Source organism: Sturnus vulgaris, unplaced genomic scaffold, assembly GCF_052056855.1.
Source record: "Sturnus vulgaris isolate bStuVul1 unplaced genomic scaffold, bStuVul1.hap1 Scaffold_87, whole genome shotgun sequence".
In the NCBI taxonomy this organism is placed as follows: domain Eukaryota; kingdom Metazoa; phylum Chordata; class Aves; order Passeriformes; family Sturnidae; genus Sturnus; species Sturnus vulgaris.
The window spans coordinates 1,864,416-1,935,518 of record NW_028276756.1 but is presented as its reverse complement, the minus strand read 5'-3'; the positions used below and the strand labels follow the sequence as shown (position 1 = coordinate 1,935,518).

At 50.8% G+C, this 71,103-nt stretch overlaps 1 protein-coding gene, 1 long non-coding RNA gene and 1 other non-coding gene across 3 annotated transcripts; 1 reads left to right on the top strand and 2 right to left on the bottom strand.

Annotated features, from left to right (window-relative positions):
* Positions 1–27,615: 27,615 nt before the first annotated feature.
* Positions 27,616–35,527, bottom strand: LOC148217294 (uncharacterized). The gene is made up of 2 exons (XR_015801091.1): positions 35,215–35,527; positions 27,616–27,835 (listed from the first exon to the last, which is right to left on the bottom strand). It is a non-coding gene; the product is annotated as an uncharacterized LOC148217294 (long non-coding RNA).
* Positions 35,446–35,529, bottom strand: LOC148217293 (small nucleolar RNA SNORD45). The gene has a single exon (XR_015801112.1). It is a non-coding gene; the product is annotated as a small nucleolar RNA SNORD45 (small nucleolar RNA).
* An 11,592-nt stretch (positions 35,530–47,121) lies between these two features.
* LOC148217292 (olfactory receptor 14J1-like) lies at positions 47,122–53,002 on the top strand. Its single transcript, XM_088158756.1, has 2 exons — positions 47,122–47,144; positions 52,165–53,002. Exons 1-2 carry the CDS (start codon positions 47,122–47,124, stop codon positions 53,000–53,002), a joined length of 861 nt encoding a protein of 286 aa, XP_088014882.1.
* The last annotated feature ends 18,101 nt before the right edge of the window (positions 53,003–71,103 follow it).

Genomic DNA, 71,103 nt, shown 5'->3' with positions numbered 1-71,103 from the left:
TTTTTGGCCATGGGTGCCAGGAGAAAAGGATGGCTCTTTTCCACAGGAAGGAAAGCACAGAGCCCAGTGCTTGAAGGCAGGTGAGAGCTGGCCCTTGGGAACAGAAGGTCAGCCAGGCTTGTTGGTAATGGCAGCTTTTGTCTGGGAGAAATCCCTGGATATTGGGAATTTTGTAGGCAGAATCCTGTTTTGGCCATGGATGCCTGGATGAGAAGGACACTTATTTTCCATTTGAAGGAAAGCCTAGAGCCCCAGTATTTCAGGGGCACAGGAGAAGAGAATTTCAACATGCCAAAGGCAGTTGGACCATCAGGCCAAGCCAACATGTAGGAGTGTGTGCTGGGCTTTGCACCTCTGATTAGTGGTTTGTCATCAGTCTTGTCTGTTTCTGTTCAGAGTCAAAATTATTAGAAAGGCAATTGAGATGGTTCCTTGTGTTCGGACTTGGATGTTTATTATATCTTATCAGAGAATTACAGAAAGCACCTCTAGCTCCTTGCTAGAAGTAGGAAAAATGGCTCTCTGCTGAGCCTGTTTCAAGGCCTTTTAAAGTTAAACAAACCAATACAAGTTTAACACCTATATTATTTATACTTTTGACCCAATAATAGATTCCCATGACCCTTAGAGTGATTTTTGACTGACTAATCCAAAGATTACTACCTAAGTTCCATGAAGAAGAAGGAAGAAGAAGAAAATGAACAAGAGAAAGACACCACCCAAAATTCTCCATCTTGTCCCATAACTACCACTGTACTATAAAAACCTCAAATTTAAAACCCATCAGCCAGTGAAAATACACACATCTAATCCACTTATACATTTATGATTTCTAACTCATTATTTATATTTACAAGTCTTCTCCAAGGTTTCAGGTCCAATGCAGTGTTTTTCAGGGTGTCTGTGCCTGGAAGCACAGAAAGCTCAAAAACTCCAGATTTCTGGGATCCAACACCAACAGACCTGTTACCTGTTCCCTTGAATCCATGGGGCCCTGCAGTGTCACAATGGTTCTGTTATATTGGATCCTTGGTTCCATGAGGCCCAGCTGTGTCACACTGACCTCTTGTTTCCATGGGGTTCCACAGTGTCACAATGGTCCCTTGTTTCCATGAGCCCTTGCAGGGTCACAGGGGTCTCCTTGGTGCCACAGTATCCCAATGGACCCTTGGTTCCCTGGGGACTCACAATGGAAGAAGGGTCTCCTTGGTTCCATGAGGTCCTGCAGAGCCCCTTGATTCAACAAGGCCTCAAAGTGTCACCATGGCCTCCAGGATTCCATGAGGCCCCACAGTGTCACAATGGACTCCTTGGTTCAATGGTGCCACACAGTGACACAATCACCCCTTGGCCTGATGAGACCCACAGTGCCAAAATGGTTCCATGGGGCCCTGTAGTGTCACAATGGCCCCCTGGTTCAATGTAGCCTTTAGTGTCACAATGGTCTCCATCATTCCATAAGGCATTGCAGTGTCACAATGGACCTTTGGTTCCATGATACCCCATAGTGTCACAATGGTATTCTTGGTTCCACAATGTCATCCCTTCATCCCATGGAGACCCACACTGTTCACTGTAGTGCCCTTGATTCCATGAGGCCCTGCCATGCTGTAATGGCCCCTTGGTTCCAGTGGTTCCCACAGTGTTAGAAGGGTCTCTTCTGTTCCATGACGCACCACAATGTCACTGTGGTCCCCTTGGTTCTATGCAGCCCCACAGTGTCACCATGGACCCTTAGTTCCATGAGATTCCATAATATAACACGGTCACCTTGGTTCCGTGAGGTTCTGCAGTGTCACAATGGGCCCATGGCTCCATGAGGCCAGGCTGTGTCAGAATGACCCCTTGGTTCCCAAAGCTTTCTTAGTTTCACAATGGTCTCCTTGGATCTGCAGTGTCACAATGGCCCCTTTGTTCCATCCGTTTGCACAGTGTCGCACCAGACTCCTTGGTTCAGTTAGGCCCTGCCATGACTTAATCTACAGAATATCAGAATAAGACTCCTGAACAGTAATTTGCTATTTAAGAGAGCATCATTTTTTCAGCCCTGAGGTCTAGTGAAGGATAACTCCTAATCATACATGGGCATGTAATTCCACCAGTGTGTTGCTTATGAACAGTCAATAAATGTGTACTACAATTTACCCATTTCCATAAAACCCACCCCACGTTCCCAGGTTCAGTCATTGTTTTCTCTGTCACTGCAATTTTGAGCCAGATTTCTTCTCTTCCAGCAATCCTTACTGGCAAAGCAGCACCTGCAAGGCTACTTTTTGTGCTAAAAGTTCACCAGCACAGTAAAAATTGAATTAAACCTATAGATGTCAAGGCCAAGGCTTTGTGTGTGCAGGCAGAGGCAGGCAGGAGGCAGAGCTGTCAGCAAAGGAAGGGGCCAGCGAGGTGGGGCAGCCGGGGGATGACGACAGCCTGCAGGGACAGAGGCGCAGGGCATGGACACCGTAGGACAGCCTGGGCTGCAGAGGGCACAGGGATGGGCAGCAGCTGAAAGGCCCTGACACAGCCAACTCCTGCAGCACTTGGGCCATGCAGGCTGGCCCTGGGCCTGAGGCCAGCAGGGGACAAGTGAGCCTTGCTGTGCTGGGGCCTCATTGCCTCCTTGTCCCTGCTCAGCAGCCTGGCAGGGGCCACCCCATGGTGCTGCCCTTGGCATTGCACATGGCCAGAGCCCAGTGGCCCAGGAAGAGCCGTGAGCAATGAGGGAGGGACAGGATGTGCCTTGCCAGGGGCTGGGGCTCAGCCCTTGGCCCTTGGCATTCCTGAAACACATCCAGGTTTGCTCAGCATCACAGACACCTTTCCCTTGTTTGTCCCCACCTGTCATCAGTGCCTCCAGTGTTCTGTCTAACTGGAACCTGTGTGTTGGAATTCAAAATGCAAAGAATTCTCAGAACATTGAGACTGTGAGCCAAAGATTAGAATTAAACGTAGTTAAATAGAGATAGGTTCAACTTTATATATTAAGATATAGAAAAGGTAAAGTTAGTTACAAAGGTAACAAGAAGTTTTAGAGTGTAGCAATATAAGTTTGTGTCATGATATAATTGGTTGAGAAAGTTCACACTGTAGTATGAGTCAATAAGAAGAAACATCTTACTATTGAATTAGAAACAAAAATAACACTGTTGACAGCGTTTTATAGGTTAATAAATCCTTAAAAGACCTTGTAACCATAAGTCTTTTGACTTCTAAGCCATGCTGTGAACATCTGTAGGACAAATTTACCCTTTCTGCCTGTATAGAAAAAAAATAAACTACCATTTCTAAAGCAGTTCAGAAGTCCTGTCTATCTGCTTCATTCAGAAAAATATAAAAGTCTTCTAAAAAAAAAAGTAGCATAAAAACAATAAGCCTACACTTTAAAGATAGAATAAATATAAACACACATGTTAAAAATATAATGTATAAAAAATAAATCCGCACCTGGAGACAGCTTCTCAGGAATGTCCCTCACTGGGATCCATTAGAACTTCATCAAACTTTGGACTTTGGACTGACTTTGAATTCTTCAGATATTTCTTTTCCTTATTTACCCTATTTTTTTCTGACACAATTGTCATCAATTTTCTGGTCTAATACAACCCTTGGGAAATCTTCTCCTTCATGTTTATCAATGAGACTCACTAAAAGTAGCAGAAACTTTGGAGTTTGAATCTGACTTTGAATTCTTGAGAGGTTTCTTCAACTCCCTCTCAGGGACTGATGTTCAGGGACTCAGCCCCAACCCCGAGAGGGTCATTAAAGTCCTTGTGCTGTGTCTGGGCCGGGCTCCTGGCAAAGGCAGCACTGCAGAGAGAGCCAATATTTCCAAAATAATATTTGGAGCTCCTTGGCATCACCAAATGCACACAGGGGCTTATTGGGATCAAGGAAGTCCTGACAAACCATGGCTCTGACTTGATTTCCCTCTGGTCTGGTGCAGTTCATCATGATGATTTTGAAATCCAGTTATGGAGAAATACTTCAAAGATCTTCTAAGAAATGCTCATTCCTGTTTTAAAGGGTGTACTTTATCACTGTTCTCTTTAGAGCAGAGGTGATTGCAGCAATCTGTGATTGAAATTGATGCAGGGTCTCTCCTCAGGAGGTCTGGCCTGCTCACAGAAGCTGTGCCTTGAGGTCTGACCCAGTGTGGACAACCTTGCTCCACATTGCCCAACCCCATCCTGTCTGTCCTCACTCACCTGGGACCTGCTTTGCTTGGAGAATTGACTGCACTCAGGCAAACAGTGGTTTTCCTTGTGTTTTTGGAAGCAATCTAAAACTCCTAAGTTTCCTCACTGAAAACTGACACACTCCTCAGGTGTGTGCCAAGCCCAATGTGCCATGAAGCAGGTTCCCCTTTCCCCAGCTCAGAACCCTGCAAGGAAGGTTTGAAGCCTTTGGTCTCCTTGGTTCCACAGGGCCCTGCTGGGTCACCATGCACTCTTGGTTCCATGAGGTTCTGTTCTGTCACAATGGAGATTTGGGTCCATGGGGCCCCACGGTGTCACAATGCTCTTTCTGGTTCCATGAGGCCTTGCTGTATCACAATGGACTTTTGTTTTGTTGAGGTTCCATACTCTCAGCAATGGTCTCTGTAGTTCCAGAGTGTCACAATGGACTCTTGGTCCCATGTGGCCCCACAGTGTCACCGTGGTCTCCTTGGCCATGCAGTGTCACAATGGCTCACAGGTTCCATGAGGCCCCACAATGTCACAGTGGCCCCTTGGTGCCATGAGTTTCCCCAGTGTCACAATGGTTCCTTGGCTCCACGTGGCCCAGGTGTCTCACAATGGACTCTTGGTTCCGTGGGGCCCCGCAGTGTCACAGGGGTTTCCTTGGTTCTGTAGAGTCACACTGGACACTGCAGCGCCCCCTGCTGGCCGGGAGGACCTGGCACTGTGTGAGCACCTCCTGGTGGATGACCCCTGCAACTGTGAATGGCTTGTACTGGTTTGTACTGGTTTGTGCTGGGATGGGGTTCAGGAAGTGCTGGGACGGGGCTGAGGTCATTGGGTTGTACTGGGTTATACTGAGAGAGGGTGTGTGAGGGTCTGGGTAGACCTAGCACTGTGTGTACTGGTTGTACTGATTTATACTGGTTTATACTGGGATTGGCTGCTGGGGGGCTACTGATTTGTACTGGGTTATTCTGGGATGTGGTACAAAGGGTGACTGGTTTATGCTGGGTTATACTTGGTTATACTGTGTCATACTGGGTTACACTGGTTTATATTGGATGGGGTGCTGGGGGTCACTGCGTTATACTGGGTTATACTGGTTTATATTGGGATGTGGTCCTGGGGGTGACTGGATTGTAGAGATTTATACTGGGTTATAGAGGGATATTCTGGATTTTACTGTACTAAACTGCAGTGTCCTGGGTTATACTGGGAGGGAGCTTGGGGATGCTTGGCACTCCACTGGGAGCAACTTCTGGGGATGCTGGCCTTACTGGTTTATACTGGGATGGGGTTTGAGACCTACTGGGAGTGACTTGAGTTTGGTCTGAGTTTACTGGTTTATACTGGTGCCTTCCCAGTATAAATCTGGGAGCTCCAGGACCATACGAGGAACCCCTAGACTACACTGGGACTGGGTTTGGGTGCATGAGGCCTTACTGGTTTATACTGGGATCTGCTGCCATGAGCCTCAGGAGCTCAGGAGTGGCTCCAAGTGCTTACTGATTTATACTGGTGCCTTCCCAGTTCACACCTGGGAACACTGGTAGGCACTTGCAGCCAGGCAGGACCTCAAAGCTGAGCTGGCCTTCACCAGGGCCTTGCTGAGCCACAACTTCTCCAACTTCTCAGCCTGGCAACACTGCCTGGGGCTGCTGATGCCCACCAGGAACTACGGCAAGGGCACTGCCCCCTGGAAGGCTGAAGGAAGGTGAGGGATTCCTCAAAAAATCTCCCACAATTTTACGAGATCCCCAAAATTGTCCAGCTTCGTCCTCACCTAAAGTGGGAGCTGGTGGGTTCTGTTGGGTTGAATGGGTAGACCTGGTGTTCCTGAAACTCCATTGACTTCATTGGGTAGACCTGAACTCCTGGATACCTGGGTGTCCCCACTGAGATATTGGGGTTTCCCCTGCTGCCACCCTGAGATTTTGGGGTGCCTCCTTTGCCCACCCCAGAGCTGGAGCTGCTGCAGAATAACATCATTATTAACCCCATGGACCGAAACACCTGGCTGTACCTGCACTGCATCCTCTCCTGAGGTAACTCAGGGTTCCCTCTCACCCCTGATGTCCTCACCTGGCGTTTTGGGGTACCCCTGAATGTGGGGGTGCACCCTGATAGCCCCGCAGCTGCCAAGGGTCATCTGTGTCCATGTTGACTGGGAGGACGGTGGCCATGATCTTCTCCATAATCTGTCAGGGTGAGTCAGGGCACTTGGGTGCCTCAAAAATAGCTGGGATATCCCCAAAATTTCTCTGGGTACACCTGGATACTGCCCAAAATCACCTGGATCCCTCCCAGCAATCACCTGAGTACACCTGGGTATCCCCAGAAATCACCTGGATACCCCACACAATCACCTGGATACACCTGGTTACCCTTTGGACACCTGGATCACCCAAAACTTATGGGGCCCCCCAGAACTGGCATCCTTAAATCCTCAATGCTCTGACTGGCTAGACCTGGTGGCCTTAAATCCCTATTGACTTTAAAGGATAGACTTGGTGTCTGTAAATTCCTATTGAGTTCAATGAGGTAGACCTGGTGTCGTGTTTATCCCCATTTATCTTTAGTAATTACCTCCAGTGGTCCCAGTTATACCCCAGGACTCCCAATAACACCAGTGCCCCCCCCCTTAGGCGTTCCCAGTGCTCCCAGTTTAACCAGTAACTCTTCCCAATCAAGTCCTCTTAATGGCTACACCTGGTCTTCCTAAATCCGTATTTACTTCAGTGGGTAGACCTGATGTCCCAAAATTTTTAATGCTAAAAATCCCAATTTTGCCCTTGAACTTCCCAGGTTTGGGGCTGAAAATTGAGAATTTTGGGCTTACCTGGAGGCACAGATCCAGCATGGACAGCAGGTGAGGGACCAGGGATTTGGGATTGGCCTCCAGGAATTCATCCAGCACATCCAGAGCATCGGCACTACTATCCTGGAGTGGACATTCCCAGACTTCAGCCCAAGATTTCCCCCAAATTGACCCAAATTTCCCCATTTTAGAACCAAATTACACCAAAATCCCATTGACTTCAATGGATAAACCAGGTGTCCCTAAATCCCTATTGACTTTATTGGGATACACCTGGTGTCCATAAACGCCTATTGATTTCATTAGTCATGTCTGATGTCAAAAATTGTGCATTGGGAGACTGATATTACAAGAGATGGGGCAACTGAGAGACGTTGTCAAAGATGGTTTATGGCCTCATGGTGTCAGTCTCATAGAAGGGTGAGACATTAAAGCTGTTACATCCAACACCATAAAATCAGAAGCTGCCTGATTCTTAGCTACAATGCCTTATGTTAGATTTTGAGCCAATCAAATACTTCTGTGAAGTTTGCCAGCATCCTTTTACATCAATCATTAATTGCTTTGCTTCTCATGGCTTTGCCGCAATGCATCATTTTTCAACCAATCCTATAACACTTCACAATCCTACACTGATAAACCTTAAACTTCTAACTAACTTTATAACAAGTTCTATTGCTAAGTTTTACAATCTTTTACTATCTTACTTAACATACTGCTTTCCTTACATAATGCATATTTCTGTTTGCTTAAAACATAGTTCTACTTAAACTAAAAACTTATATTTTTTATATATATTTTACTTTTCATGCTCTGATTGTCCAAGATTTCGCCAAGGTCTTAGGTCAAACCTTGGATCCATCTCAATCTCTGAGCCTGTATGCACAAGGCCCTGAGAGCTCTCCATGCCTGCATTTCCCACACCACCTGTCATCTCTGCCTCCAATTTCCTGCTCTCACTGGAACCTGGGGACACTTTCTCAGTCGTGGCCCTCAGTGGGACACATGAATGGTATCAGACACTTCGGAGTTTGATTCTGACCAAATTCTTCAGAGGTTTCCTAGAAAACAACGTTTCTGCCTTGATTTCCCTCTGGTCTAGTACACTTCATTTGCAAGTTTTTCAACTCCAGTTATGGAGAAATAAGAAAAAGACCTTCTTAGAAATATCCATTCCTATTTTCAGGGGTGTATTTTATTAATGTTGTCTTTAGAGCAGAGGTGATTGCAGCATTCTGTGATTGATATTTGTGAGAAATGGATTTGTAAAGGATTCTCAAAGCCTGACTGAAAGCTCACACAGTCTTGTACATGTGCATGCAAACTCTGAGATAAGGTGTGCTGACTCAGAATGGCCCTGGAATAGAGAAGACATTGTTGAGAGAGAGACTGAACTAGAATCAAGTTTCAAACAATGGCCTTGCAAAAAGACCAGATATTTTGGAGAATTAGAACTGTGAAAGATGCATTTTGGCAAGACTAAGGGGAGTAAAATTGTGGAGTAAAATACTAGGTGATTAGTGTTAGAATTATTAGCACCATTGTGTAGCAAAAGCTAATAGGCTGAAAAACATTTATAAAATATTGTAACCAGGAAACAAGTTGGCTTTGGATAGAATGGCATTGAGATTTACATCTCTTATGTTTCACCTTTCAAGGAATCTGATAATGGAATAAAATCTTTTTAAAACCCTTGTCAGTTTCCCCATCTCTGTAGAGCTGGGATTTTCCAGCAGTGCTGAGTCCCTGGAAATCAGTCCCTGAGAGGGAGCTGAAGGAAAACTTCTCAAGAACTCAATGACATACTCAAACTCCACAGTTTCTTGAAATTTTAATGGGTCCCACAGAGGGATATGACTCAGAAAATGCTTCCAAGTTCCAGTTAAAGCAGAACACTGTTGGCAGTGATGATAGAGGGGACAAACAAGGGAAAGGTGTCTCTGATGCTGAGCAAACCTGGATGTGTTTCAGGAATGCAAAGGGCCAAGGGCTGAGCCCCAGCCCCTGGCAAGGCACATCCTGTCCCTCCCTCATTGCTCAGGGCTCTTCCCGGCCCACTGGGCTCTGGCCATGTGCAATGCCAAGGGCAGCACCATGGGGCGGCCCCTGCCAGGCTGCTGAGCAGGGACAAGGAGGCAATGAGGCCCCAGCACAGCAAGGCTCACTTGTCCCCTGCTGGCCTCAGGCCCAGGGCCAGCCTGCATGGCCCAAGTGCTGCAGGAGTTGGCTGTGTCAGGGCCTTTCAGCTGCTGCCCATCCCTGTGCCCTCTGCAGCCCAGGCTGTCCTACGGTGTCCATGCCCTGCGCCTCTGTCCCTGCAGGCTGTCGTCATCCCCCGGCTGCCCCACCTCGCTGGCCCCTTCCTTTGCTGACAGCTCTGCCTCCTGCCTGCCTCTGCCTCCTGCCTGCCTCTGCCTCCTGCCTGCCTCTGCCTGGACACCCAAAGCCTTGGGCTGCTCCAGACTCCTTCTGGGGGATGTGTTGCACCCCAGCCCCGCCCTGGGAGAGAAATTCCTTTCTCCTTGTGTCCAATCTGGGCTCTCCTCTGCTGTCCTCAGTCTCCACCCCACTCAGCACAGAGCTCCTTTATGTAGTGGTCATGTTCTTGCAGCCTCCAAACCCCACCTTGGGAGATATCTGGACCCTCTCCCAGGTGTGGGCAAATTAAAACATTCTTCTCATAATCTAAGAAAATCATCAGAGGACAAGGCAGCCAGACTTTTCTGTCCTGGATACTTTTGCCTGGGCGCAATCCTTGGATCGATGGAATTTTAGATATTAAATCCCAGTTTTGGCTGTTGACATTTAGTGAGAAGGGCAGTTCTTTTCCACTGTAATGAAAGTACAGAGCCCCAGTGTTTGGTGGTAGATGAGAGACAGCCCTCAGGAGTCCAAGGCCAGCCAGTGCTGTCTATCCTGGCAGTTTTTGTCTGGGAGAACCCTTGTATATAGGGAACTTTTTAGGGGGAGTACCAATTTCAGTCTTGGGCACCTGGAAAGAGGGATGGTTCTTTTCCATGGGAAGGAAAGCACAGAGTCCCAGTTCTCTGGGGACTGATGAGCAGCAGCCCTCAACATGCCAGGAACAGCCAGACCTGAGAGGTGGCCCCCAGAAGGCCAAGCCAGCCAGATCTGTTCCTTGTCCCCTTGGTTCCATGGGACCTTGTAATCTCACAATGTTCTCCTTGCTTCTGCAGTGTCACAATGTGGCCCTGCAGGGTCACAATGGCCCTTTGGTTCCAAGGGGCCACACAGTGTCACAATGGTCTCCATGATTCCATGGGGCTTTGCAATGCCACAATGATCTCCATGGATCCACGGTGCCCTCCAGGGTCACAATGGCCCTTGGGCTGCACCAGGCCCCATAGTGTCACAATGGTCTCCATAGGAAGAAAACAACCGAGCCCCAGTGCTGCAGGGGCAGATGTGGGGCACTCACCAGAGGCCAAGGACAGACTGACTTGATGGTGTTTGCTGATTTTTTTGTGGGAGTAATCCCCACATATTCAGAATTTTAGAGGTGGAATACCAATTTCAGAAATGGACATCTGGAGGAAAAGGACAGCTCATTTCCAGGGAAGCACGGAATACCAGTGTTTCAGGGGCAGATGAAAGATGACCATCAGAGGCCAAGGCCAGGCAGACCTTTCTGTTCTGGCAGCTTTTGTCTGAAAGCAATCCTTCGATATAGGGAATTTCAGAGATGGAATCCAAATTTCGGCCATATCTGCACTGATAAAAGGGACACTTTTTTCCCTAGGAAGGAAAGCGCAGAGCCCCAGTGATTCAAAGGCAGGTGAGAGGCAGCCCCCCAGAGGCCAAGGGCAGCCCAACCTGTCTGTCCTGGCACCTTTCACTTGGGAGCAACCCTTGGATGTACGGAGTTTTTGAGGCGGAATCCCACTTTCGGCCATGGACGCCTGGTCAAGAAGGATGTTTTTTTCCTATAGGAAAGAAAAATGTGAAGTCCAAATGTTCTGGAAGAAGATGAAAGGTGGCCACCTTTAGGCCAAGCCAGCCTGACCTGTCTCTCCTGAAACCTTTCATCTGGTGGCCATCCTCAGACATAGGGATTTTTGGAGGTGGAATATCAGTTTTGGTTGGAGGTGCTTGGAATGGAAGAAGAGCTCTTTTCTTTAGGAAAGCACAGAGCTCCAGTGTTTCAAAGGCAAATGAGAGCCAGCCCTCAGGAAACCAAGGCCAGCCTGACTTGTCAGTCATGGCAGCTTTTGTCTGGGAGCTCTCCTTGGATATAGGGAATTCTGGAGGCAGATTCCCAATTTTGGCCACGGGCACCTGCAGAAGGATGGCTCTTTTCCACAGGAAGGAAAGCCCAGAGCCCCAGTGTTTCAGGGGCAGATGAGCAGTGGTCCTCGATATGCCAAGGCCAGCCAGACCTGTCAGGTGGCCCCCGAGAGGCCCAGCCAGCCAGCCGTGTTCCATGTTCCCTTGGTTCCATGGGGCCCCACAGTGTCACAATGTTGTCCTTGATTCCATGAGTCCCTGTGTTGTCACAATATTCTCCTTGCTTCTGTAGTGTCACAATGGCCCCTTGATCCATAAGGTCTTGCAGTGTCACCATGGCCCCTGGGCTCCATGTGGCCCTGCTGTGTCACAATGGCTCCTTGGTTCTATGGGCCCCACAGCTTCATCACTGACCCTTGGTTTCATTGGGGTCCTGAGTCTCACAAGGGATTTCACCCCCTGATTCCATGAGGCACCAGAATGTCACAATGGTCTCTTTGGTTCCATGAGGTTCCATGGTGTCACCATGGTGTCCTTGGACCTGTATTGTCACAATGGCCCCTTGCTTCTGTACTGTCAACAATGGTTCCTTTGTTCCACTGAGGCCTTGATGTGTCACAATGGCTCCTTGGTTCCGTCATTCCATAGTGTCACATACAGAAAATCATACTATGAAAAGCCAGCGTCCATTAAGGAGATAGGGGAGTCTGCAACTTTATTTCAGTCAAGGGAAAGAGTCCACCAGGGCACACGCTCATGCAGTTTTCTCTCTTGAGGTTCTGGAGGCAGCAGCCTCCATTATCCTAAACTCCCCCGTGCACATTGCCCTCTTCCTTTCCCCATTGGCTGAGGTAATAGGAAGGTACAGCCTTTCCAAATCACCTACCCCATATCCCCTCTTGAACCTGTCATTTTACCCCAAAGTTCATAAACTCAAGCTCATGCAGACCCTTGGCTGTTTCAGGAGCCAAGCTGATTGGGCTCTGTAATAAACCTGTTGCTTGTAGTTAGTAGAGAAACTAAGACCCATTTCAAAGATATTAACACCCATACTTTCAGTCATTGAATTATTTTTAAAGACAACTTACTGATCAATCACAATGGACTCCACAGTTCCATGAGGCCCCACAGTGTCACAACTGGCCCTTGGTTCCATGAGGTTCCACAGTGTCACCATGGTGGGTGTCAGAGGCTGGATGAGATAAATGTCCCAGACACCTCGGGATGCTCTGAACACTCTGTGTGGGGCCAGGGCCGGGTCTGGCCTTGGTTTGTGGTGGGACAGAGCCCTGCCCTTAGCCCTGGCCTGGCACAGCTGCCAATCACACAGCAGGGGTGGTGCTAACCCAGCTCTGATTGGCTGAGCTGTCAATCAATCAAATATCAGAGGTGATGTTAAGCCGGCTCTGATTGGCCAATCTGTCCATCACACAGTAGGGGCAGTGATAACCCAGCTCGGATTGGCTGAGCTGTCCGTCAGTCACACACTAGCAGCAGGTACAAACCCTGACTCTGATTGGCCAAACAACTGGAAATCCCACCCAAAGGGCGGGCCCACACAGGCTCAGGGGATTAAAAGCTGGAGCTCGAGGTCAGTTGTGGTCTGGGTTGTGCTGTCTGCTGGGGTTCTTCTGTGAGCTATGCTGGAACTTGAGCAGCTGGTACCTGTGTGCATTTCTCTCTATAGATCTTCTGTGCTTCTCTTGTTCTCTATTTCTTTGTCTAATCTTACTTACCTGGAACTTTTTTGGGTAATTTAACATCTTCGGGGTTAAAGGTTTGTAGGTTAAATGGTCTTGTGTTAATTAAGTTAATGGTATGAGAAGAGTTTTATGGTGAGTTGGAGCTTGTATAAATCCTTCTGCCCAAGTTCTTTGATTGTCTATATTTTGCCTGTAAAATTTTGTGTCATTTGGACCTCTTAGCTCAGTTGGTTGGAGCAGGGTGCTGGTATCACCGTGGTTGTAGGTTCAATCTGTGTGTGGGCCATTGACTCAAGAGTTAGGCTTGATGATCCTTGTGGGTCCCTTCCTACCAAGAATATTCTATGCATCTGGCCATGTTGAGAATACCTGGCTGGGGTTTCTCCTGTGCACCACACTTGACTAAAGGAACCTTTGGTTACCCCCAGCATTTCAGTGTTCTGGGGTGTTCCAGCCCTGCAGGCTCACCATGGCCTCTTGTTTCCATCAGGCCCTGCTGTGTCACACTGGCCCTTGGTTCCATGAGCATCTGGAGTGTCACACAGCTTGATGACATTTGTCCTTGCTGCCCCTGCCATCCCACTGCCCCAGCAACAGCCCCGAGCCACCTGTGAGGGACAGGCCCTGCTGGCCCAGGCCTGGGCTCAGGCCTTGGCCTTTCTGCTTCCTCCGGCCAGCCCAGGCCTTGCTCAGCATTGCAGTTCCCTGCTCACAGCCTCGGGCTCCTGCAATCCTGCCCTCAAGGATCTGCTCTCACCACTCCCTGGGGAGCCTTTGGCACTCCCTGCCCTCAGTGGGGCCACTGATGCTCCAAGGGACTTGGAGTTTTGCTTCTGACTCCTTGAGCAGCTTCTTCAACCTTCTCTCACTGCCTGAGGGTCCTCCACTCAGCCTCAAATCCACCGTGGGGCTGATTAAAATACAGAAAGATTTCAGAAGCTCCTTGTCTTTCTTCAATTGTGTTCAAGTCTCCAGGGCTTGTGCAGCTCATTGGAGTCACTTTGGAGTTTTGTTAAGGAAGCAGATTTCAAAGTCCGCCTCATGACTTTTGGTTTTAGCCAAGAGAATATTTTTTTATTTTTCAAGTCAGAGAAGAGTTGATAGAAGCATTCCCCAGGTGACCTTGATGCTGAATGTCTCCTTAGGAGGTCTGGGCACAAAAGTGAATGAACCTCTTTCAGGCTGACCCTGTTTGGACAACCTGCTCCTCACCCCCCGCATCACCATGTCTGACATCACCCACCTGGGACTGACATCCCTGTGTCCTGCAGCAGAACCTTGTCCCCTGAGCTCTGCAGCTGGGTGTCCCTGCCCATTGCACCATGTCCCACCTGCTCTCCTCAGGGCTCTGCCTGCACACAGGCCCAGGAGAAGTTTTCCTGTTTGTGAGGAAAGAATGGAAAATCCTGAGCAGGTTTTCTAAACAACAAACCCCACTGAGGAACCACATGTTCAGTCCAGGCTGTCTGGAATGATGTTACCTTTCTACAAGGGACAATGTGAGCAGAAATTATCTCTGGAAGCAGAATTTTTGTGGTCTTTCAGATGACTTCTCTGTCTATGTCCCTTCCCTGAGTCTCTGTTGCAGATGGAAGCTGCTGGTGCCATTCTTACCTTTAATCCCTCTTTGAATGCAGACAGATGTTCCCAGGTGTGTTAAGCAGGTGCTGCTCAGTGTTTATACAAAGCTTTTGTATCCTCGTGGAACCAAGGGGACCCTTGTGACACAGTGGGGGCTGATGGAACCAAGGAGACAATTGTGACAGTTCAGAGCCTCACAGAAACAAGGCTCCATTGTGACACTGAGGGCAATCATGGAACCCAGCAGACCATGGTGACACAGCAATGTCACATGGAACCAATGATCCATTGTGACAGTGCTGATTGAAGGAGACCATGGTGACACTATGGAACCTCCTGGAACCACAGGTCCAGTGTGAGACAGTGGTGCCTCATAGAACCAAGGAGACCATTTTGACACTAAGGAACCTGATGGAGAAATCAATCCATTCTGACACAGCAGGGCCTCATGGATCCAAGGGTCCTTTGTGGCACAGCAGGACCTCGATGGAAGCAAGGGGACCATTGTGTCAAAGCAGGGCCTAATGCACCCATGGAGACCATTGTGACACTAAGGAAACTCATGTAACCATGGCAACCATTGGGATGCTATGAAACCTCATAGAACTGAGGGTCCATGGTGACTCTGTAGGGCCACCTGCAACAGAGTGACACCAGTGTGACACAGCAGGGCCTCATGGAACCAAGGAGCCTTTGTGATACCCGAGATTCTAATGGAGCCAAGGGTGCATCAAGACACAGCAGGGTCTTTTTGGAACCAAGGAAACCACTGCTAAAAGCAGGGTAACTCATAGAACTAAAGAGTCCATTGTTGCACTACAAAACCTATGGAACCAAGGATCCATTGTGAAACAGCAGGGCCTCATGGATCCAAGTGGCCACTGTGACACATTGGGGCTGCACTGTCCATTATGACAAAGCAGATCCAAGGAGGCCATGGATCTAAGGGCATATTGTGACAATGAAGATCTTCATGGAACCCAGGGTCCATTATGACATAGCAGTGCCTCATTGGAGCAAAGGAACCATTGTTGACAGCCCAGAAACTCATGGAACCAAGGGGCTGTGGTGACACAGCAGGGCTACATGGAACCAAGGAGACCTGTGACATTTAGGAACCTAATGGAACCGAGGGTCCACTATGACACTGCAGAAACAAGGAGACCATTGTGACACTATGGAAGCTCATGGAACCAAGCAGCCATTGTGACACTCCAGGGCCTGTTTGAACCAGGGAGACCATTGTGACACTCCAGAATCTCTTGGCACTGAGGTTTTATTGTGACACAGCAGGGTCCCATGGAACCAAGGGGCCATTGTGAAACTGTGCAAGGGCCATAATGGAGTCAAGGACAGCACTGACACTGAAACCCACAGGATAGAAAGTTTTGAACACAGTTTTGAATATCTGAAAACAGATATTCTTTATTACATCATGGTAGTCACTGTCACACAAACCTTCCTTCATTCGAGTGCACTGAGCATTGAATGAACAGAGTTTTTATCACACACACTGGTTACATACTCTTTAGCTATTCCCCACTTTCTTTGAATTTACTGGACATAGTTACACTCCTTATCACAAGTCCTTATATGGTTCTTTGGGGTCTGTCTTCAACATCCAGTGCCCTTTTCAGGGAGCTTCTTCTCAACCTCCACTTTTGAGTGAGGGCAATATTATTTTTTATATAATTTCTGCTTTATCAGCCTTGCAGACCTGAGCTGGCATCCTCCTTGCATTTTCTGTGACTTCTGTTTGCCTCAGCTACATCCTTTATCTGTTTCTCCAAGGCTGTGCTCTTCTGTTCTCTGCCCTTGATCAGTGTAAATGTTGTTCTGTTCTCCTGTCCTTGTCACAGTGCTCGCCCCACGAGGTGTGTCTGCTAGCCCCTCCAAGCCATGGGCTTGGGGTGGGCAAGTGTTCCTGAGGGAACAGGGATGGGACAGCTGGGCTGGATGAACCAAGGGATGTTCCATTCCATGGCACACCATGATAAGCTGAAATAAACTGAGAGAAGAGAGGGGCAAGGGGCGTAGGGAATTGATTTCTTTTTTAAGAACATTTTTATTCAAAACAGCACCTACACATACAGAATCCACTCCTGCTACAATATGGTTAAGTATTTTCTGCTGCTAGGAGATTTCCTGTGGATTTGCTTTGCTTCTGTGTATGGCCTTTGCTTTTTGTGCTTGCTTGGTTTGTGGGATTTTTGTTGTTGCAGGTGGGTCTTGCTTTGTTTTTTGTTTTTTTTGATTTTCCATATTGAACTGCCTTTTTTCTGATACATTAATTCAACCTTTTTTTGTGGCTTGGTTGACACTCGATGGCAAGAGAAATTTACCCAACTCAGTCATTTTGCCAAATAACATTTTGCAGTCACCATTAACCAGATGAATACGGTCACAGACTCCCTGCAACTTGGCAGCATACACAAAGGAATTGAAAATGCATTTCATGCCATTGTATAGATAATAGAAATGTTCCACACTGGTGGTCAAGGTCTGGTCACTGAGGGATGTCACCAGGGAGTGGCTGCCCAGAGGACTCTGTGCCATGGATGACATTTGACCCTGATTGTTCAGCCAAATTCCCACCCACCCCATGTTCCTCTCCTGCAGCCCACCTCTCTCCAATCTGGCTCTGAGGAGAGCACAGCAGACCATGTCCCAGGCCTGGCTAAAGTCTGGGCACACAACATCCCCTTCTTTTCCCTCCCATGGGGGTTCTGCAATTCCTGCCTTGTGCTGCCAGTGCCTGGAATGGCTGCAGGAGGATTTGCCACCTGCCCTTCCCTGCTGAGCCTGACCAGTCTGTGACTGTCCCAGTACCCCTCCCTGTCCTGTTTGCAGACTGGTTCCATGTCTGCCCTTCCCAAGTGCCCAGGACCCTCTGGGATGGCTCTGGCCTTTCCAAGGGGTTTGAGAGAGGTGTCACAGTGACACTACCCAGCCTTCTCAGCATCCTTGACTCCAAAGCCCTTTTCCACATCCCTCAGCTCCTGGTCAGTGCCCAGAGCACAGCACAACCCTGTCCAGGTCCTCAGGGTGGTTCAGAAGGGAGGCAGCTCTGATTTCTCCCCACAGACCCCCACCGCAATGGTCTCTCTGTGCAGACCATGGCTGTCCTGAATATTTTTTTCCTGGACCCTCCCTGCCTGGGATGTTTCTCCTATGCAGTCGTAACCACAGCCCAGTAATGAATTCAGGTGATTTCCCAGAGTGTAGTGGCCTCAAGGCACTGTTTGTGCCACCAGAACTGTGCCACCCCCGAGTGCTGATGATGGTGTTTGTGCTCACTCGGGTTCATCTCCCCACACACACATGATGCACTGCTGAAATATCCTCTGTACAGAGCAAACGTGGTCTGCTGGCCTGGTCACTTGGTGTCCCTCCATGCAGGGACAAACAACCTCGTGCAGCTGGGGGAGAGGCCAGTGCTGGGTGTGGTGATTGCAGGGGCTGGTGTGGGACAATTGCCCTGGGGCACCTTCCCAGGCTGTGCCCAGAACAAATTCACAGTCCAGGCCCTACCCTGCTGCTCTCTCAGGTCCATCCCAGGAGCTCTGGCTGTGCCAGGACACTGCTGTGTGCCCCCTGCACACTGCCCCTCTGCCCCAGGCACTGGGCTTTGCTTGGCCAGGGCATTCCTGGAGCACATTACTGACAGCAGCTCTGGAGGAGAGCAAAGCCTTCCTGCCCTGCCCTCAGGAGATGCCCTTTGCTGATGGAGCTGCTGTGCTGGAGCCCAGCTGTGTCCCAGCAGTGCCCATGGCCTGTCCCTGCCTGTGGGCACAGCACGGACACACAGCAGGACAGTGACCAAACTGCCAGAGCACTGCGGCCTCACAGCCACAGAAGGGCTGGCAAGGAGAGGGTGGAGTTGGGAAGAGCAGATGTGGGAAGAGCCAGGGCCATTGTCCCTGACTGTGCTGCTGTGCTGGGAGTCTCTTCCCTCCACCTCTGCCCACAGGCACTGCCCTGCAGAGACAGAGAAGGGCTCAGGAAGGATCCTGAACACACAGGGCAGGGCAGGCATTTGTTTTTATTTAAATGCACAGCTGAAAGACCTCTTGCATGTCTTTGTGTTTCAAAAGAAAGGTAGATAGTCATGAAGAAATGGAAAGAGTAACACTACAGTATTTTGTAAGAAATATTAAAACAATAGAAAAAGATACCGTATAAAAAACAGACAAATATAGGAAAATAAAAAAAAGTGAGCTATTAGAAAGTTACATTCAGAAGATTATGCAGCACAAAAGTTTAATGCTTCAGAAAATATAAATTTATCAATTTTCTCAGGGCATCCTTGAGCTCCTTGTTCCTCAGGCTGTAGATGAGAGGGTTCAGGGCTGGAGGCACCACTGAGTACAGAACTGACAGGGCCAGATCCAGGGATGGGGAGGAGATGGAGGGGGGCTTCAGGTAGGCAAACACTGCAGTGCTGACAAATAGAGAGAGCACAGCCAGGTGAGGGAGGCAGGTGGAAAAGGCTTTGTGCCTTCCCTGCTCAGAGGGGATCCTCAGCACAGCCCTGAAGATCTGCACATAGGAGAAAACAATGAACAAAAAACAACACAAAGATGAAGAGGCACTAACTGCAATAAGCCAAAGTTCCCTGAGATAGGATTCAGAACAGGAGAGCTTGAGGATGTGTGGGATTTCACAGAAGAACTGGCCCAGGGCATTGCCCTGGCACAGGGACAGGGAAAATGTATTGGCTGTGAGAAGCAGAGCATTGAGAAAGCCACTGGCCCAGGCAGCTGCTGCCATGTGGGCACAAGCTCTGCTGCCCAGGAGGGTCCCGTAGTGCAGGGGTTTGCAGATGGACACGTAGCGGTCGTAGCACATGATGGTCAGGAGATACAACTCTGCTGACATGAAGAACACAAAAAAAAAAACCTGTGCAGCACATCCAGCATAGGAGATGTTTCTGGTGTCCCAGAGGGAATTGTGCATGGCTTTGGGGACAGTGGTGCAGATGGAGCCCAGGTCGCTGAGGGCCAGGTTGAGCAGGAAGAAGAACATGGGGGTGTGCAGGTGGTGGCCGCAGGCTACGGTGCTGATGATGAGGCCGTTGGCCAGGAGGGCAGCCAGGGAGATGGCCAGGAAGAGGCAGAAGTGCAGGAGCTGCAGCTGCCGCGTGTCTGCAAATGGCAGCAGGAGGAAGTGGCTGATGGAGCTGCTGTTGGACATTTCCTGTGTCTTGGCATGGGGATCTGTAAGAAAAGTAATCATGGAATAGTTCAGTTTGGAGAGGACTTGAAATATCCCAGCCCAGCTTGGTGGCACTTTCCCCCCACTGCCTGCCCAGGGCTCTGCTGCCTGGAGCTGTCTCTGCCAGCAGCTGCTTCCCTGTGCCCAGGGCTGGGCCTTGCCAGTGCTGCCAGAGCCCAGCCCAGCCCTGGGGGCTCAGCTCTTCCCTGCACACCCCTCCGAGCACAGGGCACTGCCCAGGGTCAGCTCTGACTCTGTAGGCTCTGATGGCAATATCACAGCAACATTGAGGAGGCTGGAAAAGTGACTTTGATGCTGCCTGTGAGGGACGTTCTGCTGATTTCTGTCTCTGCCTTCTTTATTAAGATCCAAGAAAAAAAAATTATATTTTTCCCAACCTGAACTGGGAGATTAATATCTATATGCAATTTCCTATCTACGCAAGACAGAGCAGTAGATTATAAAATTACGATTTTCCTTTTTATGCAGCCCCTGCCTCTCTGTGCTCCCTGCATAATCTGTTTGGAAATGTTCTAGATTTAAATGTCATGCTGTGAGCAGTAGTCCTGAACAATGCAGCATCCTCACCACACAAGGAGAACATTTCCAAGCCTTACCAGCTGTCTCCTTCTACCCACACCTTGTCCCCCAGTGCTGGGAGCAGCTCCCAGGGCTGGCTGAGAGCTGTCCCTGGCAGGCAGCAGAGTCCCTGCCCCAGCACAGCGCCCTGGGCTGCAGGACCCTGCTCTGCACGACAGCCCTGGGCACCCCTGGCTGCTCTACACAAGAGATCATCAGAGAATGTACTCACACAGTCTGCAGGCATTGGGATGTTGCAGCTTGAGGAGATGACTGCAGGAGCTGCAGCTGCATTGTCCTGCAGCCAGAGGCTTCCTGTGTCAAGGGCTGGGAGTGATTCTGCCCCAGTCACTTCTGAGCATCTTCCCAGCCCTGACTGATGGAAGCTCTCTGTGTCTCTCTACTGTGCCTGGGGTGGCTGCAGGCAGTGCCCCAGCCCTGCTGGGCTGGGAGAAGAGCTGCTCATGAAGAGAAATGTGTTTTTGAGTCTCTTCTTGGTTGCCAGGATCTCCTTCTGTGCCAGGAGCCCAGCCCAGCTCATCAGTGCAGACACAGCACAAGGACTTTAATGACCCTCTTGGGGTTTGTGCTGAGGCCCTGAACATCAGTCCCTGAGAGGGAGATGAAGAAACTGCTGAAGAACTCCAAGTCAGAATCAAAATCCAAAGTTTCTTGAAGTTTTAATGGGTCCCACTGAGGGAGACAACTGAGAAAGTGTCCCCAGGTTCCAGTGAGAGCAGGAAATTGGAGGCAGAGATGACAGGTGGGGACAAAGAGAAGCCAAGTCTTGGTGCCCTGGGGCACAGCAGGGTCTGTGCCACCAAGGGCTGGCAGGAGACACCTTGTCCTGAGCCACTGGGGCCTCCTGGCACAGCCCCAGCAAGGCTGGGCACTGTCACCCCTTGTCCTGCCCTCAGCATCTCCCCACATCCCAGTGGCCTCAGGGATCTGCTGGGACGAGTCCCTGGGGAGCCTTGGTCAGGAATGGCCCTGGGGGGCTCCTTCATGCTCCCAGGGACTGCAGGTTTTTCAGAGCACTTTGGGTTTTGCTTTTGCCTTGGAGTCTCTGAGATCTTTGTGCAATAATGGCCTCCAATTATCTGCTTTAATTAGGCTCTTGAGAGCCTTTATCAGTTAAAACACTGATTGGGGATCATTAATGCTTCAGGGTAGTTCAGTTTTTTAAAGTACTTTCCTTTTTCCTTTCTTCTCTGACTCTCTGAAAGTTTTTTGGCAATCATGGCCTCCCATTCTCTCCTCTAAGCAATCCGTGAGGAGCCTGTGTTGGGAATGGACTCATTAATATCTGAAGACACTTTGGGCTTCCCTTTTGACTTTGATTCTTGGAAGGGTTTGTGCAATCTCCTCTCAAGCCCAGAGGTTCAAGGGCTCAGCCTCAAATGCACCACAGGCATGACTGGGATCAATCAAGTCCTGACAAACCATGGATCTGCCTTGATTGCCCTCTGGTCTGGTGCAGTTCAGGAGAAGGTTTTCAACTCCAGTTATGGAGAATTATGTCAAAGAGCTTCTTAGACATATCCGTTCCTATTTCAATGGATGTATTTTATTACTGTTCTCTTTAGAGCAGAGGTGATTGCAGAATTCTGTGATTGATATTGATGCAGGGTCTCTCCTCAGGAGGTCTGGCCTGCTCACAGAAGCTGTGCCTTGAGGTCTGACCCCGTGTGGACAAGCTTGCTCCACATTTCCCAACCCTATCCTGTCTCTTCTCACTCAACTGGGACCTGCTTAGCTTGGAGAACTGCCTGCACTTAGGAAAAGAGATGGTTTTCCTTTTTTTTTTCAATATAAAACTCCTGAATTTCCTCATTGAAAACAGACACCTTCTATTAGTGTGTGCCAGCCCAAGATTCCACCATTGAAGTTCCCATTTCCCAAGGCAGAACCATGCAAGAACTGTTTTAGACCTTTGGACTTTTTGGTTCTACGAGGCCTTGCTGTGCCACCATGCAGTCTTGGTTCTGTGAGGTTCTGAATTGTCACATGGACTTTTGGTTCCTTTGCTTTCCATATCCTCAACAATGGTCTCTGTAGTTCCAGAGTGTCACAATGGACTCTTGGTTCCATGTGGCCCCACAGTGTCACCGTGGTCTCCTTGGTTCCACAAGGCCGTGCAGTGTCACAATGGCTCACAGGTTCCATGAGGCCCCACAATGTCACAGTGGCCCCTTGGTCCCATGAGTTTCCCCAGTGTCACAATGGTTCCTTGGCTCCACGTGGCCCAGGTGTCTCACAATGGACTCTTGGTTCCGTGGGGCCCCGCAGTGTCACAGGGGTCTCCTTTTCCCTGTAGCACCCAGTAGCAAACCCCACTGGCAGGGGTGAGGAGGAGGACATTTGGAGTGATGCTTTCTGTCTTCCCAGGGCACAGTGACGTGGGCTGGGGCCCTGCTGTCCTGGAGATGGTTGAACACCGGCCTGCCCATGGAAGGGCTGAGAGACAACAACCTCTGTGCATGAACTACAACAGCAGAGAGCTCAGGCTGAAGGCTGGGTTTAAAAGACTGTCACCAGCACAGGAACCACCAATGTGAGAGGAAAGATGTGTGCTCATGTCTTTACAAATCATTTGGTGGGTGCAGGGATGGGTGTTAAGGTGTTTGAAATGGGTCGTAACATTTCTACTGACTTTGGGCAGCAGGTTTGTTACCGGGCCCAGCCAGCTTGGCTCCTGACACAGACAAGGTTCTGCACAAGGCTGAACTCCTGAACTTTGGGGGGAAATGCCAGGTTCAAGGGGGGTTATGGGGCAGGATGTTCAGGAAGGCTTTACCTTCCTATTGCCTTGGCCAGTGGGGAAAGGAAGAGGGCAACGTGCAGCCGGGAGCTCAGGATAAAAGGAGGCTGCGCCCTCTGAAACCTGGAGAGACAAAACCCCAGGGGATTGTGCCCTGGTGAACTCTCTCCCTTTATTCAAATAAAGTTGAAGGACTGCTCTGTCTCCTTTTTGGACATAAACCTCTGGTGTTTGTGGATTCTCCTGGCAGTGACAACAGGGAATCTCATGGAACCAAGTGTCCACAGTTTCAGGGCTCAGCCTCACAGAGCGCTGGAGACCATTGTGTCACAATGGGAACACACGGAACAAAGGCTCCCCAGTGACACTGCAGGGCCTCATGGAATGCAGGAGATCATCCTGATGGAATGGAAACTCATGGAACCAGCCCTGCACCGGCAGCGGGAGGAGAAACTGAGGCAGTACTGGGAGGCCACGGACGCCTTTCTGGGGGTACTGGTTTGTACTGGAAGGGGACTGGGGGGGATTGGGAGGAACTGGGATGGGATTCAAGGGTTAAGAAGAGGGAGAACTCTGGGTTGAAGGGTGATTTTTGTAGTGGCTTATACTGGTTTGTACTGGTTTATACTGGTTTTTAGCTGTTTTGGGACTAGTGTGTACTGGGAGGGATTGAGATGGACTGGGACAAACTGGGAGGGGATTGGGGGGACTGGGAGGTCACTGATTTATACAGGTTTATACTGGGAGGTCACTGGGCTTTACTGGTTTATACTGGAGAGTCACTGGTTTGAACTGGGGGGTTAATGGGAGGGAACTGGTTTGAACTGGGAGTTACTGGTTTGAACTGGGAGGGTGACTGGGCCATACTGGGAGGTAAGTGGGAGTTACTGGGATGAACTGAGAAGTCCATGGGAGGGTTATTGGGATATACTGGGATGGATTGGGAAGGGGTTGGGAGGGCACTGGGATTTACTGGGGCTATACTGGTTCATATTGGTTTATACTGGTTTGAATTGGGAGTTACCTGACCAGCAGGGAGCACCTCATGCCCAGGTGTTATCTCTTATTGGAACTGGAAGTTACTGGGAAGAAACTGGGATTTACTGATTTATACTGGTTCATACTGGTCTATACTGGTTCATACTGGTTTATACTGGGATTCACTTGGCTAGCAGGGGGCGCTGCCCACCCAGGTGCTGTCCCTCACAGGGTCAGTCCTGGCGGCCAATCCCGACGTGGTTACCTGCTTGAGCCTGCAGAGACGAGCACTGGGAGCACTGGGAGGGGACTGGTGTGTACTGGTTTATACTGGTTTGTACTGGTTTATACTGGTTTGACTGGGAGGGGCCGGAAGGGCACTGGTTGGGACTGGAGGGCACTGGGAGGGGTCTAGATGGGGTAAAAAAGGGTTAAAAGGGAGTCTGTGGTTACTGGTTTATACTGGTTTATAACTGTTTGTACTGGTTTATACTGGGAGGGCACTGGGAAGGGTTAAAGAGGGACTGGGAGGGAGTGGGAGAGCCCTGACTGGTCTGTTCTGGCCCATACTGGTCTATACTGGTTTTTACTGCTTTATGCGGGGCTATCCTGGTCTATACTGGTTTGCCTTATACTGATTTTTATTGATTTATACTGGTTTTTACTGGTTGTTCTTGGTTTTAATGGTTTTGCTGGTTTGTACTGGTTCATACTGGTTTATGTTGGGCTACACTGGCCTATACTGGTTTGCCTTATTTTTCACTGATTTATGCTGGTTTTCACTGCTTTGTACTGGTTTTTACCACTTATACTGGTTTGTACTGGTCCATACTGCTTTTTACTGGTCCATATTGCTTTTTACTGGTCTCTACTGCTTTGCATTACACTGTTTTTTACTGGTTTTCACTACTTATACTGGTTTGTAGCAGTCAACACTGCTTTATACTGGTAGCACTGGTCTGTAATGGCCTATAATAGTCTATACTGGTTTGCCTTACACTGATTTTTACTGTTTTTCACTGTTTTTTATAACTTATACTGGTCCATTCTGGTCTGTACTGGTTTATACTGGTTTATACAGGTCTCAGGGTGCCGTTGGAGCTTTTGTTCATGGAGCAGTGCCTGGGGGTGAATCCCAAATCCTATGGGGAGGGGCTGGGTGCTGGGCTGCACCATGGTGGCCCCCGCTGGCCAGGAGGACCGGGTGCTGTGTGAGCGCCTCTTGGAGGCTGATCCCCACAACTGTGAGTGGTTTGTACTGGTTTGTATTGGTTTGTACTGGTTTGTGCTGGGATGGGGTCCAGGACGTGCTGGGACAGGGCTGGCGTCACTGGGTTGTACTGGATTAAACTGGGAAAGGGTGTGTGAGCATCCCCTGCTGGCCAGGAGTACCTGGCACTGTGTGTACTGGTTCTACTGGTTTACATTTGATCATACTGGGATGGGATGCTGGGGGTTACTGGGTTGAACTGGGAGAAGGAATGGGGGTGTGTAAGCGCCCCCTGCTGGCCAGGAGGACCTGGTGGCCAACTGTGAGTTATACTGGGTTGCACTGGCTTATACTGGGATGGGGTGCTGGGGGTGCTTGGAGTTACTGGGGTTACTGGGTTGAACTGTTTTTTACTGGGATTGGGTGCTGGGGGTTGCTGGGTTGCACTGGGTTATACTGGGATGTTGTCATGATCCGCTGTTAATACAGGGCGGGGGTCGTGATGGTTCGTTTGATCTCAGAGGTGCAAAAAGGCAAACAGTGGGGGACAAAATCAGTTTATTCACAGCAAAGCATTTTTATTGAATACCAACAACTCAGTTGCAATAGAGGGGAAAATATAGGAAACAAAGCATAGAGAGAAAAAGAGGGGAATGGGAAAAGAGCTACCAACAGACGAGACGGGCGTCCTCACGGGCCAGCCAAGAGATGAGTCTTCATCCGTGGGGAGATCTCAGGAGTCTTCCCCAGAGGGTCACTCTTTTATAGTCCTTCTCCAAAGCAAGTGGCCTCTGGCCAAGGAGTAGGGAGATTGATGGACCATTGTGAGGGTTGCTGCAATAAACAGGTGTACAGAACCTGCTGCTCCAGCTAGTGCCTGCTCGAGAGCAGTGTACCATGGAGCACAGCGAGCACCTGCACACAGTCCCTTGGCAAGCATCCACCTTGGCCAGGCCACAATTGGGTGGGGGGCCTCGGGGTCTTCTTGCAATGGTTGTGAGGCAAATGAGGGAAACTCCAGACAGACTTCTACAGATGTGGTCCTGGGGGTCACTGGTTTATACTGGGTTATACTGGTTTAGATTGGGATGTGGTCCTGGGGATCAACCAGTATAATCCTGGGAGCACTGAGACTGCACTGGGAGCCTCGAGATTGCACTGAGACTGGGTTTGTGTGCATGAGGCATTACTGGTTTATACTGGTGCCCTCCCAGTATAAACCTGGGAGCCCCCAGACCACACTGAGAGCCTCTAGATCACACTGAGAGCAGGTGCATTTACCCTTACTGGTTTATTCTGGGAGCTGCTGCCACAGGCCTCAGGAGCTCGAGGGTGGCTCCCAGTGCTTACTGGTTTATACTGGTGCCCTCCCAGTCCTGGCCTGGGAACACGGTGGGAGCTGGCAGCCAGGCAGGACCCCGAGGCCAAGCTGACCTTTGCCAGAGCCCTGCTGAGCTGTGCCATCTCCAACTTCTCCATCTGGCACCACCGTCTGCTGGTGCCTGCCAGGAGCTCTGGGAAGGGCGAGGCTGGGATGCTGCCCCCTGAAAGGCTGAAGGAAGGTGAGGGATTCACAGGAAAAATTCCCACAATTTCACGGCATTCCCAAAATTTTCCAGTCCCTCCTTGCCTAAAGTGGAAGGTGGTGGCTCTGCTGGGTTGAATCGCTAGACCTGGTGTCCTTAAATCCCCATTGATTCCAGTGTGTAAACCCGATGTCTCAAAATTCTTGGGGTAAAAATCCCACTTTTAGACTCAGAATTCCCACACTTTGGGCTGAAAACAGATTTTTTGGCTTATATGGAGGCAACAGCTCCACCCCAGGCCACAGGTATTGGATCAGGGATTCCGGATTGGTTTCCAGGAATTTATCCAAGACTTCCAGAGTGTCAGCACTGCAATCCTTAAGCAGAAATTCCCAGAATTCAGCCCAATATTTCCCTCAAATGTACCCAAATTTCCCCATTTTAGCCCCAAATTTCTGCAAAATGCCCATTGACTGTAATGGATAGACTTGGTGTTCCAAAACCCTTTTTCACTTCAGTAGGGTAGACCTGGTGTCCCTAAATCCCTGTTGCATTTATTTGGCTAGACCTGGTGTCCCTAAAAATCTCCATTGATTTTAAAGACTTCCAAGAAAACCTCAATTCATTGTAATGTGTAGACCTGATGTCCAAAAAGTTTTGGGTTAAAAGTGCCAATTTCAGGGCTGAAAAGTCCCAATTTTTGGTGGGAAAAAGCCCAAAATTTTGTTTCATTTCTCCCTGTCCTGGTTTAGTACAAATCTGGGAGGAAACCTCTAAATGAGGTCCCTCTAGGAAAATGGAAAAAAAAATTGGAGAGAAGTAGAAAAAAAGAAAACTGTTTATTCAACAGGCAACACACCTCCCAGCACAACAATGAACAATATCAAACAGCAAAACCTCTCGCCGTTCCGAGGAGATGACAGATTTAGAAGAGTTCTTTCCGTGGCTGCCCAGCTCACTCAGTCTGTTCTCAGTCCCTCCTGTGCTGGGGAATGCCCAGGCCAGGCCTGGTGGGCCACAGGTGTGAGCTCCCGGTGCTCTTCTGGGTTTTCAGTCCAGAGCAGGTTCAAACAGTTCCAGGAAAAAATAAAAAGGAAAAAAAAAACCAATCCGGTGAGTTTCTCTGCCTCAGCTAGCCAAAAAACTAACCAAGAGCAAAGGAGAGCTCTCTCTCTCTCTGTCCACTGCAGACAACACAGTCTGTGAGCAGGAATGTGGGGGAGCCAGTGCTGATAACAAACTCTGCACTTCTTCTTTCCCCCCTTCACTCCTGGAACCAGTCTTAAAGTTGCAGAATTTAATATTCAACACCAACAGAACAGACGATTTGGGGATACAGGCATCATACAGTCACCCCAAGACAGATGGATGGATGATGATGATGGGTGATGGAAGATGGATGAACAATGGATGATGGATGGACAATGGAATGGCAGTGGATGGAGGATGGAGTGATGCATGGATGGATGGATGGATGGATGGATGGATGGATGGATGATGGATGGATGGATGGATGGATGGATGGATGGATGGATGGATGATGGGTTTGGGGCAGTTTATCAGTGGTTTTGAGAATCAGATCAGTCATTTGATGGTTGGATGATGCAATGGATGGAGAAGTAAAAGATGCAGTTGAACCAAAAGTTTCATGGAAAGACACATGATTGAAGGAATGGATGGATATGGATTGGATGGATGAGTGGATGGATGATGGATGGATGGATGGATGGATGGATGGATGGATGATGGATGATGGATGGATGGATGGATGGATGGATGGATGGATGGATGGATGATGGATGGATGGATGATGGATGGATGGAAGTGATGGATGACGGATGGATGGATGATTGGGTGGATGATAGATGGACTTGTTGATGGACAAGCAGTTGCCCAGGCCCATCACTATTCCCTCTCCATCACAGCTGCAGCCATGCCAGACGAGCTGCCCTGACCCTCAGAAGACCCCAAAACAGAGCCCACCCCCCATCTGAGGCCGCTCGGGCACAGCCGGTGCTGGAGGAGCTGAGGGTCTCCAGCATTACCCCAGGCTCTGTGGGGCTGCAGTGGAGCGTCCCCAAGGGCTCCTTTGACTCCTTTGTGCTGCAGTACCGGGATGCCCAGGGCCAGCCCCAGGCCATGCCCATCGATGGCGAGTCCCGCTCGGTGACGGGGCCGGGGCTGTCCCCGTCCCGCCGGTACCGCTTCCACCTCTATGGGCTGAGGGGAGGCAAAAGGAGCGACCACGTCTCCAGTGAGGCCACCACTGGTGAGGGGCTGCGGGGATTCCCCCAGGACCCCTCTGGGAATGGAGCTGGAGTGGGGACAGGGCTGGGAGTGGGGCCCAGGGGCAGCTCGGAGGGCACTGAGGACTTGGGGATTCAGGGGAAAGCGAGAGCAGGGATTGGAGGGGAGTGGAGATTTGGGGGAGTGTAACTCCTGGAGGGACTCTGATCACCTGGGGACTGGGAGGAACTGGGAAAAGCTAAGGGGGACAGGTTGGAAATGGGGTCTGGGGTCATGTGGGGCCTGGGTGAAACTGCGTGGAACTGGGGCAAACTGGGGCAAACTGGGGTGGAGCTGAGGACTGGCAAAGACTGGGGGAAACTGGGCACTGGGGAGGATTTGGGGGGTACTGGGGGTGAACTGGGAGGGACTTGGGGAAACGGGAGGAATATGAGGGATTCGTTATTGGGGTGACTGGGAACAGTTTGGGGGGATTGGGACAGCTCAGGGACCAGGGAGAACAGTGGGATTAGAGGGGGACTGGGAGCAACTGGGGCTGAGGGTACTTGGGAGAACTGGGCAAAACTGGGAGCTGGGGGTAGCCAGAGGACTGGGGGAAACTGGAGATTAGGGGCAATGTAGCACTGGGAGCAACTGGCAGGAGAACTGGGGGAACTGGAGGAATTGGGGACAACTTGGGACAACTGGGGGGTTTGGGAAACTGGGGGAACTGGGCCTGTGAGGAACTGGAGGGAACTGGGGACTGGGGGAACTGGAGGAACTGGGGATAACTGGGAGGTTTGGAGAACTGGGGGAAACAGGAGACTGGGGTGAACTGATGGCAACTGAGGGCTCTGAGGGCTGGGGGTGACTGGGAGGAACTGGAGGGAACTGGGGACTGAAGGGACTGGTGGAGATCGAGGTGAACTGGGAATGGGGGGGAAATTGGAGAATGAGGGGAAACTGAGTCAGGGGGGAATTGGGGTGGAGTTGGGGACTGGAGAGGACTGGGGGAAACTGGGAAGAACTCGGGGGACTGGGAGGTCCTGGAGGGAACAGGTCTGGCAGGCATTGGGGGAAACTGGGGGCAGAGGGTGACTGGGGGGGTCTTTGGGGGAAAATTTGGGGGAGTTGGGCCATGTCCATCGGACACGGTGTGAGGGCAGGGCTGGGGGGCCCATGGGAGGGTTTGGGGTGTGAGGGTGGGGGGTTTGGGGTGACCACAGTGATTTTTGGGGTATCAGAAGGGGATTTGGGGCTGCTGTAGATGTCAGCAGTGTGTCCTTCCCCAGGTGGCCCAGGGACCCTGTGGGTGGGCTCGCTGTGACCCCGCAGTGCCCGGCTGCACTGGGACCCCCCCGGGCCCCCCCGATGGCTACGAGCTGGAGTACGGCCCCCCCGGGGGGCCCCAGCAGGTAACGACCCCCCAAAAGGAACCTAAAAACCCCCGGGTGTCCCCCAATATCTGCTTGGGACCCCAGTAACACCTCGGGGTATCCCATTACACTCCTTTGGTAATGGCACCCCAATATCTCCTTGGGGGACCCCAGTGACCCTCTGGGAACCCCAATACAGCTCTGGGGGACCCCAATACCCCCCTGGGAACCCCAATAACACCTCGGGGTATCCCATTACCCTGCTTGGGTAATGGCACCCCAATACAGCTTTGGGGGACCCCAATAATGCCTTTGAGACCCCAATACCCCCCCTGGGGACCCCGCTGTCCCCATTGGGGTACCCCAAAACCCCCCGTGCCCCCCAGACCCTGTGGCTGCCCCCCGAGGCGACATCGCAGCAGCTCTGGGGGCTGGAGCCCGCGGGGCGCTATGGGGTGCGGCTGTGGGGCCGAGGGGGACACCCCAAAAGTGCCCCCCTGGAGGCCTCCTTTGACACTCGTGAGTGGGGGGAGCTATGGGGGAGGGAGGGGCACCTGGACCCCCCAAAAATGGGGGTAGGGTTATTGGGGGAACTGGGGGGTATTTGGGGGTTATTTGGGGTTATTTGGGTTTTTGGGGTGGTTTGGGGGGTTAATTGGGGATTATTTGGGGTTATTTGGGGGATATTTGGGGTTTAGGGAGTGATTTGAGGGTTATTTTGGGGGTTTGGGGGTTATTTGGGGTTTCTGGGGGTTATTTGGGATTTTGGGAGTCATTTGGGGGTTATTTGGGGCCCTTTTTTGGGGGGTCTGTGTCCTTTGAGGGGGGACAGCTGTACCCCTGGGTGCTTTTTTGGGAGATCTGTGTCTTTTGGGGGGACAGCTCCAGCCCTGGATCATCTGAGGGGGTCTCAGATCCTGGGGGTGTCACCCAGACCCCCAAATTTCGAATGGAGGCATTGGGGGGTGCCTGTGTCATTTTGGGGAGGGGCCACCCCTGAATTCCCAGAAACTTTTTGGGGTGTCTGAGGTGACCCCAATGCTCCCCCCAGCCCCACTCCCGCACCCCCATCCCCGGGACTGCGCCGAGGAGCAGCGGAACGGGCCGGGACCCTCCCGGGACACCCTCATCTTCCTCGGGGGGGACCCGGCCCGGCCCCTCCGCGTCTTCTGTGACATGGACACGGACGGCGGCGGCTGCCTGGTGCGACTGGGAGCACTGGGAGCACTGGGAGCAATGCTGGGGGGTCCTACAGGGGTTTAGAGGAGGATTTATGGCGTTTTTGGGGCGGAAATTTGGAGGTGTGGGGGCAACTGGGGCGTCCTGAGGGGGTTTGGGGGCACTTGGGGGTCCTGCAGGGGGTGTTGGGGAGGTTGAGGGGTGCTGGGGGGCACTGAGAGGGAACTTTGGGATACTGGGAGGGGGTGGGGGGCTCTGCAGGGATTATGGGGGGGAAATGAGGGGGTTTGGGGTAATTGGGGGGGTCCCGCAGGGGGTGTTGGAGGGCATTGGAGAGGTTGAGGGGTGCTGGAAAGGCACTGGGAGGGGACTGGGGGGCACTGGGAGGGACTGGAGGGGTTCTCTAGGGTTTATGGGATGGAAATTGGGGTTTGGGGGATCAGAGGGGTTTTGGGGTTTTGGAGGGGGTGGGACTCGTACGCCCGCGGCTTCGGCAATGTCAGCGGCGAATTCTGGCTCGGCCGGGGGGGCCCTGGGGATTTTGGGGGGCCCTGGGGATTTTGGGGGGGACCTATAAAAATATCTGGGGCGACTGGGAGGCACTGCCAGGGTTTGGGGGAACTTTGAGGAGAGCCTGGGGCGGCAGCAGGGGGTACTCGGTGGGACCCCAAAATTTGGGGGATCCCCAGGGGCCCGAGAGGGGAACTCGTAGGATCCAGGGGGGTCCCCCCAAATATTCAGATCTGGTTTTGGGGTCCGGGAAGGATTTGGGGGGTCTCCAGGAGATCAGGGGACACTTCTGGGGTCCCCAAACATTCAGATCCGGTTTTGGGGTCCGGGAAGGATTTGGGGGGTCTCCAGGAGTTCACTTTTGGGGTCTCCAGGAGTTTGGGGTCTCCCCCAAATATTCAGATCCGGTTTTGGGGTCCGGGAAGGATTTGGGGGGTCTCCAGGAGTTCATGGGGCACTTTTGGGGTCCCCAGCAGTTTGGGGGTCCCCAATATTTCAGGGAGAGCATTGGGGGTGGGACGGGGGATCTCGAGGGGACCCCGCAGGAATCCTGGGGGTACCGGAGGATTTTTGGGGTGCAGGGAACGAGGCGCTGCACGAGCCGACGGCCGCGACCCCCACGGAGCTGCGCGTGGAGCTGCGGGCCGGTCGCGACTCGGCCTTGGCGATCTATCGCGACTTGGCCGTGGGCAGCGCCCAGGAGCGGTACCGGCTCCGCGTGGGAGCGTTCAGCGGCACCGCCGGGGCCGGGGGGGGTTCCGGGGGGGTTTGGGGTGGAATTTTTGGGAGTCCTGATGGGATTTGGGATCCATGGGGGGTTCGGGGGTTCACTGGATGGCAGAGGACTGTGGGGTCCCTGGTGGGTTTTGGGGTCCCTGGTGGTTTTGGGGTTTCTGGTGGATTTGGGGGTGTCTGATAAGTTTCGGGGTCCTTGGGGTATTTTGGGGTTTCTGCTGAGTTTTGGTGGTTCCTGGTGGGTTTGGGGGTCCCTGGGGTGTTGGGGAGTTTTGTGAGGTCCTGCTGGGATTTGGGATCCTTGGGGGTTTGGGGGTTCACTGGCTGACAGGGGTCTGTGGGGTCCCTGGTGGGTTTTGGGGTCCCTGATGGGTTTTGAGAATCTCTGGTAGGTTTCGGGGTTCCTGGTGGTTTTGGGATCCCTGGCTGTTTCAGGTAGGTTTTGGTGGCTCCTGGTGGGTTTTGGGGTCCCTGGGGTATTTGGGGAATTCTGTGGGGTCCTGATGGCATTTGGGATCCTTGGGGGTTTGGGGTTCACTGGCTGACAGGGGTCTGTGGGGTCCCTGGTGGGTTTTGGGGTCCCTGGGGGTATTGGGGTTTCGGGTGGGTTTTGGTGGCTCCTGCTGAGTTTGGGGGTCCCTGACATGTCCCCCCACAGGAGATGCCCTCTCCTACCACTCGGGCAGCCCCTTCTCCACACGGGACCGGGACTCCCGGGACCCTCGGGACCCCTCGGGCCGACCCCCCCCACCCCGCGGCCTCCGGGGGAGCCTGGTGGTACCGAAACTGCCACTGTGCCAACCTGAACGGGCTCTACGGGATCCCCGGGACCACCAGGTACCCACCTGGGCCGGGGGGGTGCACGGGGTGGGGGATTGGGGGTGTCTGGGGGGATTTAAGGGGGTATGGGGAAATATGGGGGGTATTTGTGGGGTCTGGAGGAGATGTGGGGGAGTCTGGAGGAGATGTGGGGGAGTCTGGAGGGGATCTGGGGGAGTCTGGAGGAGATTTTGGGGGAGTCTGGAGGGGATTTTGGGGGAGTCTGGAGGGGATCTGGGGGGCTTTGCAAGGGGCTTTGGGTATTTTAAGGGGGCTAGGGGAGGTCTAGGGTGGGCTATAGGACTATGGAGGGGTCTGGGGGTGTATGAGGGAATCTTTGGGAGGGTCCATGGGGTTCTCTGAGGGTCCATAGGGGTCTGTGGGAGTCCATAGGGTTCCATAGGGCCCTGTGGAAAAAGGGTCTGTGGGATCTATAGGGCCTGTGTGGTCCTGTAGGGCCTGTGGGGATCTCTGTGGTCTCTGGGGTGTCTATGGGGATCCCTAAGGGTCCATGAGTGCCCATAGGAATCTGGGGAGCGACTGTGGGGTCTCTATGGGGATTTATGGGGGTCTCTGGAACTCTCCAAGGGTTCTGACCCCCCAGCTCCCCCACAGGGCATCCACTGGTTCCCCTGGAAAGGCTTCAACGTCTCCATCCCCTTCACTGAGATGAAGCTGCGGCCACAGCGTGGCTGAGGGGGCTGGAGGGGGGTCCCAGAGTTTGGGGGGGTCCCCTGGGGGGGTCCCAGATGGGATTTGGGGAGGTTCAAAGGTGAAGCTTTTATGGGTGGGTAATAAAAGCTGATGGTGGCTCTCCTGTCCTGGGGTGAAGCAGCGTCAGGCTGAGGTCAAGGTCATCCCCAGGGTCAAGTGTGGCTCCAAATGGTCCTTGTGGTTCTGGTCCCAGCGTCACTTGGAGTGCTGGACCCCATCCCTCACCGGCCCTGGACATGCTGAGATGTTCCCAGCCTGGCCAACACGAACATTTCCCTGGCAAATGGGAACATTTTGCATCTCGAGGCTCAGCATGGCCTCGTTTGCCTCCCTGGAGATGCACACAGCGATCACAAGAGACAGAAAACCACGAGGCCACCCAGTGGCACAGAGCCCACGCTGAAAGGCTCCTGCCCTGGGATAAGAACGGGGAGAAACCTCGCCCTGATCACTGGCCAAACACACTCCATGGAGGAGAACGACCTGAAGTTATTGCCCAAAAAATCAGAGGACATTGAGAAGTAAAATTACAAGCACCTTTCCCCCATCCTTTCTCCTTCCTGAGCTCTCCCTCCTCCCCACACGATGACCATTGTGTCTCCAGGGACACGAAAACGACACCAAAAATAGTTTTATTAAAAACAGAATGTTTAAATTGCAGTAGAAAATAGAGCAGCAGAAGCCAAATCTGGACTTTAGATACAAAAGGACCCAGATGAACACGAGGCCCTGGCTCCTTTCCTTTCCCTGCCCACAAACCCATGCCTGGGGAGCTGACAGGAGCCCAGCACAGGCACAGGGAGCCTTCCCAGGGGCTGCACATCCAAAGCCTTGGGAGCGCCTGGGTCACCCCAAACCTCACCTGTGCCACTGGCACCTGCAGCTCTGGGCACTCTCCAAAACGCTGCATCAGGCACCGGGCCTGGAATGTCCCGGCTTTAACCACACACCTGCGGGAAGCACAAAACATTGCGGCTTTAGGGCCGGCCTGAGCAGAGCTCCGGGCTCAGAGCCCGGCCCGGGGACTCGATGGCACCGCGGGCAAAAGCTGCGCTGCCGGAGGGAGGGAGGGAGGGAGGGAGGGAGGGATGGCCGGGCCTCAGAGTAATTCTAGAGCTAAAGCGGTGAGAGACATCAGCTCGCCTCAGATAATACATGCCAGCGCTCATCCCGGGCCGGCCAGTGCCTCCTCCTCCTCCTCCTCCCCTTCCTTCCACAGCCCCGGCACCGGCACCCACACAGAGGATCCCCCCGTTCCCCGCTATCCCCCCGTTCCCCGCTATCCCCCCCGTTCCCCGCTATCCCCCCCGTTCCCCGCTATCCCCCCAATCCCCGCTATCCCCCCCAATCCCCGCTATCCACCCCGTTCCCCGCTATCCCCCCCGTTCCCCGCTATCCCCCCAATCCCCGCTATCCCCCCGTTCCCCGCTATCCCCCCAATCCCCGCTATCCCCCCCAATCCCCGCTATCCCCCCCGTTCCCCGCTATCCCCCCCAATCCCCGCTATCCCCCCCAATCCCCGCTATCCCCCCCGTTCCCCGCTATCCCCCCAATCCCCGCTATCCCCCCCGTTCCCCGCTATCCCCCCAATCCCCGCTATCCCCCCCAATCCCCGCTATCCCCCCCGTTCCCCGCTATCCCCCCGTTCCCCGCTATCCCCCCGTTCCCCGCTATCCCCCCCGTTCCCCGCTATCCCCCCGTTCTCCCGGTCCCGTCCCGCACCCCGCGGCCGCTCCCCAGGATCATCCGCCCGCGCTGCCCCGGGAGGAGGAGCCGCCGCCAGGATCCGCTCCCGGGCCGTGCCCGCCTTGCCCTGGATCCACCCTCATCTCCCCCGCCTCCATCCCCATCCCCCTCCACTCTCGGGGCATCCTTCTCCACCCCAGCCGGCTCCATCCCCTCTGCCTCCATCCTGGGACCATCGATAAAAGATCCGTGTTAATCACAAAAGCATTGGGGCTTGTATAAACCAGAATACTAAGCTCTGAAGTGAAGCATGGACACTAGATAAAAGAAATGATATGATTAAATAGTTCTGTTTAAAATCACCTTGTTATATTATGCTATGTTATGTTTTCCAAGTAAGCTGCATGGACTACCAGCTTGCAATATCAGTCTTCCCGATAGCCCTTCCTGCCTTTGTTTGATCAGTGCTGCCAATCTCAAGGAGCAGACTTCCAGATTTCACTGGTGGTTATCTACAAGGACCAGACGGTTATCTGTGAGACTGACTGTCTCCGGAGAGTTTGTGAATTGGGATAAGGACGTTTATTCGACCACCACTGCTTACCTGGTGTTATGAATGATGTTCTATTTTTCCAATTTATCAAGCAACAAGATTAAATTTAATAGTAGATTTTTAAATTGTAACAAAAATGAATACAATCAAAGTATTGGAGATGACAATTAAAGTATTGGAGATGAATACAATCAAAGAGCATATATTTGAGAATATACAAAATTTGGCAGTAAGTAATTCAGTATCATTGAGGTTCGTATAAAGCATAAGCAAAACTGACCGGGGGTACAGGGAGTGGCTCCCATTCCTCACGTACCAAAGCATCCAGGCTAACAATCCCACTTATATACTGTAGGCTACAGAAGGTTCTAGAAAACTCCTCCTACCTTCTATTCCTAAAATCTCCGTCACTGTGTGTACGGTGCATGCTCTATAATGGGTTAGGGGGTCTCTCATCCTTTTGAGGGTCTTATTTCCGATGAAGGCTCATCGTCTTCATCAGTGACCGAGGTGTGACCTGCAGGTAGCTCAGGTGCACTGTGTGACTGAGCAGATGTTTTCCATAACAAGACTTTAATTGAGTCCCATGCTTGGAATCATCCCATTTTGGCCCATTTCAAGGTCAAAACTTTCTATTTCTAGATGCTGCTTGTCAGACCTATGTCCTTCTACTATTCTTGTTTGACTTTTTTCCAACCTTCTTCTTCGACTCCCAACATCTGGAAGATGTCCTGTGTCCTGTCTCACCCATGTCCCGCCTCACTCTGTAACAATTGTCTTCTATTGATCTAAATACAATTTTGCTAATATAGTTACAAATTAATTAGTACGGATCACATTTATCACACCTTAATTTTCTATTTATGTAAAAAAATCCATACATTTTTGGCAACCAAAATTTTTTTTGGTCATTGGTTCTAAGTAACACAATTCCCTTCATTAATAATTGACCACTACTGGCTAAGTATTTCTCCAGCTTTATGATTATTTCTCCTATTTTAGTACCATTGTCATATTTTTAATCATTTTTCTCAGACCTTAAAAAAGGTACCCATTTGGGATTCATGGAGACATTTCTGGGGTACATTTGAGGCAGTTTTCAGTCTAGGCAGGGATTTTAGACAGAACTTGAGAGTCCGGAAGAAACTTGGGAGACCTGAGTGGGCACTAGGAGGAGCACTGAGAGATTGTGATGGACACTTCAGGGCCTGGGGGAGCTCTTGGGGGTCCAGGAGGGCACTTGGAGGTCAGGGAGGGGAATCTGGGGCCATTCGGGGTCCAAGCGGGCTCTTGGGGGGCTCTAACGGGGCTCTCTGGGGTGCAGGGGATGATGGGAGTTGTAGGCACAGGTATAATATGGTTTGATAGAGCCGTGGAGCATCATGGGAGTTGTAGGTGCAGCTACAATGTCTCTCGGTGGGGCGCAGTGCATGATGGGAGATGAAGGCACGGCTGCAATAGCACTCTCTGGGAACTGCGAAGCATCATGGGAGCTGTAGTCCCGGAAGTGGCTCTGACAAAGAAAGGAAACTCCTCTTTGCCAGACCTCCTGAGGAGAGACCCTGCATCAACATCAATCACAGAATGCTGCAATCACCTCTGCTCTAAAGAGAACAGTAATAAAATACACCCTTGAAAATAGGAATGGATATTTCTTAGAAACTCTTTGAAATATTTCTCCATATCTGGAGTTGAAAACCTTCCCAATGAACTGCACCAGACCAGAGGGAAATCAAGGCAGAGCCATGGTTTGTCAGGACTTGCTTGATCCCAATAAGCCCTTGTGTGCATTTGGTGCTGCCAAGGAGCTCCAAATAATATTTTCGAAATATTGGCTCTCTCTCTGCAGTGCTGCCTTTGCCAGGAGCCCGGCCCAGCTCAGCAGCACAGACACAGCACAAGGACTTTAATGACCCTCTCGGGGTTGGGGCTGAGTCCCTGAAAATCAGTCCCTGAAAGGGAGTTGAAGAAACCTCTCAAGAATTCCAAGTCCGATTCAAACTCCAAAGTTTCTCTTACTTTTAGTGCGTCCCACTGATAAATGTGAAGGAGGTTTCCGATGGATTGAATTAGAACAGGAAAAGAAACCTCTCAAGAACTCAAAGTCATATTCAAAGTCCAAAGTTTCCTGAAGTTCTAATGGGTCCCACTGAGGGACATGACAAAGAAATTGTCTCCAGGTGCTGGTTTGTTGTTTTTACGTTATATTTTCAGAATGTGTGTTCATTGCTTTTATTATATATTTTTAAAGTGTGGCCGTATTGTTTTTCTGTTGTAATTTTTGGTGGGGATTTTTGCTCTTGCAAATGAAGCAGAGAGATAGGACAGTTCATTTAGAAAGTGTGATTTATATTTTTTTATTTTCTATCCAGGCAGAAATGGTAAGTTTTTCTTACAAATGGTCACAGCATGGCTTAGAAGTCACAAGACTTATGGTTACAAGGTCTTTTAAGGATTTATTAACCAATAAAGAACTGTCAACAGAGATATTTAGGTTTCTAATTCAATGCAAAGATATTTCATCTTACTGACTCATACCACAGAGTGAACTTTCTTAGCCAATTATATCCCAACACACAAACTTACATTGCTGCACTCTAAAACTTCTTCTTCCCTTTGTAAGTACCTTTATTTCTTCTACATCTTAAATTCTAAAGCTAAACTTGTGTTTAGTTCTATGCCTTGCCTTACAGACCCTTGCATTTTGAATTCCAACACAGCAATGAATTGACTTTGCTCTGGATGTTGCCTGCAGCCTCCATCAGCTCCAGCTGAGCTTTGCCTTTCCTAAACACATGAACACACGCTCAGGGCAGATTTCTGAATTCCTCCTCTGGACTTTGTCCTCACTTCCACCTCCTGGTCGTTGTGCTGTGGCTCATGCCTGTCATTTGTCCCTGGGGCAGCACAGCCCCCCTGGCCAGCACAGGCCCCACATCCCCTCATCAGACACGGCACAGCACAGGGAGTGTTTTGGGTGGGCAAATGTTCCCCACCAGAGTGTCCACTCCACACCTCAGTGTCCAGTCCCAGCACCCACATCCCGTGCCAGGGTTCACAGAGAGCCCTGCTCTGGGCTCTGCCAAGGGCTGGGTGAGGAGGGAGCCCCAGCAGGGCTGATGCTGCCCCTAGAGCAGTGCTGAAATGGGCAGGAGGAAGGAGATAAGCACAGAACAAGTAGACCATGAAACGGGTGAGAACCCAGGTCTGGAAGTGGCTGATGGAAGAGGCTGGAGGGATGCTCAAAGCCCTGGGGCACCTTCTCACACTGGCCATGCCACCAAGGCCACAGACCAAGCTCCTCAGTGCTGCACCTGCCTGTCTGAGTTCCCTGCCAGGGCACTGGCACAGCAGCACACACCTGCTGGAACGTGTCCTGGCCCTGCAGAGTCACACAGCTCAGCTGACACGAGTGGGTTTTATCTCCTGGGCAGTTCTCAGTCTAGCCCAGCTTCTGCCCAGCTCTGCCCACCTCCCCTGCCCTCACCCAGCCCAGCCCATTCTGGGTGAACCCCATGGCAGTGCCTGCTCTGGGGTGCTCCAGCTCTGGGGGCACTCACCCCACAGCCCTGGCCCCTTGAAGGGCTCAGCAGCTGCTGAGGGGCAGAGAGGGAGCTCAGCCTCCACATCAGCCCCAGGGCTGGAGCTCCCCATGGCAGGGGAAATGGAGCTCAGGGACAGTGCAGAACTGCTGGTCCTGGCTCCAGGAGATGCCCAGCACAGGCTGCCTCTGCCTGCTCAGTGCCAGCCCCTCTCTCTCCCCAGGCCAAGAGAGCAGCCCTTGGCAGGGGACAGAGGGGCCTGGCCAGAGCTGGTGCCTGCAGCAGCAGCAGCTTCCTCTGCATTCGTCCCTGCAGACACAGAAACGCTCCCTTGCTCCTCTCCCTGCACATCCCTTTCCCCAGCTGAGCGTGTCCTGCCTGGCCTGGCTGGCTTGTCCTGCTGGCCCAGCCCCTGCTCCCCACAGGGCCCTGAGCTGGCCCTGCTGCTCAGGATACACCAGGTTCTGCTGCTGTCCATGGCCGGGGCTGCAGGGAAGCAGCAGCTCCAGGGGGAAGGTTGCAGAAAGGCTCTGGGCAGGGAGGCTGAAAGGGGCACCCCAGGGTCTGCAAGGTCTCTGTGTGGGAGCTGAGCTTGTGACCCCTTGAGCCCTGCCAAGTGCTGGGGATGCACCTGCAGCTCCAGAGGAGATGTGACAGCTGGGAGCAGAGGCAAATAATTCCTGCTGGATTCTTTAGTGTGTTTGCTTCTACAGGTGACCTGCATTCATATGTAGAGGAGGTGTTTTGTGTCAGATAACACTGGTAGAGTGATAAGAATAATATTTTTTATTCTTATGAAATATTAAAAATTAAAATATATTGTATCGTATTTTAATATAAAAATAATATTAAAATTATACATTATAATAATATAGAAAAATAATATTTTGTGCATAATCCACAATGAGAAAAAAATATATATATGATCTGAAGAGCATCTGAGCTTTTCAGTGAATGAGAGAATCATTGATATTCCAGTAGTCAAACCTGTTCAAATACTTTCCTTAGACCTTCCTTGAGATGAGAGGTGACCACCAGTGGGAAAGGCCATCCAGAGCTCTCCATCCTGTCCTGGCAACTTTTGTCTGGGAGAACCCTTGCATAAAGGGAATTTTTTAGAGAGAGTACCAATTTCAGCCTTGGGCACCTGGGAAGACCCAGTGCTCCAGGGTCTGATGAAAGGCAACCCTCAACATTCCAAGATCAGCCAGACCTGTCGGGTGGCCCCCAGGAAGGGAAACCATGCAGATCTGTTCCATCTCCCCTTGCTTCCATGAGGCCCTGCAGGGTCACAATGGCCCTTTGGTTCCATGGGGTCCCACAGTGTCACAGTGGCCCCTTCATTTCAGAAGGCCTCCAAGTGTCTCAATGCTCTCCATGGTTCCATGGGGCCCCACAGTGTCCCCATGGTCTCCACAGGAAGGGAACCACAGAGCTCCAGTGTTTCAGGGGCTGATGAACTGCAGTCATGAGAGGCCAAAGTCAGCCAGACCTGTCTGCAATGGCAGCTTTTGTGTAGGAGCAATCTTGGGATCCAGGACTTTTGGAGCTGGAATTGCAATTTCAGCCATGAGTGCCAGGAGAAGGATTTTGTTTGTTTCCATAGGATGGAAAGCACAGAGCCCCAGTGTTTCAGGGTAGAATAGAGATGGCCAGCAGAGGCTAAGGCCAACCAGACCTCAGTGTCCTGGCAGCTTTTATTCCTTGCAGATAGGAATTTTGGAGGAAAAGTTCCAAATATGACCATCAGTGCCTGTGCAGGAAGAAACGTTCTTTTCCATAGGAAGGAATACACCGAGTCCCAGTGTTTGAAGGCAGGGTGAGAGCTGGCCCTCAGGAAGACAAGGGCAGCAAGACTTGTTGGAAATCACAGCTTTTGTCTGGGAGCAATCCCTGGATATTGGGAATTTTGGAGGGGAAATCCCATTTTGGCTATGTATGATTGAATGAGAAGGACAATTATTTTCCATTTGAAGGAAAGCCCAGAGCCCCAGTGTTTCAGGGGCATATGAGAAGAGAACCTCAACATGCCAAGGTCAGTTGGACCAGTCAGGCCAAACCACTAGACCTGTTACCTGTTCCCTTGTTTCCTTGGGGCTCCACAGTGTCACAATGGTCCCTTGTTTCCATGAGGCCTTGCAGTGTCACAATGGACTCCGTGGTTCCATGGGGCCACAAAGTGTCACAGTGGCCCCTTGGTTCAGTGAGGCCTGTGATGCCTTAAGATTTTAACCTCTATATTTTTGAAAACCTGTACTGCATTTTGGCATAACTTTAAACTCCATATAAAGTGTTAGTTAACTTTCTTTACATTTAGGATAGACAAAACAATTCCTCTAGGCCTGAAACTCAAGGACACCCTAAAGCCTCAGGCTCTGAAAAGTATAAACAAAAGTGAATTGGAGAGAGGGAGCAAACTGGGGGAATATGACTTCAATATCTGAAGCTGTAATTGGAGGATTAACCCCTGATATGCAAACAGACCAAACTTAAATCTGTCTGAAAAACTTGTCACCCCTGTCCATCTTGGGTGTAGCCTCTGGGAGGCTTTTGACTGTCCAAGGTGAATCTATTGAAGGCCTTTAATAAATACCCACTTTATTCCCTTAACCTTGTCTAGCCTCTGTTCCAGATAGCCACTCCAAGGCATCACCTGTAGTGTCAGAATAGTCTCCATGATTCCATAAGGCCCTGCAGTGTCACAACAGACCATTGATTCCATGAGACCCCACAGTGTCACAATGGCCCCTTAGTTCCATTGAGTCCAGGAGTATCACTAGGGTCCCCTTGTTTCCAAAATGCCCCAAAATGCCACAATGGCCCTTTAGTTTCAGAAAGCCTCAAACTGTAAAACTGGTCTCCTTTGTACCATGATGCCTTGTACTGCAACAAAGTTCTCCTTGGTTCCACGGTGTCAGAATGGCCCCTTTGTCCCATGGAGCCCCACACTGTCACTGTGCTCCCCTTGATTCCATGAGGCCCTGCCATGCTACAATGGCCCCAATGGCTACAATGGTCTCCAGGGAGACTCTCTACAACCACCTGAACAGAGGCTGTAGTCAGGTGGGGGTCGGTCTCTTCTCCCAGGCAACCTCTGACAGAATGAGAGGACACAGTCTGAAGGTGAGCCAAGGACAGATTAGCTTTGATATCGGGAAAAAATTCTTCACTGAAAGGGTCATTGGGCACTGGAATCTTCTGCCCAGGGAGGTGCTGGAGTCACCATCCCTGGAGGCATTAAAAAAAACAACCTTGGATATGGCACTCAGAGCCATGGTTTAGTTGATGAGGTGATGTTAGGTCATAGGTTGGACTTGAGAATCTCAAAGGACTTTACCAACCTCATTCATTCTCTGATTCTGTTTCATAGTAGTGTCCATTGTTCCATGAGGGCCTGCAGTGTCACAATGAATGTTTGGTTTCATGAGTCCCCACAGTGTAATAACGGACCCTCAGTGCCAAGAGGTTTCTCAGTGTCACAATGGTATTTTGGTTGCAATGAACTTCTGGTTCCATGAGCTTTCATAGACTCATCAACAGTTCTGCAATGTCACAATGCACCCATGGTTTCAGGAGGTTCCACAGTGTCACCAGGGCCTCCTTGGAACTACAGTATAACAGTGGGCCTTTGGTTCCATGTGGCCCCACTCTGTCAAAATGGATTTCGGTTCCATGAGCTCCCACAGTGTCAAAAAGCCCCTTTGGTCCTTGAGGTTCCACAGTGTCACAGTTGATTCCTTGATTCAGTGAGGCCCCGCTGTCACAAAATCTCCAAAATATCAGAATAAGACTCCTTAACACTAATTTCGTGCTAAAGAGGGTATCATTTATTCAGGCCCGAGGTCCAGCAGGGGAAAACACCAAACCTTACATAGACATGTGATGCTAAAAGCATGTTGTTCATGTACAATTGCTACATGTGTATTACAATTTATCCATTACCATGAAATCAACCCCAAGTTCCCAGTTCACTCCTTGCTTTTTCTATCACTGCACCCTTGAGCCAGCTGTCATTTTCTTTTGCAACCATCCCTGCCAGGAAAAGAGTCCCTCAATGCCTCGTTTCTCTAATGAAAGTCCAAACACAGTAAAAATTGATTGAAACCTTTTGACATCAAGGCCAAGGCTCTGTGTGTGCAGGCAGAGGCAGGCAGGAGGCAGAGCTGTCAGCAAAGGAAGGGGCCAGCGAGGTGGGGCAGCCGGGGGATGACGACAGCCTGCAGGGACAGAGGCGCAGGGCATGGACACCGTAGGACAGCCTGGGCTGCAGAGGGCACAGGGATGGGCAGCAGCTGAAAGGCCCTGACACAGCCAACTCCTGCAGCACTTGGGCCATGCAGGCTGGCCCTGGGCCTGAGGCCAGCAGGGGACAAGTGAGCCTTGCTGTGCTGGGGCCTCATTGCCTCCTTGTCCCTGCTCAGCAGCCTGGCAGGGGCCGCCCCATGGTGCTGCCCTTGGCATTGCACATGCCCAGAGCCCAGTGGGCCGGGAAGAGCCCTGAGCAATGAGGGAGGGACAGGATGTGCCTTGCCAGGGGCTGGGGCTCAGCCCTTGGCCCTTTGCATTCCTGAAACACATCCAGGTTTGCTCAGCATCACAGACACCTTTCCCTTGTTTGTCCCCTCTATCATCAGTGCCTCCAGTGTTCTGCTCTAACTGGAACCTGGGGACATTTTCTCAGTCATATCCCTCAGTGGAATCCATTAAAACCTCAAGAAACTGTGGAGTTTGAATATGACTGAATTCTTGAGAAGTTTTCCTTCAGCTCGCTCTCAGGGACTGATGTCCAGGGACTCAGGACTGTTGAAAAATCCCAGCTCTACAGAGATGGGGAAACTGAGAGGCACTTTTTAAAAAAAGATTTTTTTCCATTATCAGTCTCCTTGAAGGGTGAAACATAAGAGAATAAAACTCCATGCTATGCCATCAAAACCCAAGTGTTTTCTTGGTTACAACACTTTAGAAATGCTTTTCAGCCTATTAGCTTTTGCCACGCAATGGTGGAAATAATTCTAACATCAATCACCTAGTATTCTACCCCATGTGCTCTTGTCACAATGCATCTTTCATGTTCTAATTCTCCAAAATATCTGATCTTTTTGCAAGGCCATTGTTTGAAACTTGTTTCTTGTTCAATCTCTCTCTCAGCAATGTCTTCTCTATTCCAGGGCCATTCTGAGTCAGCACACCTTATCTCAGAGTTTGCATCCAGATGTACAAGACTGTGTGAGCTTTCAGTCAGGCTTTGAGAATCCTTTACAAATCCATTGCTCACAAATATCCATCACAGAATGTTTCAATCACCTATGCTCTAAAGACAAGAGTAATAAAATACACCCTTGAAAATAGGAATAGAAATATCTAAGAAGGTATTATTCTTATTTCTGCCATAACTTGAGTTTAAAAAACTACTGAATGAACTGCACCAGACGTAAATCAAGGCAGAACCCTGATTTGAATTTCAAGAATTCAGTCAGAATTAAATTCTAGATTTTCTGATTCTGTTCATGTGTCCCACTGAGGGACACAACTGAGAAAGTGTCCCCAGGTTCCAGTGAGAGCAGGAAATCGGAGGCAGAGACGACAGGTGGTGTGGGAAATGCAGGCACGGAGAGCTCTCAGGGCCTTGTGCATACAGGCTCAGAGATTGAGATGGATCCAAGGTTTGACCCAAGACCTTGGAGAAATCTTGGACAATCAGAGCATTAAAAGTAAAATAGATATAAAACAGGAATAAAAGTTTTTAGTTTAAGTAGAAATATGTTTTAAGCAAACAGAAATAAGCATTATGTAAGGAAAGCAGTATGTTAAGTAAGATAGTAAAAGATTGTAAAGCTTAGCAATAGAACTTGTTATAATGTTAATTAGAAGTTTAAGATATATCAATGTAGGTTTGTGAAGTGTTATAGGATTGGTTGCAAAATGACACATTACTGCAAAGCCATGAGAAGGAAAGCAATTAATGATTGGTGTAAAAGGATGCTGGCAAAATTCACAGAAGTATTTGATTGGCTAAAAACTAACATAAGGCATTGTAACTAAGAATGAGGAGGCTTCTGATAGTTTGGTGTTGGATGTAACAGCTTTAATGTCTCACCCTTCTATGAGACTGACACCATGAGGCCATAAACCATCTTTGACAACGTCTCTCAGTTGCCCCATCTCTTGTAATATCAATCTCCCAAACCACATTTTTTTGACATCAGACATGACTAATGAAATCAATAGGGACTTATGGACACCAGGTCTATCCCATTAAAGTCAATAGGGATTTAGGGACACCTGGTTTATCCATTGAAGTCAATGGATTTCTGGTGAAATTTGGTCCTAAAATGGGGAAATTTGGGGGAAATCTTGGTCTGAATTCTGGGAGTTTCCATTCCAGGATTGCAATGCTGATGCTCTGGATGTCCTGGATGAATTCCTGGAGGCCAATCCCAAATCCCTGATCCCTCACCTGCTGTCCATGCTGGAGCTGTGCCTCCAGCTAAGCCCAAAAATGTCCATTTTCAGCCTGAAATCTGGGAATTCCAAACTCAAAATTGGGATTTTTAGCAGCAAAAATGTTAGACATCAGCTCTGCCCGCTGAAGTCAGAGGATTGAAGGACACCAGTTTTCTACCACTGTGAAGTCAATAGGGATTTAGGGACACCAGGTCTACCCATTGATAGGGCTTGATTGGGAAGAGTTACTCTTTAAACTGGGAGCACTGGGAAGGGCTAAGGGGGGACACTGGGGTGACTGGGAGCACTGAAGCAAAAGTGAGGCCACTGGGAGGGATTTGTAGAGATAAATGGAGATAAACAGGACTCCAGATCTAACCAATTGAAGTCAATAGGAATATAGGGACAGCAGGGCTACCCTTTAAAGGCAATGGGGTTTAGGGGCACCAGGTCTGCCCAATCAAAGCAATGAGGATGTTTGAGACACTAGGTTTCAGGGGTCCCAAGGGGTTTTTGGTGATCCAGGTATCCAAGGGGTAACGAGATGTATCCAGGTGATTTCTGGGGGTATCCAGGTGATTTTTGGGGATAGCCAGGTGGGCTGGGAGGGATCCAGGTGATTTTGGGCAGTATCCAGGTGTACCCAGACAAATTTTGGGGATATCCCGGCTATTTTTGGGGCACCCAAGTGCCCTGACTCACCCTGACAGGCCAGGAGAAGATGATGGCCACCGTCCTCCCAGTCGATGTGGACACAGATGACCCTTGGCAGTTGTGGGGCTGTTGGGGGGCACCCCAACATTCAGGGGTACCCCAAAACGTCAGGTGAGGACATCAGGGGTGGGAGGGAGCCCTGAGTTACCTCAGGAGAGGATGCAGTGCAGGTACAGCCAGGTGCTTTGGTGCATGGGATTGGTGAAGATGGTATTCTGCAGCAGCTCCAGCTCTGGGGTGGGCAAAGGAAGCACCCCAAAATCTCAGGGTGGCAGCAGGGGAAACCCCAATATCTCACTGGGGACACCCAGGTATCCAGGAGTTCAGGTCTACCCAATGAAGTCAATGGAGTTTCAGGAACACCAGGTCTACCCATTCAACCCAACAGAACCCACCAGCTCCCACTTTAGGTGAGGACGAAGCTGGACAATTTTGGGGATCTCGTAAAATTGTTGGAGATTTTTTGAGGAATCCCTCACCTTCCTCCAGCCTTCCAGGGGGCAGTGCCCTTGCCGTAGTTCCTGGTGGGCATCACCAGCCCCAGGCAGTGTTGCCAGGCCGAGAAGTTGGAGAAGTTGCGGCTCAGCAAGGCCCTGGTGAAGGCCAGCTCAGCTTTGAGGTCCTGCCCGGCTGCAAGTGCCTACCAGTGTTCCCAGGTGTGGACTGGGAAGGCACCAGTATAAACCAGTAAGCACTTGGAGCCACTCCCGAGCTCCTGAGGCCTGTGGCAGCAGCTCTCAGTATAAAACAGTATGGCCTCATGCACCCAAACCCATACTCAGTGTAGTCTAGGGGCTCCTAGTGTGGTCCTGGGGCTCCCAGGTTTATACTGGGAAGGCACCAGTATAAACCAGTAAGCACTGGGAGTCACCCCTGAGCCCCTGAGCCCATGGCAGCAGCTCCCAGTATAAACCAGTAAGGCCAGCACTACCTGAAGTCACTCCCAGTATGTCCCAAGCCCCATCCCAGTATAAACCAGTAAGGCCAGCATCCCCAGAAGTTGCTCACAGTGGAGTGCCAAGCATCCCCAAGCTCCCTCCCAGTATAACCCAGTACACCCCAGTCTGACCCAGTAAAATCCAGAATATCCCTCTATAACCCAGTATAAACCACTACAACCCTGTCACCCCCAGGACCACATCCCAATATAAAGCAGTATAACCCAGTATAACCCAGTGACTCCCGGCACACAAACCAAATATAAACCAGTGTAACCCAGTATGACCCAGTATAACCAAGTATAACCCAGCATAAACCAGTCACCCCCAGTACCACATCCCAGAATTACCCAGCACAAATCAGTAACCCCCCAGCAGCCAATCCCAGTACAAACCAGTATAAATCAGCACAACCAGTACACACAGTGCTAGGTCCACCCAGACACTCACACACCCTCTCTCAGTATAACCCAGTACAACCCAATGACCTCAGCCCCGTCCCAGCACTTCCTGGACCCCATCCCAGCACAAACCAGTACAAACCAGTACAAGCCATTCACAGTTGCAGGGGTCATCCACCAGGAGGTGCTCACACAGCGCCAGGTCCTCCCGGCCAGCAGGGGGCGCTGCAGTGTCCAGTGTGACCCTACAGAACCAAGGAAACCCCTGTGACACTGCGGGGCCCCACGGAACCAAGAGTCCATTGTGAGACACCTGGGCCACGTGGAGCCAAGGAACCATTGTGACACTGGGGAAACTCATGGCACCAAGGGGCCACTGTGACACTGTGGGGCCTCATGGAACCTGTGAGCCATTGTGACACTGCACGGCCTTGTGGAACCAAGGAGACCACGGTGACACTGTGGGGCCACATGGAACCAAGAGTCCATTGTGACACTCTGGAACTACAGAGACCATTGGTGAGAGTATGGAACCTCGAGGAACAAAAGTCCATTGTGACAGATCAAGGCCTCATGGAACCCAAAAGAGCGTTGTGACACTGTGGGGCCCCAGGGACCCAAATCTCCATTGTGACAATGCAGAACCTCATGGAACCAAGAGTGCATGGTGACCCAGCAAGGCCTTGTGGAACCAACGAAATCAAAGGTCTCAAACATTCCTTGCAGGGTTCTGACTTGGGGAACCTGTTTGGTGGTACCTTGGGCTGGCACACACTCATAGAAGGTGTCTGTTTTCAATGAGGAAATTCAGGAGTTTTAGATTGCTTCAAAACAAAACAAAAAAAAGGCAAGAAACTACTTTTGGCCTGAGTGCAGCCAGTTCTCCAAGCAAAGCAGGTCCCAGGTGAGTGAGGACAGACAGGATGGGGTTGGGCAATGTGGAGCAAGGTTGTCCACACTCAGACCTCAAGGCACAGCTTCTCTGAGCAGGCCAAAGTTCCTGAGGAGACACCCTGGATCAATATCAACCACTGAATACTGCAATCACATATATCTAATGAGAAGGGCTATAAAACACTCTCTTTAAAATAGGAATTCATATTTCATAGAAGCTCTTTGAAATATTTCTCTCTAACTGTAGTAGGAAACCTTCCTAATGAACGGCACCAGACCAGAGGGAAATCAAGGCAGAGCCATGGTTTGTCAGGACTTGCTTGATCCCAATCAGCCCCGTGGTGCATTTGGTGCTGAGCCCTTGAACCTCAGGGCCTGAGAGGAGATGGCACAAACCTTTCCAGGGGTCCAAGGCAGAAGAAAAACCCAAAGTGTCTCAAAGCATTAATGGGCCCCACTGAGGTCCATCCCCAACACAGGCTCCTCATGGACACTCTTTGGAGGAGAGAATGGGAGGCCAGGATTGCCCAAAAATGTCTCTGAGACTGAGAAAAGAAAGGAAAAAGGAAAGTTCCTTAAAAAACTGAAGTTCCTTGAAGTATTAATGAGCCGCAGTGAGTGTCAATACAAAGTTCTCTCAAGGGACTTGTTAAAGCCGATAATTGGGGGCATCATTGCATAAACTACTAAAGAGTTGGTGTAAAAAGGTAAACTCCAAGTACCTTAAAAAAACTTAGTACCTTCAAGTATTAATGAGCCCCAGTGAGTATCATTACTGACAAAGGCTGTCAAGGGACTAATTAAAGCAGATAATTGAAGGCCAGGATTGCACAAAGATCTCAGAGAACTCCAAGGGAAAAGCAATAACCAAAGTCCTGTAAAAAACCTGCAGTCCCTGGGAGCATGAAGGAGCCCCCCAGGGCCATTCCTGACCAAGGCTCCCCAGGGACTCGTCCCAGCAGATCCCTGAGGCCACTGGGATGTGGGGGGATGCTGAAGGCAGGACAAGGGGTGCCAGTGGCCAGCCTTGCTGGGGCTGTGCCAGGAGGCCCCAGTGGCTCAGGACAAGGTGTCTCCTCCCAGCCCTTGGTGGCACAGACCCTGCTGTGCCCCAGGGCACCAAGACTTGGCTTCTCTTTGTCCCCACTTGTCATTACTGCCTCCAATTTCCTGCTCTGACGGGAACCTGGGGACATTTTCTCAGTTGTGTCCCTCAGTGGGATCCATTAAAACTTCAGGAAATTTTGGAGTTTGATTGTGACTTGGAGTTCTTGAGAGGTTTCTTCAGCTCTCTCTCCGGGACTGATGTTCAGGGCCTCAGCACAAACCCCAAGAGGGTCATTAAAATCCTTGTGCTGTGTCCGTGCTGCTGAGCTGGGCTGGGCTCCTGGCACAGAAGGCGATCCTGGCAACCAAGAAGAGCTTCAAAAACACATTTCTCTTCATGAGCAGCTCTTCTCCCAGCCCAGCAGGGCTGGGGCACTGCCTGCAGCCACCCCAGGCACAGCACAGAGGCACAGAGAGCTTCAATCATTCAGGGCTGGGAAGATGCTCAGAATGCCTGGGGCAGAATCACTCCCAGCCCTTGACACAGGAAGCCTCTGGCTGCAGGACAATGCAGCTGCAGCTCCTGCAGTCATCTCCTAAAGCTGCAACATCCCAATGCCTGCAGACTGTGTGAGTACATTCTCTGATGATCTCTTGTGTAGAGCAGCCAGGGGTGCCCAGGGCTGTCGTGCAGAGCAGGGTCCTGCAGCCCAGGGCGCTGTGCTGGGGCAGGGACTCTGCTGCCTGCCAGGGACAGCTCTCAGCCAACCTTGGGAGCTGCTCCCAGCACTGGGGGACAAGGTATGGATGGAAGGAGACAGCTGGTGAGGCTTGGAAGTGTTCTCCTTGTGTGGTGATGATGCTGCATTGTTGAGGACTGCTCCCAGCATAACATTTAAATCTAGAACCTTTTCAAACACATTATACAGGGAGCACAGTGAGGCAGGGACTGCATAAAAGGGAAAATCGTGACTTTATAATCTACTGCTCTGTATTGCATAGATAGGAAATTGCATATAGATATTTATCTCTCAGATCAGGTTGGGAAAAATATATTTTTTTTTTTTCTCGGATCTTAATAAAGAAGGCAGTGACAGAAATCAGCACAAGGTCCCTCACAGGCAGCATCAGTCTCACTTTTCGAGCCTCCTCGGTGTTGCTGTGATGTTCCCATCAAAGCCTGCACAGTCAGAGCTGACTCTGGGCAGTGCCCTGTGCTGGGAGGGGTGTGCAGGGCAGAGCTGAGCCCCCAGGGCTGGGCTGGGCTCTGGCAGCACTGGCAGGGCTCAGCCCTGGGCACAGGGAAGCAGCTGCTGGCAGGGACAGCTCCAGGCAGCAGAGCCCTGGACAGGCAGTGGGGGAAAAGTGACACCAAGCTGGGCTGGGATATTTCAAGTCCTCTCCAAACTGAACTATACTACACTACTTCATTACAGATCCCCATGCCAGGACACAGGAAATGTCCAACATCAGCTCCATCAGCCACTTCCTCCTGCTGCCATTGGCAGACACGCGGCAGCTGCAGCTCCTGCACTTCTGCCTCTTCCTGGCCATCTCCCTGGCTGCCCTCCTGGCCAACGGCCTCATCATCAGCGCCGTAGCCTGCAGCCACCACCTGCACACCCCCATGTTCTTCTTCCTGCTCAACCTGGCCCTCAGCGACCTGGGCTCCATCTGCACCACTGTCCCCAAAGCCATGCACAATTCCCTCTGGGACACCAGACACATCTCCTACGCTGGATGTGCTGCACAGGTGTTTTTCTTTGTGTTCTTCATCTCAGCAGAGTTTTCCCTTTTGACCATCATGTGCTATGACCGCTACGTGTCCATCTGCAAACCCCTGCACTACGGGACCCTCCTGGGCAGCAGAGCTTGTGCCCACATGGCAGCAGCTGCCTGGGCCAGTGGCTTTCTCACTGCTCTGCTTCTCACAGCCAATACATTTTCCCTGCCCCTGTGCCATGGGAACGCCCTGAGCCAGTTCTTCTGTGAAATCCCACAGATCCTCAAGCTCTCCTGCTCCGAATCCTATCTCAGGGAACTTGGGCTCATTGCAGTTAGTGCCTCTTCATCTTTGTGTTGTTTTATGTTCATTATTTTCTCCTATGTGCAGATCTTCAGGGCTGTGCTGAGGATCCCCTCTGAGCAGGGCCGGTATAAAGCCTTTTCCACCTGCCTCCCTCACCTGGCTGTGGTCTCTCTGTTTATCAGCACTGCAGTGTTTGTCTACCTGAAGCCAGCCTCCATCTCCTCCCCATCCCTGGATCTGGCCGTGTCAGTTCTGTACTCAGTGGTGCCACCAGCCCTGAACCCTCTCATCTACAGCCTGAGGAACCAGCAGCTCAAGGATGCCCTGAGAAAATTGATAACTCTGTATTTTCTGAAGCATTCAACTTTTCTGATGCATAATCTTCTGAATGTAACTTTCTAAAAGCTCGCCTTTTTTTTTTTTTCCATATTTGTCTGCTCTTTCTATGGTATCTGTTTCTATTGTTGTAATATTTCTTACAAAATACTGTAGTGTTAGTCTTTCCATTTCTTCATTAATATCTACCTTTCTTTTGAAACACAAAGACATGCAAGAGGTCTTTCTGCTGTGCATTTAAATAAAACAAGTGCCTGCCCTGCCCTGTGTGTTCAGGATCTTTCCTGAGCCCTTCTCTGTCTCTGCAGGGCAGTGCCTGTGGGCAGAGGTGGAGGGAAGAGACTCCCAGCACAGCAGCACAGCCAGGGACAATGGCCCTGGCTCTTCCCACATCTGCTCTTCCCAACTCCACCCTCTCCTTGCCAGCCCTTCTGTGGCTGTGAGGCCGCAGTGCTCTGGCAGCTTGGTCACTGTCCTGCTGCGTGTCCGTGCTGTGCCCACAGGCAGGGACAGGCCATGGGCACTGCTGGGACACAGCTGGGCTCCAGCACAGCAGCTCCATGAACAAAGGGCATCTCCTGAGGGCAGGGCAGGAAGGCTTTGCTCCTCTCCAGAGCTGCTGTCAGCAATGTGCTCCAGGAATGCCCTGGCCAAGCAAAGCCCAGTGCCTGGGGCAGAGGGGCAGTGTGCAGGGGGCACACAGCAGTGTCCTGGCACAGCCAGAGCTCCTGGGATGGACCTGAGGGAGCAGCAGGGCAGGGCCTGGGCTGTGTCTTTGTTCTGGGCACAGCCTGAGAAGGTGCCCCAGGGCAATTGTCCCACACCAGCCCCTGCAATCACCACACTCAGCACTGGCCTCTCCCCCAGCTGCACGAGGTTGTTTGTCCCTGCATGGAGGGACACCGAGTGACCAGGCCAGCAGCCATGTTTGCTCTGTACTGAGGAGATTTCAGCAGTGCATCATGTGTGTGTGGGGAGATGAACCCGAGTGAGCACAAACACCATCATCAGCACTCGGGGGTGGCACAGTTCTGGTGGCACAAACAGTGCCTTGAGGCCACTACACTCTGTGAAAACACCTGAATTCATTAGTGGGGTGTGCTTAGGATTGCATGGAGAGAAACATTCTTGCAGGGATGTTCCAGGAAAAAATATTCAAGGCAGCTACGGACTGCAGAGAGAGACAAATGGAATGGTAGGTTTTTGGGAAGAAATCAGAGCTACCTCCCTTCTGACCCACCCTGAGAACCTGGATAGAGCTGTGTTGTGCTCTGGGCACTGACCAGGAGCTGAGGGATGTGGAAAAGGCCTTTAGAGTCAGGGATGCTGAGAAGGCTGGGCAGTGTCTCTGTGACATCTCTCTCAAACCCCTTGGAAAGGACAGAGATATCCCAGAGGGTCCTGGGTACTTGGGAAGGGCAGACATGGAACCAGTCTGCAAACAGGGCAGGGAGGGGCACTGGGACAGTCACAGACTGGTCAGGCTCAGCAGGGAAGGGCAGCTGGCAAATCCTCCTGCAGCCATTCCAGGCACTGGCAGCACGAGGCAGGGATTGCAGAACCCCCGTGGGAGGGAAAAGAAGGGGATGTGTGCCCAGACTTTAGCCAGGCCTGGGACATGGTCTGCTGTGCTCTCCTCAGAGCCAGACTGGAGCGAGCTGGGCTGCAGGAGAGGAACATGGGGTGGGTGGGAATTTGGCTGAACAATGAGGGTCAAATGTCATCCATGGCACAGAGTCCTCTTGGCAGCCACTCCCTGGTGACATCCCTCAGTGACCAGCCCTTGACCACCAGTGTGGAACATTTCTATTATCTCTACAATGGCATGAAATGCACTTTCAATTCCTTTGTGGATGCTGCCAGGTTGCAGGGAGTCTGTGACCGAATTCATCTGGTTAATGGTGACTGCAAAATGTAATTGGGCAAAATGACTGAGTTGGGTAAATTTCTCTTGTCATCAGGTGTCCACCAAGCCACACGAAAAGGTTGAATTTATGTATCAGAAAAAAAGGCAGTTCAATATGGAAAATCAAACCCAAACAAAAAAAAAACAAAGCAAGACCCACCCGCAACAACAAAAAACCCCACAAACCAAGCAACCACAAAAAGCAAAGGCCATTCACAGAAGCAAAGCAAATCCACAGGAAATCTCCTAGCAGCAGAAAATACTTAACCATATTGTAGCAGGAGTGGATTGTGTATGTGTAGGTGCTGTTTTGAATAAAAATGTTCTTAAAAAAGAAATCAATTCCCTACACCCTTTGCCCCTCTCTTCTCTCAGTTTATTTCAGCTTATCATGGTGTGCCATGGAATGGAACATCCCTTGGTTCATCCAGCCCAGCTGTCCCATCCCTGTTCCCTCAGGAACACTTGCCCGCCCCAAGCCCATGGCTTGGAGGGGCTAGCAGACACACCTCGTGGGGCGAGCACTGTGACAAGGACAGGAGAACAGAACAACATTTACACTGATCAAGGGCAGAGAACAGAACAGCACAGCCTTGGAGAAACAGATAAAGGAGGTAGCTGAGGCAAACAGAAGTCACACAAAATGCAAGGAGGATGCCAGCTCAGCTCTGCAAGGCTGATAAAGCAGAAATTATAAAAAAAATAATATTGCCCTCACTCAAAAGTGGAGGTTGAGAAGAAGCTCCCTGAAAAGGGCACTGGATGTTGAAGACAGACCCCAAAGAACCATATAAGGACTTGTGATAAGGAGTGTAACTATGTCCAATAAATTCAAAGAAAGTGGGGAATAGCTAAAGAGTATGTAACCAGTGTGTGTGATAAAAACTCTGTTCATTCAATGCTCAGTGCACTCGAATGAAGAAAGGTTTGTGTGACAGTGACTACCATGATGTAATAAAGAATATCTGTTTTCAGATATTCAAAACTGTGTTCAAAACTTTCTATCCTGTGGATTTCAGTGTCAGTGGTGTCCTTGACTCCATTATGGCCCTTGCACAGTTTCACAATGGCCCCTTGGTTCCATGGGGCCCTGCTGTGTCACAATAAAACCTCAGTGCCAAGAGATTCTGGAGTGTCACAATGGTCTCCCTGGTTCAAACAGGCCCTGGAGTGTCACAGTGGCTGCTTGGTTCCATGAGCTTCCATAATATCACAATGCTCTCCTTGTTTCTGCAGTGTCATAGTGGGCCCTCTGCTCCATAAGGCTCCTAAATGTCACTGGTGTTCTTGGTTCCATGTAGCCCTGCTGTGTCACCACAGCCCCTTGGTTCCATGAGTTTCTGGGCTGTCAACAACGGTTCCTTTGTTCCAATCAGGCACCGCTGTGTCACACTGGACCCTGGCTTCCATGAAGTTCTTCAGTGTCACAATGGCCCCTTGGATCCATGCGGTCCCATAGTGTCACCATGGTCTCCTTGGATCTGCATTGTCACAATGGACCATTGGTTCCATGTGGCCTGGCTGTGTCACAATGGTCTCCTTGATTCCATGATTGCCCTCAGTGTCACAATGGAGCCTTGTTTCTGTGAGGCTCTGAACTGTCACAATTGTCTCCTTGGTTCCATGAGGATACAAATCTTTGAGTAAACTGAGCAACACCTGCCTAGCACACCTGGACTGTCTGCATTCAAAAGAGGGGTTAAAGGTGAGAAAGGCACCAGCAGATTCCATCTGCAACAGAGATCCAGAGAAAGGACAGGGACAGAGAATTCAGCTGGAAGATTCAGAGAATTCTGCTTACAGACATCATTTCTGGTTACACTGTCCCTTGCAGAAAGATGACAGCATTCCAGGCAGCCTAGACTGGGCATGTGGTTCCTCAGTGGGGTTTGTTGTTTAGGAAACCTGCTCAGGATTTTCCATTCTTTCCTTACAAACAGGAAATCTTCTCCTGGGCCTGTGTGCAGGCAGAGCCCTGAGGAGAGCAGGTGGGACATGGTGCAATGGGCTGGGACACCCAGCTGCAGAGCTCAGGGGACAAGGTTCTGCTGCAGGATACAGGGATGTCAGTCCCAGGTGGGCAATGTCAGACATGGTGAGGCTGGGGGTGAGGAGCAGGTTGTCCAAACAGGGTCAGCCTGCAAGGGGCTCATTCTTCTGCATGTCCAGGCCTCCTAAGGAGACGTTCAGCATCAAGACAACTTGGGGAATGATTCAATTACCTCTTCTCTGAGCTGAAAAAAAAAAATATTCCATTGATTAAAAACTAAAAATCATGGGATGCACTTGGAAATCTTCCTCATTAATAGAACTCCAAACTGACTCCAAACAGCTGCACAAGCCCTGCAGACTTGAAGACAATTGAAGGAAGACAAGGTACTCCTGTGGGCTTTCAGTATTTTGATCAGTCCTGTGGTGGATTTGGGGCTGAGTCCAGGACCCTCAGGCACTGAGAGAAGGTTGAAGAAGCTGCTCCAGGAGTCAGAAGCAAAACTCCAAGTCCCTTGGAGCATCAGTGGCCCCACTGAGGGCAGGGAGTGCCAAAGGCTCCCCAGGGAGTGGTGAGAGCAGATCCTTGAGGGCAGGATTGCAGGAGCCCGAGGCTGTGAGCAGGGAACTGCAATGCTGAGCAAGGCCTGGGCTGGGTGGAGGAAGCAGAAAGGCCAAGGCCTGAGCCCAGGCCTGGGCCAGCAGGGCCTGTCCCTCACGGGTGGCTCGGGGCTGTTCCTGGGGCACTGGGATGGGAGAGAGAGCAAGGACAAATGTCATCAAGCTGTGTGACACTCCAGATGCTCATGGAACCAAGGGCCAGTGTGACACAGCAGGGCCTGATGGAAACAAGAGGCCATGGTGAGCCTGCAGGGCTGGAACACCCCAGAACACTGAAATGCTGGGGGTGACCAAAGATTCCTTTACTTGAGTTTGGTGCACTGGAGAATCCCCAATCAGATATTTTCTAGAGGTAAAAAAGACATAAAATTTTACTTTTAAAGTATAGAAAATCAAGGAACTTTGGGAAAGGATTTAATACAACATCCTAGTCAACATAAAACACTTACCGTAGCCAGAATTTCATTAAATTTGCCTATTTAATCTAGAAACCTTTAAACACTTACATTGTTGCGGTGCCCAAAACTGTTCCATATAAAGACCAGTAGAAGGAGAGGAAAGAGAGAGAGACAAAAGGACAGAAGCTCTATAGACAGACACGCACATGGCTCCCAGCTCCTAGGGTTCCAGTGTGGGTGAGACACAGACCCCAGGAGAAGGCAGGGTATGGACCATGGGCTGAGCGCCTGCTCTGTGTTTAAAGCCCCTGGGCCTTCGTGGGCCTCCCCCAGGTGGGACTTGTGATTGCTGGGGCAATCAGAGCCTGGGTCAGCACCACCCCACTGTGTGACTGATTGACAGCTCATCCCCAGATGTCTGGGACATTGATCTCATCCAGCCTCTGACAGTGACCATGGTGACACTGCAGAACCTCATAGAACCATGGGTCAGTTGAGACAAGGACAGCAGATGATCCAAGGACACCATGGAAACACCATGGAACCCCATGGAACCAAAGAGACCATGGTGACACTCTGATGCCTCATGGAATCAGGGGGACCATTCTGAAACTCAGGACCCCTATGGAACCAAGGGTCAGTGATGAAGCTGTGGGGCCTGTAGAACCAAGGAGTCATTGTGACACTGAAACAAGGGGAATAAAAATTGAAATAAAAGAGTAAAATTTAAAAACACAGGTGGATGCTTTAACTAGAAGGGAGTTGACAAGATGCTATGAATCCTTAAAATTCGCTGTCTTTGCAAGAACAGGAGAAAAGAGCAAGGCTACAAGATAAGATAGAGGGGCAAGAATGTGCAAACAGGATGGATGAGAGAGGCCCCATCCAGAAAAGGGAAGGAGCCCTTGCTGCAGGAGTTGGCTGTGTCAGGGCCTTTCAGCTGCTGCCCATCCCTGTGCCCTCTGCAGCCCAGGCTGTCCTACGGTGTCCATGCCCTGCGCCTCTGTCCCTGCAGGCTGTCGTCATCCCCCGGCTGCCCCACCTCGCTGGCCCCTTCCTTTGCTGACAGCTCTGCCTCCTGCCTGCCTCTGCCTGGACACACAGAGAGCCTTGGCCTTGACACCAAAAAGAGTTCATTCCATTTTTACCGTGCCTGTGAATTTTTAGCACAGGAACAAGGCATGCAGGGGCTGCTTTCCCAGCCAGGATGGTTGGAAGAGAAGAAGAAAATATCTGGCTCAAAGGTGGAGTGATAGAACAAACAAGGACACAACCTGGTAACTTGGGGTGGGTTTTATGGAAATGGGTAAATTGTAATACACATGTAGTCACTGAATATAAGCAACACACTTGTAGAATCATGTGTCTACATAAATTTAGTAGTTATTCCACATTGGACCTGAGGTCTGAAAGAAATCATGCCCTTTTTAGAACCAAAGTACATTTAAAAGTGTCATATTCTGATATTTTGTTGATTTGGTGACAGTGGGGCCTCACAGAACCAAGGAGTCAACTGTGACACTATGGAACCTCAAGGAACAAAGGGGCCTTTTGACATTGTGGGAGCTCATGGAGCAAAAATCCATTTTGAAAGAATGGGACCACATGGAACCTTTGGTCCCTTCTGACACTGCAGCTCCAAGGACACCATTGTGGCACTGAGAAACCTCATGGAACCAAAAGTCCATTGTGACCTAGAAAGGCCTCATGGAACCAAGGGGCCATTGTTATACTGCAGATCCAAGGAGGCCCTGGTGACACTGTGGAACCTCCTGCAATCATGGGTGCATTGTGACACTGCAGGGCCTACCAGAACCAAGGTGACCATGTTATACTACAGAACCTCATGGAACAAAGGGTCCATGGTGACATTGCAGAGCTGTTGCTGAGTGTATGAAAGCTCATGGAACCAGAAGTTCATTGTGACCAAAGGGTCATTGCAACACTCAGAAACCTCTTGGCACCAAGGGTTTGTGATTACACTGTGGGGACTCATGGAACCAAAGGTCCATTGTGACATTGCAGGGCCTCATAGAACAATGGAGACTATTATGAAATCTTCAAATCCAACCTGTGACCTAACATCACCTCAAAAACTAAACCATGGCTCTGAGAGCCACATACAGACTTTTTTTGGCTGCCAGGGACCATGACTCCACCACTTCCCTGGGTAGAATATTCCAGTGCCCAATCACTCTTTTACTGAAGAATTTTTTCCTGATGTCAAAGCTATAGTACCCTTGGCTCATCTTCAGACTGTGTCCTTTCCTTCTGTCAGTGGTTGCCTGGGAGAAGAGAGCGACCCCCACCTGACTACAGCCTCTGTTCAGGTGGTTGTAGAGAGTCTCACTGGAGACCATTGTAGCCATTGGGGCCATTGTAGCACGGCAGGGCCTCATGGAATCAAGGGGAGCACAGTGACAGTGTGGGGCTCCATGGGACAAAGGGGCCATTCTGACACCATGGAACCAAGGAGAACTTTGTTGCACTACAGAGCGTCATGGAACCATGGAGACCATGATGACACTTTGAGGCCACATAGAACCAAAGCACCATTGTGGCACTGCAGGGCCTCATGGAACCAAGGGCACAAGAGTGGCACTGTGAGCTCCAAGGGACCAAGGGGGCATTGTCACACTGCAGAACCAAGGAGACCATTGTGACACTATGGGGCACCATGGAACCAAGACTCCATTGTGACACAGCACGGCCTCATGAAACCATGGAGGCCATTTTTATAGTTTGAGGCTTTGTGAAACAAAGAGACCATTGTAGCATTTCAGGGCCTTATGAAACCAAGGAATCCATAGTGACACTCTGGGGCTCCATGGAACCAGGGGGCCATAGTGATACTTTGGGATCTCATGGAATCATGGAGTCTATTGTGACACTTTGTGGCCCCATGGAATCCTGGAGACCATGATGACACTCTGAGGCCTCGTTGAATCAAGGAGCATTGCAGAACCTTGTGGAACCAAGGAGACCCTTCTGCCATTGTGAGTCCCCATGGAACCAAGGGTCCTTTGGGATACTGTGGCACCAAGGAGAACCCTGTGACACTGCAAGGGCTCATGGAAACAAGGGACCATTGTGACACTGTGCAACCCCATGGAAACAAGAGGCCAGTGTGACACAGCTGGGCCTCGTGGAGCCAAGGATCCAATATGGCACAACCACTGTGACACTGCAGAGCTCATGGGTCCAAGGGAAAAGGTAACAGGTCTGGTTGGCTTGGCATGACTGGTCCAAATGCCCTTGGGATGTTGAGGGTCTCTTCTCATGTGCCCCTGAAACACTGGGGCTCTGGGCCTTCCTTCAAAGGAAAAGAACTGTCCTTCTTATCCAGGCATCAATTGCCAAAATGAGATTTCCCTCTCTAAAATTCTCAATATCAGTGATTGCTGCCAAAGAAAAGTTGACATTTCCACCATTCTGGCTGCCCTTGGCTTCTTTAGGGCTGGGTCTCATCTGTCTTCAAACACTGGGGCTCCATGCTCGCCTTCCTATGGAAAAAAACATCCCTCTTGCAGAGGCACCCATGGCAAAAATTGGTGCTTTTCTTCCAGAATTCCTATCTGCAAGGGTTTCTTCCAGACAAAAGCGGCCAGGACAGACAGGTCTGGCTGGCCTTGGCCTCTGGTGGCTGCAGTTCATGAAACCATGAAACACAGGGGATTCATGGATCCCTTCTGTGGAGACCATGGTGAAACTGTAGGGCCCCATGGAACCATGGAGACCATTGAGACACTTTGAGGCCTTCTGAAATGAAAGAGCCATTGTAATACTGTGGGGACACCATGGATCTAAGGGATTATTGTGACACTGTGGGGACACCATGGATCCAAGGGACCATTGTGACACTGTGGGGACCCTGTGGAACCAAGGACATCACTCTGGCTCTGCTGGGCCCCATGGTGCCAAGGGGTCGGTGTGAAGCAGCAGGGCTTTGTGGAACCAAGAGGCCATTGTTGCATTACAGGGCCTGGTGCAGCCAAAGGGCCATTGGGATCCTGCAGGGCACCGTGGATCCATGGAGACCATTGTGGCATTGCAAGGCCCCATGGAATCATGGAGACCATTGTGACACTGTGGGGAGCCAAAGGGCCATTGTGACCCTGCAGGGCCTCATGGCAGCAAGGGGTCATTTTGACACTGCAGAAGCAAGGAGAACATTGTGACACTCTGAAGCCCCATGGAAACAAGGTGAGAGCCCAGGAGATAAAACCCACTCGTGTCAGCTGAGCTGTGTGACTCTGCAGGGCCAGGACACGTTCCAGCAGGTGTGTGCTGCTGTGCCAGTGCCCTGGCAGGGATCTCACACAGGCAGGTGCAGCGCTGAGGAGCTTGGTCTGTGGCCTTGGTGGCATGGCCAGTGTGAGAAGGTGCCCCAGGGCTTTGAGCATCCCTCCAGCCTCTTCCATCAGCCACTTCCAGACCTGGGCACTCTCCCCACTTTCTTGGTCTATTTGTTCTGTGCTTATCTCCTTCTTCCTGCCCATTTCAGCACTGCTCTGGGGGCAGCATCAGCCCTGCTGGGGCTCCCTCCTCAGCCAGCCCTTGGCAGAGCCCAGAGCAGGGCTCTCTGTGAAACCTGGCACGGGATGTGGGTGCTGGGACTGGACACTGAGGTGTGGAGTGGACACTCTGGTGGGGAACATTTGCCCACCCAAAACACTCCCTGTGCTGTGCCGTGTCTGATGAGGGGATGTGGGGCCTGTGCTGGCCAGGGGGACTGTGCTGCCCCAGGGACAAATGACAGGCATGAGCCACAGCACAACGACCAGGAGGTGGAAGTGAGGACAAAGTCCAGAGGAGGAATTCAGAAATCTGCCCTGAGCGTGTGTTCATGTGTTTAGGAAAGGCAAAGCTCAGCTGGAGCTGATGGAGGCTGCAGGCAACATCCAGAGCAAAGTCAATTCATTGCTGTGTTGGAATTCAAAATGCAAGGGTCTGTAAGGCAAGGCATAGAACTAAACACAAGTTTAGCATTAGAATTTAAGATCTAGAAGAAATAAAGGTACTTTCAAAGGGAAGAAGAAGTTTCAGAGTGCAGCCATGTAAGTTTGTGTGTTGGGATATAATTGGCTAAGAAAGTTCACTCTGTGGTATGAGTCAGTAAGACGAAATATCTTAGTATTGAATTAGAAACCTAAATATCTCTGTTGACAGTGCTTTCTTGCTTAATAAAGCCTTAAAGGACCTTGTAACCATAAGTCTTGTGACTTCTAAGCCATGCTGTGACCATTTGTAAGAAAAACTTACCATTTCTGCCTGGATAGAAAATAAAAAAAAATAAATCACACTTTCTAAAGGAACCGTCCCTTCTCTCTGCTTCATTTGCAAAAGCAAAAAACCCCACCAAAAATTACAACATAAAAAAAATACGGCCACACTTTAAAAATATATAATAAATACAATGAACACACGTTCTGAAAATATAACGTAAAAACAACAAACCAGCACCTGGAGACACTTTCTTTGTCATGTCCCTCAGTGGGACCCATTAGAACTTCAGGAAACTTTGGACTTTGAATATGACTTTGAGTTCTTGAGAGGTTTCTTTTCCTGTTCTAATTCAATCCATGGGAAACCTCCTTCACATTTATCAGAGGGACTCATTAAAATAAGAGAAACTTTGGAGTTTGAATCTGACTTGGAATTCTTGAGAGGTTTCTTCAACTCCCTCTCAGGGACTGATTTTCAGGGACTCATCCCCAACTCCGAGAGGGTCATTAAAATCCTTGTGCTGTGTCTGTGCTGCTGAGCTGGGCTGGGTTCCTGGCAAAGGCAGCACTGCAGAGACAGAGCTAATATTTCCAAAATATTATTTGGAACTCCTTGGCAGCACCAAATGCACCACGGGGCTCATTGGGATCAAGCAAGTCCTGAGAAACCATGGCTCTGCCTTGATTTCCCTCTGGTCTGGTGCAGTTCATTGGGAAGGTTTTCAACTCCAGGTATGGAGAAATATTTCAAAGAGCTTCTTAGAAATATCCATTCCTATTTTCAAGGGTGTATTTTATTCCTGTTATCTTTAGAGCAGAGGTGATTGCAGCATTCTGTGATTGATGTTGATCCAGGGTCTCTCCTCAGGAGGTCTGGCCTGCTCACAGAAGCTGTGCCTTGAGGTCTGAGCCAGAGTGGACAACCTTGCTGCACATTCCCCAACCCCATCCTGTCTGTCCTCACTCACCTGGGACCTGCTTTGCTTGGAGAACTGCCTGCACTCAGGAAAAGAGATGTTTATCCTTTTTTTATTATTTTTTAAGCAATCTAAAACTCCTAATGTTCCCCACTGCAAACAGACACACTCCTCAGGTGTGTGCCAGCCCAAGGTACCACCAAAACCACTGCAGAGCTGCCCTGGGCCAGCTGTGAGGGTGGATCATCATCCCAACCTGCCCTGGGCCACTGCCAGGGACTGTGGCCATGGACACTGCACTGACCCCACTGCTGGGTTTGGGTGTCAAGACAACTGGGAGAAGTTCAGGTGTCCTTGGGAACACTGGGAAGCACTGGGACAACCTGGGAAGATGGGAAGTGCTGAGGGGGAATCTGGGCAGACTGGGATGGACTGTGGGGTGCACTTAAAAATACAGGGACATCCTGGGACATCCTGGGATTGACAGAGCCCGACTGGAGCCGGGACTACAATGCCTCTCATGTCCCGCGCCCCACAGAACCCCGGTATCTGTCCCCACATGTCCCTTAAGTGTCCCCCAGACCCTCCAGGATTCCCAAGTGCCTCCTCAGCACCCATTCGGGACCCCCTAAAAGTGTCCCCAGATCCCCTGAATGCTCCCAACCTCAGAGATTCCCGTTACAGTCACTTCTGGGAACTCATCCTCTGCCAATCCCCAGGCCCCCAAAGTCCCTCCTAACACAGTTCTGTATCTAAAACTCCTGCCGTGCCCCGTGCCCTAAAGAGCCCGGTTAGAGCTCCCCAAGCTCCCCCCAAAGGCTCTAGAACCATTCACGCTCCCCCCTGCGCACCTCAAGTCTCTGCTCTGATGCAAAAGCGTCTCCCAGGTGCCTTCCCGGACCCCCAAACGCCCCGTCTGAGCCACTTCCGGGACTACAGCTCCCATCATGCTCTGTGGTTCCCATAGAGTGCTATTGCAGCCATGACTTCATCTCCCATCATACACCGTGTCCCACCAAGAGACACTGTAGCTGCACCTACAACTCCCATGATGCTCTGCGGCCCTATTGAACTGTATTATACCTGTGCCTACAACTCCCATCATCCCCCGCGCCCCAGAGAGCCCCGTTAGAGCCCCCCAAGTGCCCGCCCGGACCCCAAATGGCCCCAGATTCTCCTCCGTGACCCCCAAGTGCCCCCCTGGACCCCCAAGAGTTCCCCTGGGCCCCGAAGTTTCTGTCAGAATCCTTAAGTGACCACCCGGCTCCTTGAAGTGTCCTCCAGACCATCAAGTTCTCTCTAAATTCCCTTCCCAGAGCCAAAACTTCCTGAAATGTACCCCAGAAATGTCTTCATGGACCCCAAAGTGGCCCCATTTTATCCTGTCTGTGAAAATTATTTAAAAGATGAGAAAGGGATTAAAATAGGATTAATTATCATAAACAGGGGGAAATCAATGGCCAAGAGGGGTGAATTAATTAATGAAGTGAATTGTGTTACTTAGAACCAATGATCATTAATTTTTCTGGTTGCAAAAAATGTATCAATTTTTTCATATAAACATAAAAATTAGGTATAAAAAAAGAATAATACTAATATAAAAAGAAAAGCATAATCATATTTTTATTACTTAATTAAATTACAATATTAATATTTATAGAGGGTTTTTTACGCTTTAGGATGTCAGTCCCAGATAGGCAATGTCAGACATGGTGAGGCTAAGGAGCAGGTTGTCCAAACAGGGTTGGCCTGCAAGGGGCTCATTCTTCTGCATGCCCAGACCTCCTAAGGAGACATTCAGCATCAAGATCACTTAAGGAATGCTTCAGTCGGCTGAACTGAAAAATAAAAATAATATGCTCTTGATTAAAACCAGAATTCCTTCTCTTCCCACTGGCAAGGAAAGCTCTCTCTCCTGCTGTTCACAGAGAAGGGCTGGTGGGAGATGTGGTGCTCAGAGGCTGTTTGGGTACAGTGACCATGAAATAATGCAGTTTTTGAAAATAATCTGTGAAAGAAGGAGGGGCAGCAACAAAATTTCTACACTGGAATTAGAGAGGGAAGCCTTTGGCCTATTCAGGATGCAGATTTGGGAATAACTGAATCAGATACTGATTTTGTTTCTTAAGATAAATAGCCCTTAAAAACAACAGATTCCAGGAAGGATGGACACACCTCAAGAATGTAATCTTAAGGGGGAAGGAGCAGCCTGTCCTTGTGTGCAAAAAGATGAGCCAGTGAGGAAAATGAGTGACCTGGCTGCCCATGGAGCTTTTATAGGAACACAGAGAAAATAAAGGGGCTGCATCAACACTAGACAGAAAGTCAGACAATTCAGGAAATGTTTAAGGATGTAGTTAGGTCATGCAGAAATAAAATCAGAGGTGAAAGCTAAATTAGGACTTAACCTGGCCACTTCTGTGAAAAAATAATAGAAAGTATTTCTATAAATAAATTAATTGAAAACTGTTGGATAAGGAGAACCTCTACTCTTTATTTGATGCAGTGGGTAATATAGTAACTAAAGATGAGGAAAAGGCTGAGGTACTCCACCCATTCATCGCCTCAGTTTTCAACAATAAGACAGGTTGCCCCCAGGACAAATGTTCTCCTGAGCAGGTAGATGGGGACAGGGAGCAGAACAGACCCCCTGTAATCCAGGAGGAAGCAGATGGGGATCTGCTGAGCCACTCAGATGCTCACTGGTGTCTCTGGGAACAGATGGGATCCATCCTAGGGGGATGAGGGAGCTGCTGGATGAGCTCCCCAAGCTGCTCTCCATCATTTCTCATCAGTGCTGGCTCAGCAGGGAGGTGCCAGAGGACTGGAGGTGCCAATGTGAGCCCATGCCCAAGAAGGGCTGGAAGGAGGATGTGGGGAACTGCAGGCCTGTCAGCCTGACCTGGGTGCCTGGTGAGGTGATGGAACAGATCACCTTGAGTGCCATCACAGGGCACCTCCAGGATGGCTGAGGGATCAGAGGCAGCCAGCGTGGATTTCAATATCTGCATTGATGGTCTGGATGGGGGCATTGAGTGCACCATCAGCAAATGTGCAGATGGCACCAAGCTGGGTGTGAGTGTGGATGTGCTGGAGGGTAGGAGGGCTCTGCAGAGGGACCTGGACAGGCTGGATCCATGGCCCAAATCCAACAAGGTGAGGTTTAACCAGACCAAGTGCTGGGTCCTGAACTTTGGCCACATTAACCCCTGCAGTGCTCCAGGCTGGGGACAGAGTGGCTGGACAGCAGCCAGGCAGAAAGGGACCTGGGGGCACTGATGGACAGCAGGCTGGACAGGAGCCAGCAGTGTGCCCAGGTGGCCAAGAAGGCCAATGGTTCCTGGCCTGGATCAGGAATGTTGTGGCAAATAAGAGCAGGACAGTGATTCTTCCCCTGTGCTCAGCACTGGTTGGGCAGCACCTCGAGTGCTGTGTCCAGTTCTGGGCCCCTCAATTTAGGAAGGACATGGAGGGGCTGGAGAGTGTCCAGAGAAAGGCAACAAGGCTGGTGAGGGGTCTGGAACACAAGTGCTGTGAGGTGGGGCTGAGGGAGCTGGGGATGTTTATCCTGGATAAAAGGAGGATTTGGGATGACCTTATGACTACAACTCCCTGAAAAGTGGTTGTAGTCAGGTGGGAGTTGGTCTCCTTCAGGCAACAATGACAGAATGAGAGGACACAGTTTTAAGCTGTGCCAAGAGAAATATAGGTTGGATATTAGGAAAGTATTTTTTACAGAAAGGGTGATGAAGTACTGGAATGATCTGCCCAGAGGGGTTGATGGAGTCACCATCTGGATGTGTTTAAAAACAGACTGGATATGGCACTCAGTGCCATGGTCTAGTTGAGGTGTTAAGGCAGGGATTGGACTTGATGATCTTGAAGGACTCTTCCAACCCAGTGATTCTGTGAATTCTCTGAGTCTGAATTCTGTGTATGTAATGGAATCACGGAGAACACTGTGACACAATATGATGTCATAGAATCAAGGGGCCATTGTGACACTGTGAGTCCTTGTGGGACCAAGGGACAGTTGTGGTACCTTGGAAATTGTGGCAACTGTGTCACCATGGAACCAAGGAGTCCATTCTGACACTACAGGACACCATAGAGCTCAGGATTCATGTCACAGCATGGGACACATGGAACCAAGGGGCCATTGTGACACTGTGGGGCCACATGGAATTACAGAGACCTTTGTGACCCTGAAGGGCTTCATGGAATGAAGGGGCTGTTCTGACACTGTGTGCCCTCATGGGACCAAGGAGAGAATTGGAACACTAAGGAACATAATGGAGTTGCTGCAAATGATACAACTTTAAATTTTTTAATGTAACTTCAGTCAGGATTTAAGTTCACCTTTGCCCCCGGGGAGGGGAATTAAAGTTTCTCTTCAAAAGACTCGGTTCAGCAGGGTTGGATGAGTCCTGATGAGTTTAACATCTACAGATTGGGAGTAGCCAGAAGATACACAGGAGGTAAATGAACATTAATAAACATCACCCCCGGTGTGGTTGGAGACACCAGGTGTGGAAAAATATTGGTAAGAGAATCAAAGAATGAGGGCCTAATTGACATCAAAGGCAAAGGGATCAACAGCCAACAGCCAATCAAATACTAAGAATTGTGTAATTTAAGATCAATGAACATTAATTTCTTTGAGTATTGTCTGTATAAGTATGTGAAAAACCTAGTAAAGAACCATGTGTGATGGAATGATTTTCACCCAGATATGTGTGGGTAGAATGATTTCTATTGCTGGCTACAATATTATCCTGGCCAGAAGAAAGTAATGCCTAAATTCTCTAACACTAAGAAGATGTTGTTGGGGAGTTCCTGTTTTTCATGCAGTTTCAGTGTCAGTCCCACTGAGGTCCATCACCAACACAGGCTCCTCCTGGACTCCTTGGAGGAGAGAATTGGAGGCCATGATTGCACAAAGCTCTCAGAGACTCCAAGGCAAAAGCAAAACCCAAAGTCCTCTGAAAAACCTGCAGTTCCTGGGAACATGAAGGAGCCCCCCAGGGCCATTCCTGACCAAGGCTCCCCAGGGACTCGTCCCAGCAGATCCCTGAGGCCACTGGGATGTGGGGGGATGCTGAGGGCAGGACAAGGGGTGCCAGTGGCCAGCCTTGCTGGGGCTGTGCCAGGAGGCCCCAGTGGCTCAGGACAAGGTGTCTCCTCCCAGCCCTTGGTGGCACAGACCCTGCTGTGCCCCAGGGCAACAAGACTTGGCTTCTCCTGGGTACTGCCAGCCCTGCCAGGGCCCTTGGCCATGTCCAGCCCAGCTTGTCCTGCGCTGTCCCACAGCTGCTGCTGTGTCCCTGCAGGCTGCACACTCCCATCTCGCTGCCCCTGCCTCTGCCCTGCCATTGCCAGCCCTGCCCTGACCTCTGCCCACCCTCACCCTCTGTGCCTTGGGACACACACACATGCACTGAGCTCATCCTCCTCCTCCTGGCTGCTTCTCCTGCCACAGCACTGCCCTGGGAGGGTTCATTCCTCACTGGAGCTGCTGTGTTTGTACTGGTGCATTTGATAGCTCTGCTTCTGCCTCTCTGCCAATTCTGTCTTCAAAGAGCTCTCCAAGGAAAAGATTCATTGAATGGTGGAATAACAGAGGTGGGAAGAGCCCCCTGAGCCCCCTTGGCCTGGGTGTGGCTGGGATGGAGTTCCCTTTGCCCAGAGCAGCCCCTGTCCTGCTGTGCTTGGCTCTCGTGGCTGGAGTGGGTTTGGTCCCAGCCTAAGGCTTTGGCTGCTCCTGAGCAGGGCTGGCCCCACATGAGGCATCTCTGCAACCCCCCAACCAATCGGCTGGGGGTGGGAGAGTGTTCCTGGGGACACAGGGATGGGACAGCTGGGCTGGACTGACCCAAGGGATCTTCCATTCCATGGGATGTCCTGACCAGCAGGGAAATGCAGGTGACAAGAAGGTCTCTGGATTTGCTCTATTAGTACATTTGTCTCCCAAAGTAAACACTACATGTGCTAAATTTTGGTGCTGAATTCTTGTCTGCTCATGATTTTTCTTGATTCTGCATTTGGCCTTTGATTTTTACTTCCCCACCCCAACCATTAATCTCTTTTTATGCTGACCCACAATATTTTCACTTTATTTTCCCCTATTTTCTGAGTAAGGTGGGCCAGTGACAGAGACAATTGGCTGTCACTTGATGCCCAGAGAGGTTTAACCAGAGTCATCTTGCCCAGCTCTGCTCTTATGGGCACCCCCAGCAATGTCAGGGCTCTGTCAGGTGCCCAGCCCTGAGCTGGGCTCATGCCCTGCTCACAGCCCCAAGGGTGCCCAGGGACACGAGTCCTTCCCTGGCACACACACACACACAGAGTTCATTGCAGCACGGGCAGGGGCTCCCTGGGCTCTGCTGCCACTGCCAGAGCCTGGCAGGGACCTCAGCCCTGCGGGTGTCACCCTGCCCTGCCCCTGACCAAGGTGCCCCACGGCCAGAGGGATGGACACAGGGAGCTCTGGGCACAGGAGCTCATCCCAGCCCTGCATCCAGGGGTTGCCAGGGGATGTTACTCTCTGGAAACTCCAGGAACAGCTGCAGGTGTTTGTGTCACTGGGTTTGTGTCCCCTCACACACACACAGGATGTTCAGGGCTGTGCAATGTCCCAGCACTGCAAACACAGACTCCTGACCCGGTCACTTGATGTCCCTCCACGCAGAGAAGAACAACCTCTGTGCCCTGGGGTGAGAGGCCACTGCTGGGAGCGGCGCTGGCTTTGCCAGGGCACTGCTGGGACAGCCCCACCCTGAACACTGCCACACTTGTGCTGGTCACTGCTGCTCTCCTCTCCAGGGCACTGTGTTGGGAACATCCTTGAGAGCAAACTGGGAAGGAGATTGAAGCTTTCAGGCCCTGCACTGGGGAGATGCCCTTGCATGATGGAAATGCTGCTGCAGAGCCCAGCTCTGTCCCAGCAGTGCCCATGGCCTGTCCCTGCCTGCAGTCCCTGGACAGTCACACAGCAGGACAGGAACTGAGCTGAGAGAGCCTTGAGGCCTTAAACCAACAGGGGCTCTGAAGGGGAGTGTGGAAGTGAGGGATGGGGAGGTTATGGAGCAGAAGCCCTGGGGCTGCCTGGCAG

Bases quoted from the DNA above. Each gene is read 5' to 3' on its own strand.
- LOC148217292 (XM_088158756.1), top strand. From the start codon at position 47,122: ATGTATCCAGGTGATTTCTGGGG. The intron at 47,145-52,164 runs GTATCCAGGTGA...CCTCATCATCAG, and splicing joins TATCCAGGTGATTTCTGGGG to CGCCGTAGCCTGCAGCCACC.